Source organism: Coffea arabica, chromosome 9c (genome assembly GCF_036785885.1).
Source record: "Coffea arabica cultivar ET-39 chromosome 9c, Coffea Arabica ET-39 HiFi, whole genome shotgun sequence".
Lineage (NCBI taxonomy): Eukaryota > Viridiplantae > Streptophyta > Magnoliopsida > Gentianales > Rubiaceae > Coffea > Coffea arabica.
The window spans coordinates 31,460,124-31,532,212 of NC_092326.1; the positions used below are offsets into that span (position 1 = coordinate 31,460,124).

At 34.4% G+C, this 72,089-nt stretch overlaps 3 protein-coding genes and 1 long non-coding RNA gene across 7 annotated transcripts; all 4 read left to right on the top strand.

Annotated features, from left to right (window-relative positions):
* Window positions 1–4,304: 4,304 nt before the first annotated feature.
* LOC113709106 (cysteine protease ATG4-like) lies at window positions 4,305–16,108 on the top strand. 4 transcript variants are annotated; one of them, XM_072064775.1, is made up of 10 exons: window positions 4,305–4,496; window positions 5,879–6,068; window positions 7,562–8,000; window positions 8,098–8,183; window positions 8,268–8,318; window positions 8,485–8,864; window positions 12,207–12,345; window positions 15,184–15,239; window positions 15,395–15,465; window positions 15,550–16,108. In XM_072064775.1, the coding sequence occupies exons 3-10, from the start codon at window positions 7,565–7,567 to the stop codon at window positions 15,768–15,770; spliced, it is 1,440 nt and encodes a 479-aa protein (XP_071920876.1). In that variant the 5' UTR covers window positions 4,305–4,496; window positions 5,879–6,068; window positions 7,562–7,564; the 3' UTR covers window positions 15,771–16,108. The 4 variants fall into 4 exon arrangements, with proteins under 4 accessions (XP_071920876.1, XP_027087648.1, XP_027087647.1 ...); XM_027231847.2 differs by having other exon boundaries at window positions 5,950–6,068; XM_027231846.2 differs by having other exon boundaries at window positions 4,306–4,496; window positions 5,921–6,068.
* A 3,702-nt stretch (window positions 16,109–19,810) lies between these two features.
* LOC113708279 (protein BREAST CANCER SUSCEPTIBILITY 1 homolog) lies at window positions 19,811–28,021 on the top strand. Its single transcript, XM_072064307.1, has 14 exons — window positions 19,811–19,967; window positions 20,102–20,155; window positions 20,242–20,312; window positions 22,047–22,160; window positions 23,144–23,616; window positions 24,048–24,158; window positions 24,256–25,200; window positions 25,312–25,412; window positions 25,839–26,025; window positions 26,099–26,199; window positions 26,337–26,460; window positions 26,556–26,721; window positions 26,896–27,014; window positions 27,553–28,021. Exons 1-14 carry the CDS (start codon window positions 19,909–19,911, stop codon window positions 27,901–27,903), a joined length of 2,976 nt encoding a protein of 991 aa, XP_071920408.1. The 5' UTR covers window positions 19,811–19,908; the 3' UTR covers window positions 27,904–28,021.
* Window positions 28,022–28,926: 905 nt separating this feature from the next.
* LOC113707784 (uncharacterized) lies at window positions 28,927–31,260 on the top strand. The gene is made up of 2 exons (XR_003452331.2): window positions 28,927–30,700; window positions 30,790–31,260. It is a non-coding gene; the product is annotated as an uncharacterized lncRNA (long non-coding RNA).
* A 13,367-nt stretch (window positions 31,261–44,627) lies between these two features.
* Window positions 44,628–46,534, top strand: LOC113708030 (uncharacterized). The gene is made up of 2 exons (XM_027230466.2): window positions 44,628–45,012; window positions 45,355–46,534. The coding sequence occupies exons 1-2, from the start codon at window positions 44,931–44,933 to the stop codon at window positions 46,272–46,274; spliced, it is 1,002 nt and encodes a 333-aa protein (XP_027086267.1). The 5' UTR covers window positions 44,628–44,930; the 3' UTR covers window positions 46,275–46,534.
* The last annotated feature ends 25,555 nt before the right edge of the window (window positions 46,535–72,089 follow it).

Here is a 72,089-nt window from a genome sequence, read left to right on the forward strand (position 1 = left end):
TTGGCGACTATTGAGAGAAGAAGGAGAAGAAAGAGGGAACAGAGGTTGAGGAGAGGGAACAGAGGTTGAGTTGGAACTTAGGATATATATGTTGCCATATGAGGTGCCACATATGAGTTGGAGCATCAGACACTAGCCTATATATCATTAATCTAAATAGAAATACATTCTCCCATGACAGTGTGTATCAAACCTTGAAAGGAAATCTAAACTTTCATCATTGTGGACATTAGTATTTCATCATTAAATTATTATTGGGTAAGCTACTTTGCAAGAATGCAAAAAAACTAGATGCATTAGTATCCTATATTGACATCAACCTAACTTCTTTTTCATCTTTTTTTAGTGTCAAACTTTGGCAAATTTTCTCCAACTCCTCTATCATGTTCAATTGATCATGACACAATCATAGTAGAGAAATTCAAGGTGCCACGAAAAAGAACCAATTAATTAGATTAAGAGATTTATCAAAACTACCAATAAAACAAAGGTGAGAGCATATAAAATGAAAAGAGAGAAAAATCCTAGATATTGATTTCTTAACTAAAGTAAAACAAGGAGAATAAAAAGATAAAGTGGAAAAGTGAACCAAAAGGAAGGCACTCATGGAATAAACTAAAAAAGGAAAAGCAATAATAAAAAGGATCAAATAACAAAAGTACAAGATTCAGCACTTGTAACGAATATTGACATTTTCAATAGAAGTCCTAGGAAAGAGAAGACTTGCATTGAGCAGAAAGCAAAATACTCATAAGGAGCTAAAAGTAAATTATTTTATATTCACTTAATTTAGAAACTAAAAATAATGGTTTTATTTTACTAGTTGTGTCTAGCCATATATACATAGGCCATGGAAGTGGAATTTGAAACTTAAATTCTAATTTCAGTTTCTCAAATGATCTTTTTGTCAATTGAGTAAGAATGAAAAAAATTGCACAAACAATCCATTACATTTGTACTTTGACTTTCTTTTGGTACTTGCATAAAAAAGAGGATTTTTTTCCTCAATTGTTAAGATTATATAATTATAATCCCGATTGTTTTTAGTTTAAATCATGCATATGTAGGTTATATTGCCAAAAATTTCAAGGTGAAAATGGAAACCATAATTGTTTCCTTCCAAAATAAACAAGATATGTATACTCGCATGCCTCTTCCTTCTTTTAACTCCAAATTGCATTCAAAACAATTATTTTTATATTTGGGCAGGGATAGAGGATTGGAGTTTTGTGATCAAATCCAAACAAAATTGTCAAATGACAATTATATTTTACCTTGAAATCTATACTGCCACTTAGATTTATTTAAGGCCCAAGTTTTAAGCTACTTTTCGAAATTTAGATCGGACGATGACTCAACAGAGTTCAAGGGTTAGGGGTCAAAATGTTCGATTGATTAGCTGTGAGTCAAACAGAATGACATTATATTGATGATATAAACATATTTTAATTATACATAAAATAATTACATAGAATAAACATATACTCATTGTCATTTTAATTTTTCCCTAGATGCCCTATATATTAACTTGTCAAATTTATAGTAACTAAGTTGTAATAATCAACTCATATGTTCCGTTAGCTTAACTTTTGTATATCTGAAATGCATATTATGACTCTCTAATCTATAAGATGACGAATTTAGAATGAAATTAATAGTCGTTTTAAAAATGCAAAAACTAAGGTAGCAAATGAAAATAATAAAAGAATTTTAGGTGTGTAATTATGATTGTCCAAAATTTTAGGGGTAAAAGTACAAAATGAGAAAAGTTTTAACTTTAAAAGAAATTCCTTATTAGTTCTTCTTCGCCGTGAAGGCTCTCCTTATGTCCCCGTCACAAAGTTTTCACTTTTGCTGGTCATGTGTTTGCCTTGTCTTTTCTTTTTTTTTTTTTAATGGTTTGTTTTGATTTCTTTTTTCATACTCACTTCTTCATCTCTCTCTCATCTTCCCTTCCATCACTCTTCATTATTTCTTCTTTTGATTTTAGATCTTTTCATCCTTTCTTATGTAAGATTTCTTCACCTTTTTCTTCTTTTCTTTTCATCTTTCTATCTTTTATTATTCATTTGATTTCAGATTTGTTAAAAATTCAACCAAATCTTAAGCTTTTAAGGTGCTCTGTTATGGTTGGTCATTTAGGAAAGTCTAAGAAAAAGATGAAATTTCGACAAAAATAGAACAAAACAAAAAACCAAGTTTTCTTAGATTTTAATGGTTTATGTCAAACCGGGTTTTTGATCGATTTTAACAGAGTTTCTTGCACTTGAGTTTTAATACTAACTTGAACCGGAGAACCAGACGGTTCTCGATTTGACCAGTCAAACCAACCAATTTGCTCTAAGTTTAAAGACACAAGTTTTTAGTGTCATGAATTTGCTACAGCCATAGATGGAGTGAACTCTTACCCTTTTTTTTTTTGAGCTTTTGAACATTTTTTTTCTCAAATTCAACCTACATTTTTCCACAATTGTTTTGAATGTGATTGAGGTTTTGGGAAGAAATATGTAATTGACATATGCCCATTTTATTGCCAGGAAGGAGTTACACATTGTCCGAGTGTCGCCACTAGTGAGAATTGCTATATTACCTATAATTTTCTTAATAAATTAATTTTGCTTTACTAATTTGTAAATGTGCCCCTAAGTTTGCGATTTACAAAATTGTACTTTTATGCTGAAAATTTTGAGCACTATTCTTAATTAAACAAACAAATAAAGGGCATGGTTCATCATTTTAATGATTACCAAGAACTCTAATACTTTAAAAGAGTGCAGTCCTCTATTTAGTATTTGCTATGATGGTACTCTAACGAAATATTATTTAGTATTGCTATGATGGTACTCTAACGAAATATAATGCATTAGTGGGTTCCTCATATCCTCTTACGAGATTCCCCCGAACACGATAATCACAGGACTCGGACCCTTGCGGGCACTGAATACTAGCTCGGTAGCTCTTAAGGAGGTTTGTTAAGACCAATCGAGTTATCCATGAGGGACAAACAATTTGGTGGGAGGCAAGGGTTGAACCCCTGACCTCTCAACCCATCAGGAGAGGTGGTGGCCACTGAGCTTGGGAAAATAATATGTTTATGAGATGAAAAGGGGCTTGATACAACTAGCCATGGGTAATTTTGGAATGTCAGGTTATTTAAAAAAAAAAAAAAAGAGCTTCAAAATGGAAATGAAAATATATGAATGTCAGGCTATCAAGGCAATGGCCAAGCCGAGCAAGCCCTATGACTGAAGCTGGCAGCCATCATATCAACTCATTATCGTGTTCCTTGCCTCTCTCTCCTCTACTAATATCACTACTGAAAAATTTACCAGAATTGAGTGGGCGTTGAAAAGGGTCATTACTGTCAGGTCTAGTTGAAGGGGAAAAGGGCACTAAGAATTTAAAACAAGATTTGAGTTTCCAAGCTTCTTCGGCGTTTACGGATGAAGTTTGTTAGGGAGAGCACATAAGAGTTTACAGGTCCTGACAGTGTTCTTGGGTATAGAAATGATAGAATGCTTTTGTGTCTTGGGTTTGGGGATTGGGGAAGAATAGTGACATTGAGGAGACGGCGGTGGTAAGGGAGCAGGAGAGAACTACACCAAATTTGATCAAGAGAAAAGGTGGGATTGCCCATCATTAGAGATGAAGGGGTGACCGACACCCGTCCTTGTTACTTTCTCATGCGGCGGTGGCTGCAGCACAACTAATATGAAGGTGGTGAGGGTGGATGAATATTGCAGACTTATTATTTGAATCTACACGAAACTTATAGTCCGAATTCGAAAGTGGTAGTAACTATATGATTCGAATCTAGACTTACTAAAACCCAATTCAGATGGCCTCAATTGACAAGTTTAAGCTCAAATTTAGTGCTTTTAGAATAACTTTTGTATTTAAAAAAAATAGATTTAATCATTTGATCCTAAATTATGAACTAAATAAAGAAATAAATATATTTTAAAATTTTCAAATTACACATTATCTAATACACTAAGTACTTATTGAATTATATATCCAAACAATAAACTTAAAATCACTTAAGCACTTAATAAGTGTTTTTATTAAAATGTTTAATAGTGAAGTATTTTTCAATAAGTTACTACTATTCCAAATGGCCCTAAATTGGTTGTTTTTTTTTTTTTAAAAAAAAAAGGCTATTAAGGATTAAATTGGTTTAAGTGAAAAAGTTCAGGGACGAAATTGATGAAATACCCAAACTTTTCCATTGAAATGTGAAGGACTAAAAGAGTATAAAGAGCAAAGGTGATGGACTTTATCTACGATTTTAGCAAACTTTAGAATTGAATTCGATTTTAATACCAATTCCCTTACACCCAATAGCACGCTACACCCCGTTGCGAGTCTCTGTCTCCGTCCCTCTTTTCTCTCTCGTCTTCTCCTCATCTCTGATCGAGCTCTTCCGCTCTTTCTGTGCTTTTTCCCGGAATTTTGAGACATTCGGTTTGAGTGTTTCTGAATCTCAAGTTCACAAGGTAACTTCCCTTTTGATTTTTTTGCCAAACCAAGGTAGGTTAGTTGATTTTCTTGTACTTTTACTGCTTTTAATCGTTTAAGATGGTACTAATAATTCTTAGTCTTAATTTGACGCTGTTATTGGATGAAGAACGGGTTAACCTTCTTCTTCTTTTTTTTAAGTTTAATTTGTTAATTTAGTCAAATTTATAGCTTTTTGTGGGATTACGTTCTGATTATTTAGTGTTTGGCTTCAAAGATTTTGCTGGTATTTATTTATTGTTTCTGTTCTTGAGCTGTGGTAGCAGGTTTCTGTGGTTGTAAATTTAGCCACACCTTAACTTTGAATTGAAACTTAAGTTATTGTTCTGACCTCAAAAATAATTTTGAAACTAAAATTTTGAGCTGAAAAAATTGCAGTATACGTTGCTATTGTCTTCTAATTGGTGCTTGGCCTTAAGATTACAGTCTGGTAAAGGTTGACACGATGAGCCCATGAAGAATTTAGGTTGGCTAAGCTGTAGGTGCATATGTGTTTGTATACATGGATGAATGGTACATGTATATGGGTATACTTCATCTTTCTTTTGATGCCTTGTTTGTGATTTTCTCCGACTAGTTTGCTTCTATTTATGTAAGATAGTACATGGAGTTCTGAATAAGCTAAAGAAGTTCTGTAAGGATTTGAAGCTTGGTAATTGATCTTGCTAGTCATGCACCTGGTTGATGATGTAAAAGATCGAATTTTTTTCCTTTTTGGGGAAAGTATGCTTCTCAAAACAAAGTTGATTTTGTATTACCAAATGGAGGGTGGAAATCTTAATTAGACATGCTTAAATTTGGTTTTTCTTTAAAGTAAATAGCTGGTATGTCAGAGCACTTAGTATAGAGCCTAATCTTGAAATCAAACAATTTTCCCAGCATTCTTATGTTTTATGCACAGGCTTGAACGCTCTGTTGTGTTATATGTGGGCCTGATTTGTGAATGGACCCAAGCTCATAGCCATTTTGTTCTTTATTGTGCAATTTTGTAGATCTCCCTGACCTGCTATGGAAGATAGTAGCCTGGGGTAACAGTATTTGAAATCATTGTTATTTCTAATATTTAATAGTGAATTATCGGTCTTGGGTCATGCTCTCGTAATTAAATTGTACATTTGAATGTATTTACTTTCATTATTAATCCATTTAATTTCTGTGGCAGTGAGATTATGCTTTATTTTGAGAAAAATTTTGTTTCTTGACGTTTGCTTTACTTCTAGGATCTGCTTTTGCACCTAAACAATTGTGCTTTTAGTTTTATAAAATGAAAGTTTCGCAACTCCAAATAAATTTCTTATCAATTCTACACATTTTCCATTCCAAGGAATTCTAACACTTGGAAATTACAATTCTGTGATAGTGTAATTCTAATTTGATTCCCATTCTATGGATCAAAATGCAGACTGAAAGGATTCCTATTTTGCAACTCAGTCTTTCAACTAAATGCGTGCATTGAAGGATATGACTTGATCTGGAAGATTTTCCAGTGAATAATTCAAGCTGGGCTGGAATATCCTTTCTAAACAAGTTCGAGATGTTCCTTCATTCATGTAAGTACTCTTTTTAGTTTTCTGAGAATTCTCTAGTTTCATAACACTTAATAGGCAATTCTGGGCCTTTTTTAACACCATCCTTATAGGAAAAAGTTTAAATTACATGTGAAAATAGTGCCTTTGGGATGCCCCTGATTGACGGGGTCCCAAATTTGAGGTTGATGGTTGTTATTTGTGCGTGACTTAGTGCAATTGTTGGTTGCTTGCTGTCAGAAATTATACTTGGGAGAGAAGGTAAACAATTTTTTTAAAGCCATTCTGAATATTCAGAACAATGTTGTCAATTTATTATTCTTTGGTTGTTATATTGGTTTTAGGGATATGATTACTTGTTCATGTTGGTTTTTTAAATCACATTCTCAGGCTGTATTTCAATGTGATTCCTTTGGTTTTTTGGCTTTTTGTTTCTTCTGGGCTTTTAAAGAACTATCTTGGTTTCAGCTTGTTATTTTAATGTTGCCAAGGAAGAATGATGGTGCATGTTTATTTTCAAAAGATGTGATCCAATGATGATGTGTCAAAATTCTAGAGAACAAAGAATAATCTAGAGGAGGAGGATTCAAGGCCTAGTCTCTGTAAAATTTCTCAATGGCCTTGTTTCATGATACAAATCTTGGCAAATTTTGTTGACAAACGAATAAATACAAGGTAAAAGGTTTACCTTTTGAGCATGGGTTTTGTCAGTACAAAAAATTTGAAGTATTCTCTCAATTCTAATAAAATGTAATTGGATCAAGTATGAGTTTGCGATCAGAGCATATATGGATAGAACTTATAATGATCGAAAAATAAGTAATTTCTGCTGGGCCTTTATCCAATGGAATCTATTCCAAACATATATGCCGTGGTTCCTTACTTCGACAGGGTACAAATATCTAAAGATGGACAATTAAACCTATTTTTTGATTCAATAGAAGCTCAAAGAGGTGAATGGGGTCCCAACAAATAAGGAGAGGTGTGTTAGAGGTGAATGGTTAACCAAGGAATTTAGTTGGGGGATGAAAGACTGTTGCTATTGTGTGTTTGACTTGAGTCAAGATAGTGGTGAAGTTTTTGATGGCTAACTGTACTATCATATACGTGGTTGATTCTAGTAGTGTTCTAAACTTTGTCCGTGGATTATGGATTTACACCCAAGAGGAATGATTATGCTTTTGGAATTACTGCATTACATTTTCTTGTCTGTAGCACTAACTTTTTCTTTCTTTCTTTTTATATATTTAACCGCAACCTTTTGTTTATCTCTGAATCTTTTTTTTTTTTTAATATTTTTAACCGTAACCTTTTGTTTATCTCAAAGACATCATCTTTCTATCTCTACTCAAGTTTCTGGATTATTTAGATTGCTCATTTTGCCTTTTCCTTATTTGATATGCGTTTTCTATGGGCATGGAGTTTTGGTGATATGTTTTGCACTAGAGTTCTTCTAGATCTTTGAACTTTTTGCTCGTGTCAGCTGGTTTAATTATTATATGTTTCTTTTTGAGCAGGTAATGAAGGGTTCCTCTGACAGGATTGTTAGTTCTAAACATTCTTCAATTGATTCTCCAAGAACAGTTGCTACCTCAACTTCTTCAGAGGCAGGACCAAGCAGCCGTAGTATCCACAAGACCTCGGTGTGGTCAGGCTTCTTGGTGTCTGCTTTTGCCATCTTTAACAGTTACAGCGAACCCAGAGGTAATAAAGTTTCGTCTGCAAAAAACCTTGGATGGACTACGGCCTTGAAGAGAGTAGTAAATAGTGGCTCAATGAGGAGAATACTAGGACTAAATAAGCCTGGCATTTCTAGCTCAAGGAGCGACATATGGCTTCTAGGTACCTGTTACAAAGTCACTGACGATGACTCAATAACTGATCCTAGTCAATCTGAAGGATTTGCTTCATTTGTAGAAGATTTCTCGTCAAGAGTTTTAATCACATACCGCAAAGGTTTGTTCATTGTATTACTAGTTTTTCACAGATTGGTCAATTTCTAGTGGAAAACCATAGTAATTGATGATATAAGTCCTTTCTTGATGATCTGCAGGATTCGCACCCATAGGGGACTCTAAGTATACCAGTGATGGTAACTGGGGTTGCATGCTAAGGAGTAGTCAGATGCTTGTTGCTCAGGTATATAAACTTGTGTTTGCTTTGATTTAGTTGGCTTACAATAATATATGACTTTCTTCACATAATGCTACTTGTACATGTCAGGCCTTACTTTGTCATCAATTAGGAAGATCATGGAGGAAAACTGTGGACCAGGTAAATAAGAAAATCATGAAGAGTTTGTATGCTGTTGAAGATGCATTTTTGTTTTGGTAATTTGTAATAAATGCATCCCTTCAGTACTTGTTTAATGTTGTCTTATCTGTAAATTTAGCCTCAACTAATGGTTGAATTGAATAATTTTGTCCTGTTGATCTTGTAGCCAATGGACCAAAAATACATAAAGATATTGCACATGTTTGGTGACTCTGAGTTGTCAGCTTATTCCATCCACAATCTTCTTGAAGCTGGCAAGAATTATGGTCTTTCTCCTGGCTCATGGGTTGGCCCATATGCAATGTGTCGTACTTGGGAAACATTATATCGCAGTAAGAAACATGATACTCCGGATGAAGATCTTTCATCAGCGATTGCTATATACGTTGTTTCTGGTGATGAAGATGGAGAAAGAGGTGGGGCTCCTGTCATTTGCATTGACGATATAACTACACATTGTGTTGAGTGCTTGAAAGGCCAAGTTAATTGGCTGCCAATCATTTTGTTGGTTCCTTTGGTTCTTGGACTGGATAAACTCAATACAAGGTATATCTTGTCTGATTCTTTTTAGTTGATGATTTCATTATTTAATGACCTTTTTCTCTTTGACACATAGAACTTAGTGCCATTGGATCTGTTGTTGTCTTCAATAGGATATTAACCAACAACTGAATACAGTGAAACCTCTGTTGGAAACATTTAATCATGAAAGTAATATTTGATTTCATTTCACTACCTTGTGTTTTCTAGGCTTTTAAAAGACACATGGCTGGGAACTTTTTTAGAAATAATGCACTGTTTCATGTCAAGCATTTAGTGGTGTGTCACTGGTCCTATAATATATTACCTCCAATGTTTTAAAAGGGTAAATTACATATAACCCCTTGTGGTTTTGTCTATTGCCATATGACCCTCTTAACGTTTCAAAAAGTCCTCTTCACCTCCCTACGATTTTATGTAAAGTGGAACATGACGGAAAATAGCCTATGTAATGTCGTTAATTGAAATACCAATAGTGCCCTTATTTAAATGCTAAATCAATTGATGGCTTAACTACCTTGTATAAAAGCATAGAGGATTACGTGGATAAATGCAAAAATCACCGGGGGTTAAAGTGGATATTTATACAAACTATAAGGGGGTTACATGGAGATTAAGATTTTATCACACGCTTTTAGAGCGCGTTTGGTATAAACGCTGTAACTGATTGTGTATTCCATCCATTTTCCACTATACATAAAACCACAGGGGGGCTATGTGGCTATTTTGAAAACTTAGGGTGGTCATCTGGCATTATGTAAAATCAAAGGGGGGTTATAAGTAATTATGATAGAACCAGCATTCAACATTTCATTAGATATGGGGAGAGCTTTAGGGTTGAGAAATTTCTGAACGTGGTCATTTAATTCTTGTTCAGATTTTGATTCAGTATGAAGCATTTTTTATCTGCCTTTTTAAGTGCAAATTGTAAATGTTGAATATATTTAGTGAATTTAGTTAGTTGCTCCCTTTGAACTCTGAGTTCAACATACCTGTACTTTTGCGTCACATAAAAATTCTTCACCTTCCTTTTTATTTGGCAAGGAACATTTTTTTTCCTATACAGGTCTTTTTCCTTCAGGTGATTTTTTGGTTATGATTTCCTGAAAGTTGTTAACATTATGCTATGTTGTTTATTCAAAATCACGAACTTAAAAGAGAAAAGTTTAGCAACTTTCTTCTTATTTTGTTATTTCTTGCTTTATTTTCTTACAAGCATCAGCAAACTACCTTGTATGTGTAAAAAAGAAAATAATGTGGTCAATACAATTAAGTTAGTGCATAAATTTGTCCCGTTAACGGAAAGAAATTCTTGGAACGTTTTTGAGGTACAGTAAGAAGATGATGTCCTTAGAAACTTATAAAAAGTTACTGATACAGTGAAGCCTCTGTTGGAAACATTTAATCATGAAAGTGATATTTTATCTCATTTCACTACCTCATATTTTCTAGGCTTTTAAAAGACATATGGCTGGGAACTTTTTAGAAATAATGCACTGTTTCATGTCAAGAGTGTAGGGCTGCATCACTGGTCCTATAATATATTGCTTTCAATCTTTTAAAAGTAATGATGCATTAAATTATGATAGAACCAGTATTCAACATTTCCTTAGATATGGAGAGAGCTTTAGGGTTGACAAATTTCTGAACATGGTCATTTAATTCTTGTTCAGATTTTGATTCAGTATGAAGCATTTGCTATCTGCATTTTTAAGTGCAAATTGTAAATGTTGAATAAATTCTGAATTTAGTTAGTTGCTCCCTTTGAAGTGTGAGTTCAACATACCTTCTGTACTTTTGCATCACATAAAAATTCTTTACCTTCCTATTTATTTGGAAAGGAACGTTTTTTTTCCTATATAGACTTTTTTCCTTCAGGTGATTTTTTGGTTATGATTTCCTGAAAGTTGTTAAAATTATGCCATGTTGCTTATTCAAAAAACACAAACTTAAAAGAGAAAAGTCTAGCAACTTTATTCTTATTTTGTTATTTCTTGCTTGATTTTCTCTTACAAGCATCAGCAAACTACCTTGTATTTGTAAAAAAGTTAATAATGTACTCAATAGGATTATGTTAGTGCATAAATTTGTCCCATTAACTGAAAGAAATTCTTGGAAAATTTTTGAGGCACGGTAAGAAGATAATGTCCTTAGAAACTTGTACAAAGTGGTGAAAATTTGATTGAAAATCTTCAGATGAAGGAAACATTCTTTTGTAATGTTTGCTTTGGCTTTGCTCTGTATGGTTATAGAGTCAATATTGACGAATAGTATGAGCATTTTCATTAGATTTTTACAGTATACTATCTTAAAAGTGAATACCTAGTATGTAGATTAGTACTTGTGTTGAGTGTTATTAACTGTAGTTCTTTCAATTGAAATTCCAAGTTAACGTACATTGTCATCCCATAGAAGTCTACAATAATGTTTGCTATAGCAACATAAGTATGTTTCTTTTCTGTTCTTTCTGCAACCTGTGTTTGCTTCCAATAGGAACACAGTGTGTTGCGAAATATGTGAAGAATACAAATCAGTCCATTGATTACTTTTGTTAGTAATGTATAAATTGCTGCGGAGAGCATGATCACCTGGTCTCCTTTGCTTACTGAAAACCATCCACTTCCCTCAAAATTGCTTTGTCAGTGCTTGAAAGAAAGTATAAATATTGTAACATCCATTAGTCAAAAATTCCAAGTACGCTTTAGGCATAAAAATTCCTGGTAGTGGCAAGGTCGGTCTAATCTTGCCTGATACTGAGAAAGGAAGAATGAAAGGGTGGTGGGACTGTTTTAAGGCTGTGAACAGTTCCCATGAACAGTACTTGAGGGGAAAGGGGAAGCAGAAAGGTATTTAGGGGGATCTTGAAGTAGAGAACAAAACAAACTAATAAACAAGTAGTTGAACATTTTGTTAATCAATTTCTGCCTAGAGTTATATAAACTACACAATTGCTGAAAATTTCCTGCTAACCAAATCAAAGTGCATAGTGTCCTTAGGTTCAGATTTCTAGGGATTATACATCTTGGAATAAATAACTAGATGAACTCAAATAAATATTTAAATAACGGCATATACTTGACATATTTTTGCTCCTAATTCAGCTGCTTATCTGCAGGGGATGCCTAGGATGCCTAGTTGACACTTGAAGAAAATCATAAAAACCTCCCGACTTTCGATTTTCGGGGGCATTTCATTGACTGCATTATTTATCATCTATATACAAAGTATCTTGCATCACAGTTTCTTCCTTAGCGCTGCAAAGGCCCTCATGTAAATATGTATAGGTCGAAATGTGAGCTTCATTCAAGTATATTTCACATGTTTAATGTAGCTTTATATCTTTAATAGGTACCTTCCTTTGCTGGGAGCTACATTCTCTTTTCCTCAGAGCCTTGGCATATTGGGAGGCAGCCCTGGAGCTTCAACATATATTATCGGCTTGCAAGATGATAATGCATTTTATCTTGATCCACATGAAGTTCAGCAGGTTGAGTTTTCCAAAATTTTGTTCATATTAGCTTTGCAACCCAACTATGTTTATCATTCTTATAAAAGTCATAGAACTATTTAATCCTATTTTTGACTTCAAACTTATATGTTTGAAAAGTATAACAGGTTTAAACACAAAAACCTTTTGCTGTAATTTGCTACTTGTCATCTCCAGCATCATTTATGTACTAGAAGGTCCATGAACATTTTGTGCTTGCTCTTTTTGGATGATATCTGGGATCAAAATTTTTATCTAACCTAACAAATAGGGGAAGGAATTTGCATATGCACTGTTGGTGTGCTTGCTCTTTTTGGATGATATCTGGGATCAAAATTTTTATCTAACCTAACAAATAGGAGAAGGAATTTGCATATGCACTGTTGGTGGCTCAATATAACTTTTATTGATATGGTTTCATGAAATTTGAAACTTAACTGTTGGACAAGCTTATTCTCATAACTATATATGTTATTGGAGAACTACCCCATCTAAGCTGGTTTGTTTGGATTGAGATAATTTCAAATAAAAAAATTTGCTTCACAAATTCCAATCACCTTTTTATCTTCCGAATCACCTTTTTATCTCACATACATCACATCCAAAAGATTACTTCATACTATTGTAAATATGGAAGTTATCTTGAGGAAAATTAAATAAAACCAAATCAAATAATTATCCTTTTAGATCTTTCATGAAATTTGACATGTTAGTTTTTGACCTACTAACCCAGTCTCATGGAATGAGCTTCTAAATGAGACACCTCTAGGACATCAAGAGACTTCTTTTGTACTGACAACACATTGACAGAGGTCTTTTTAGATCCACACAGGTATATGATAGGTTTTGATTTCTTCCTGCTGCCCAATCTCCTTTCCATCTCTAAACTTCAATTTTGGGGTTAAGGATTAGTAGAGACTGGGATTGATTTTCCAAAAACTTTCTCTAATTGATTAAGACATTCTACCTGGGGCCCTTGCTCCGCATGTGTGGATAATATTCTCACTACCTTATATGTTTTTGAAGACATTCCCCTAAGTTTGTCCTTCACTATGAACTTGCCACTTTTGTTTTGACTGATGGTTTTAGAAACCTAGCTTAGATTAAAAGGTTAAGGTCTTAAGATATGTAAAATTTAAGAGCATACATTGAACATAATAATATTCTCTATAAAGCATGATGATACAGGACACATTCTGTTGAGATAGATTTGAGGATAATCAAAAAGATATATTAAGAAATATATGAGGATAAGAGGGACAAATAACTTTTATGGGATTAGGATTCTGAATAGGGATTAGACTTCTACGAATTGTCTAGCTTAGCATGCATAATGATTCAATATTCGAATTTATGAGAATATCGTTTTCACGTTTTTTCAAGTAGATTTCTATTTGCTTAGCCTATAAACCAAAGTTTTGATCATGGACCAAATTAACTTTCCTACATCTTGCTTTCTGCCTTCATCACATGGAGAGGAGGAGACTTAGGGTACAGGAAGAATATTAAGAAGTGATTGTATTGGATCTGTCCCATTATAAAGGCTGAGATATTATGTGACTTCACTGTGGCTCAACTAATGGAATATCTTTCAGGAATATGCCATAAGGTTATGTGCATTGACTTGAATGTAGTCATAGCTATTTCTTTGAGACGGATGTTCCTCCATTGGATCTCTCTCTCTCTCTCTCTCTCTCTCTCTCTCTCTCTCTCTCTCTATCTATATATATATATATAGGTGTATATAGGTGTTGCAATCCACTGCGGCGCTTGGATACCATTATTGCAGAAACTAGCTATTGTCCAAGTCATTTAGAGAAACTTGCTTTACAATTTCAGATCACATAAACTGAGTCTCACTTGGATAATCTAAAGCAATTTTTCATTTGAGTCTGATAATTAGGCTGCAGAATGAACTGTATGCAAAGCATTTTGGACTTAGTTCTCAACAAGCCTGATTGGTAATATAGAAGAAGAATTGTTTCTTGGCAGAATGTTTCGCCAAGTCTGACGAATCAGCTGAAGAAAATTGTATGCCAAGTGTTTCAATGTAATTAGTTCTCAAAAAAGCCTGATCCATAACTTAGAGCAAGAACTGTCGCTGGATTGAATAGTTAGATTGTCCTTCCGCATTCTGGTAGTTAAATTTTAAAGGAATTGGCTTTTTATATCAAGTTGGTAGGCCTCGAGTGCGATAATTCGATTATAGTAATTTGTCTTGAAAATAAGCCGAATTCGAGCATCAAGGAATAACAACGTTCATTGTTTATAAAATGGTAGAATTAGAAAATTTGTATCTCATAGTTCAGTGGAAGTACCTAACAGAGAACAAACTAGTGGATGTCTTATTTGAATCACTCTGGTAAACATTAGTCTTCTATGCGCTAACTTTTTAAGATATACTGTTCAGCCTTTCAAATTAGGCAGCTCAGAAAAAGATATAAGAAAAATCAGTAATCCCCAATGTAATGAAGATAGTCTGAAGAGGAAAGAGGAATGCGTGATGCACCTCCTTCAGGAATTTGATCCCCTACTTTTCAAAGCATATACTTTTTCTTTTTTGGGTTCCAAAGGCTTGAAAAATGCATTTGGTAGTTTCAGTTTCTCAGTTAATAGCTTTAGAGTCATAACTTTTTGATGATTAGTATTTGGAGGCTATTTGAAGGATGTTAATACTTTATATTTTTACATAGTTTACAGTTATTTATGCTGTGTTGTGCATCTTCGTTTCGCACCTTCAGACTCTTTGCATCATAAATGTCTTCACTGTGCAACAGTGTTGCTATTGTAATTGACTGCTTAGTTACCACTACTACTCAAATATTGGTTGATTATCAGGCTGTCGATATTACGAGGGATAATCTGGAAGTTGATACCACCTCTTACCATAGCAAGTGAGTTATTATCTACATGAATTTGCCTTGGTGGTGGTCTCTTCAGTATTTGTTCTCCTCCTGCTTTTTCACTTCCTTCCACTCTTCTTTGATCTCATTTTCGTTCATTGTTTTGCTCTATGTGCTCTTTGCCTCATTATCACTTTTCTTTTCAGCATTCTGCGACATATTCGTCTCGACTCGCTAGATCCATCCTTAGCAATTGGATTCTATTGCAGAGACAAAAGTAAGCAGCCTTTGTCAGATGATTTGTTTTAGAATTGCATTTGGGATACCTGAGGATGATATTCACTTTTCCCATTTTTATCAGGCGACTTTGATGATTTTTGTGTACGGGCCTCAGAGCTAGCAAATCGATCAAACGGTGCTCCTCTATTTACAGTGACACAGTCCCGTAAATCTTCCTACCCTTCCAGTCACAATGATAACATCAATAATAATGCTGAGTTTCCACTACCTGGCTCCTATGATATGGTGCCCGAAGGTGAACCAGAAGGTTGTGCACATGAAGATGATTGGCAACTTCTTTGACTTAACCTTTGGGGGTTATAGAGACCAAATCAAGGTTGCGAAATTGTATGTAAGCTCTCTTAGTCTATTTATCTGCATGCGCAACCCCAATTAGTCTATTTACCTGCATGCGCAACCCCAAATTCTCCTGATTGGGATCCCAATATATACGGCCAGGAGCACGATCTGTTCCCCAAAAGATGTAACATGTAACGTAGTTTTGGACTGCATTAACTATGCTTGTTCAGAATCCATATGCAGTCACAGAAGTAAAATTTTAGGTGGATGTAAGCTAGTGAAGGTGCAATTCATTCTTTTTTTCAATGAATCATTGTATCCCGTGTGGTGCTTTCGTTCAAGCGTTCCTTTTAGTTCTTTTTTCTCCGTGTTTCTTGATTTTACTAGTATTCCCTTGTGTATTTTGAATGCATGGCCCTTGAGATGAAAGATGAAGAAACAAGTTTACTCTTGCTTATATGCCCCTCTCATAAGAGACGAAGCCTTCCACTCTCCACATGTTTTGGCGCTTAACAGTGGAAGAGCCAAAGAGTTGATTGACTTCAATGATTCCCCATAATTACCTGGTAATGCATATTGTACAAAGAGCAAAATGCCTATTTCACATTGATATACATTGTATCACTGATAGTATATACACCATCATTATTGGATTTATAATATACATGTAAAAATTGAATTTTAAATTTAAAATTTGCATGGTCATCATTTGCTCAATACTAGTGGTATAATATACACTATAAGTGTAGGAAAAATTAATCTAAAGAGACAAAAGAATAAATTTTTTACTAATTGGTTGACGGTTTTGGAACTTGTAAGTGAAAAAATGTAACAAACATGAAAAAGATTAAAATTTCACATAAAGAAAAAAAAAATGGTGAAACAATATGAAGGTTGTACTGAATTCTTGATTATAACTTTTCCGATTCCTGAATTTGCATGTTTGAGTAAAATCAAGAGGACATTATCTTGCCTATGCAACTCCATCAAAATTTAAAATTTTGTTTTTTAGTTCAACAAAAAACAAATTAGAAAATTTTGCACTAAATTGAGTTGCTCTTTAGACTTCCCATTGCAGCAAAACTAACTTCGAGTGCATGTCTAAATAAACAATCTAACAACCTTTTTATTTCCTTTCATTATAGGATAATACTTAACTCAACGATCAATACTAACAAGTACCAACTAAACAATATTAATCAAGCCATAAAATTGTAACATAAAAATTAACATATACTTGGACCATTCTAATCAACAATATCTGAGACTTGAATTTAGGACTTAAAACTCTTGATGCCTCGACTTTGGTTGTTTGACTACTAGACAAACTTTGTGGCTCCAAAATAGAGCATTTTAAAGTTATGAAAAATGTATAACAAGAAATTTAATTATTGAAAATAGGTCACAAATTTTAATTTGGAAGTAGAACTATCAAGTTGTCACTACGCAACATCTATAGGGAGAAACAAAACCTGAAATGGCCGCATTTGGATGTGGTTGAAAATTGTTGCATATAAGGGTGCAGCATTTTAACTTAATCAAGAAATTGATTGATATCGAGATTATAAATTCAGTATTATTGAGTAATTTAGCGACAATAACAACAACTTGCCTCTTTGCACTGATGAAAAACCACTAGTAATTAACATAAAACAAAGAAAATAAATTTTTTTTCTCGTGGGGAAGGGAGAGGGAAAATTCACATGATGTGATGCTTAAGTTTAGATTGAAGAACCTTAGAAATTAGAGATGGTAGCGGATAGGGTAAAATTTGATATCCATCGGTACTCGACCCGATGGTTAATTCGACTAGACGATTAATGGGTAATTTGTTAGGGTTTGATATTGATGATAGGTTACTAATGTTTAGCCCGATAAGGTTGGTAGTAGAATTCTAAAAGTCCAATACTCAATACCCAATACACGACACACACACACACACACACACACACACACACACACTTATATATATATATATATATATATATATATATGCATGCATGCGTGTGTGTGCGTGCGTGTGAAAATAATTAATAACTCTATAAAACTTGTTTATTCTCTTTAGTTTGCAATCACACTTTCTATGCAACTCTAGTTGAAAAATGTGGAATAGTTGTTCGAATCTTCTTTTAGAGTACTGCTAAATTTACCATTCATAAATATTGAATTTCTCTATAGCTCTACTTAAGTTTAAAATTCAATTTAGTGTGTTGATTTAACATGATATGTATTGATTTTAGTTTGATAAAAGTTGACAAAAGTCAATTTTCTTTTCTTGAATTATTCAGATTAGTAGATAGAAGGTACCTGATCAATAATCTAAACCCAAAATGAGAGGGTTTGATTACGAGAATTAAAACTTGTAGGGTTACCCAATAAGGTTCAGTAAAATATTTACATATGCAAGTTAGAGTTTGGTAAGAGAGATTTTTTAGGGCACTCGACTTGTTGCTCTTCCTATTAGAAACAAAATAATTAATGGAAAATAATGAAAATAAAAATTTTCTCCAACAACAGAATAATTAATGTAAAACAATGAAAATAAAAATTTTTCTCCAATAACTAGGGTATTTTTTGCTGCATTTTTCTAACATGTGTCCAATAACACGTTTAAATCCCACCTAACCTACCATATATATGCACACATTAATAATTAGTACTCTACATTTCATTTGTATATTTTTTCTAATTAACTTTACCTTTTTAAAAATCTTACACCTGAAATACATATTAATGGGTGCCCAATAAACAAGACCCTTTTTTGTTTATGTAAATTTACATCACCGTCTATGAACGTTTATATGACCAAAGCGAAGATTTGTGCAAACCTTTGGAGCCATATAGTTGATTAATTAGGTTATACGTAATTCATCTTACATAGAGATTTGAATTGTCAACAATCAAATAATTCAACAGATAAAAAAGTCAAAGCCTCCTCGTTATAATTGGTTGATAGAGACGTACCATTAAGGTCATACCTTAACAAAATCTTAAATTCTTTAATTTCTCCTCATCATAACTTGGGGTTGATTGACTTTCTTTGAAGAGCTATCCATGTGGAGCTACCTTGATTAAAAGTAATCACAATTTTTCATCAAACTATAGTACTGATTGAGTATGTAAAAGTCTGAATCTTGCAGATTTAAGTTCTACATTTATTGATTTATTGCCTTTTGTGGAAAAATTTTTTTTAAAAAATTGAGAGTGTTAGATAGAACGTTATTTAAAATACTGTTTGAAATAAATATTATAATGCTTTTTATGATGTGATATATGAGACAGACTAGTGGTTGGAAAGATAAAAAAACAATTGAAAAATGTGTTTGCGATCCAAAAATAAATATTAATAGAAATGGTGACATATCCAAACACATTTATTTGTATGAAAGATTAAGAGGAATGACCCGTATGCTTTTTGAATTTTTGAATTCAAACAATAATTAGGGCTTATTTGCGGTTGCAGTAGTTTATTAAAAAACATTTAATTAGTAGAGCTTTTGATCGAAGTACTTTTTAAATGCTTAATCATATTGTTCGGATGTTTATTTGTATAAGTACCTTTTCTATTTGATAATGTATAATTTTGACATTCTAAAATATATTTGTCTCTTCACTTAGTTCAACATTTATAATAAAATTATTAAAGTTAATTTTTTTTTTTTTAAGCACTAAAGTTGCTCTAAAAGTGCCATTTTTGAGTTTATGCCAAAAGTACTTTATTGATACTAACTAAAGCTCTTACTCCTAAATTCAAAGAGTAATAGTCACTAAACGCGTGTACGTTACAAAAGCACAACTTTTTGGCAAAAACATCGCGACTCTAAACGGGCCGTTAGTAATTCAAGTGGGCTAATGTGACTTGACTTTAGCAACTTACCGCAAATTTTATTTATCCATTTATTTTTTTAGATAAAAGTAATTTTTAGGAAAACTCGCGGGAGTGAATAAAACTTAAAGGCGCGGTATTTACTCTTTACAGAACTTTTGAAAATGAACCAAAAAAATTTGAAAAACCCGCGGCCTTCAAATGTCTCATTCTTCTTCTTCGCGCTTCAGTCTTCACTTCTTTCTCCTCTCCACCTCAATTCACACACACCAACACACGCTCAGAAACACAGAAACGTTATCGGAAGAGATTCTGATGGCGGCGGACACTTCTCATCTGGAGAAAATGGGTAGAGAACTCAAATGCCCCATCTGGTAATTGAGAATTCTCATGATTCTTAACCTGTTCCCCCCCCCCCTTTTATTTAATTTTTCTTCTTGTAAAAATAATTAGATTGGTTTGGTTTAATCATCTTGCGAATTTTATTACGCTGATTTGATTTTTACAGCTTGAGTCTGTTGAATTCTGCTGTCTCGCTCTCATGCAATCATGTATTCTGCAAGTAAGTCTTTTCTTTTTCTTTTTTTTAATCTATTATATGCCTGAAAATTGAGATTAAGAAACAAAAATTTTTGTGATAAATTGCAGTTGCTGCATTGAGAAATCTATGAAATCAGCATCAGATTGTCCAGTATGTAAAGTACCATTTCGCCGTAGAGGTATTTGTTATGTTATGTTAATGCCTTTTTGTTCTCTGTTTTTTCCCACCGGGCAAGGTCATTCAAATTTCAGCAACTGTTACCAATAGAATCTAGTATTTTCGTTAAGAAGGAGAATGGTGAAAAGTTTAGCCATAAGAAATTTGTAATTTTATCAAATGGAGCTGAAGGGAATTTGAGTTGTTTCCCTAGAAAAGGCAAATGAAGGAACTAGATGTAACATATATGAAATGAAACAACTACTGGACATGACATGCAAAAACATCACAACTCTAAATGGGGTCTTAGTATTTGAGGTTAATTTTTTTCTATAGCAGAAATACTAAGATTTTTTTTTAGCTTAGAAAGGCTTTATTGCTTGTTTTAATTTTCTGCAGGCGACATCTTTTCTTTTTCCTGTAGTATACATTTCATTACAATTTCCTGTGTTTCTGTGGTATGTTTTGATTCAGATTCTTGGTCATCATTTATGTGGTGTTTCTGTTACAAACTTACCATTAGACTGAAAAATTGAATTGAATTCTTTTAGCAGCACTTAATCAAATCTTTGAATGTGAATTTCTGCATCAGTCAACCTTAAGTGGGCTCATGTTTAGCGTTTCTTCTGTTGATTGGCTCATATACCCTTATACTCTCTGTACAAATCCCTAAGGGAGTTAAATTCATTCTCTTGTTTTTTCCCCTGCGTGTAATTCACTTGGTCACTACTTTGGATGGATTTAGGCAGGGGTGAAACATGAGTCAAATTACTTGAGGACTCTAACTCAGTCTTCACTCTTTAAAACCTTCTTCCAGCTTGCTTTTAAAAGTAAGCAATCCAAACTTGAATCGTACAAGTAACTCATTCTTTGGTCAATCAAGCTACTTAAGCTTGATGTCATAAAGCTCATTTGGATCTTTTTCAAACAATTATTTTATGTATACTTTCTTCACAAACTTGTTAACAAAACTAAACCAAGCTTTAATAGAAATAGAAGCCAGCTCTGCTTGACTCATTTAAACCCTGGATTCAGGTTAAACGGTCTTACCTAGAAGAATGAACTAGACTAGGAAGAGAATAACAGGGATTAAGACGATTGAGTCTTTGCATTATTAGGTGAAATATTGCATAAAATATTGGCTTTAGCTGACAAGTAGGGCACTAGCTGGAAGTAAAATTGTCAGTATTCTGGAGATTGATTGGGGAAAGTGCTACCACTGCATATCTGCAAGTAATTGAGGCAGGTGCTCAGAACTCAGAACATGTATCCAAATGCTAGCTCAAGTTAAGACATTAAATCATTAGGTAGTAATAGAAAAGGACATTTCTGATTCTCTTGTACCCATCATTGCATTTTTTAGCTACATTCATTCTAAAGGTACGGAAAAAATAATCTTGAAGAACATATGGAGGCAAAGCTACAGGACTTGAAGTTTCCATGTAAGTGCTGGAAGCAGGAATTACAAAGTTCTAGCAACCAGATGGTTTGCTAGATGAGGCCAAAAGAACTCAACAATAAAAGACTGAGGACATGAATTGTGTTTTACTCCATTCTTGTTTTCTCCCATATGCCATTTAAATTCTAAAATTTGATCTTCATTGTACTCATCTCAAAAAGATTAAGAAGCAGTATATTATTTGTTTCTCGCTGAGTTTGCTCCTGTTTAACTACCTTCGAGTAAGATTAATAATTGATTTAGTTTCAATATATTTAATTTGGAAGATCACATTGGTTTTTTGCTTCACAAATGAAGAAATTCGTCCTGCTCCTCATATGGACAACCTGGTCAGCATTTACAAGAGCATGGAAGTAGCTTCAGGAGTCAATATTTTCGTCACACAGACAGCCCCTACAACTAGAATATCAGGTAGTACAAGATTCGTGTTATTTATTGGCCATAGAGTAAATATTAACTTGTAGAACTACTTCCAGAATGTTTTCATCAACCAAAGGTGTTAATCAACATGTGCATAGATCCCAGGCTAGCATTGCTGATGTTGCTTATGTATCTTTGTTTCCATTTATATGGTTCTTTGTTAGGAGTTAGTCAACCTGCTCCAGTACTGCAGTTTTTGGTTCATTTTCTTAAATGAATATTTGTGTCCTTTTAACTTTTACAACATGTTGGCTTCTAAAGTAAAAGAAACCCATGGTTTCTTATGTGGTAATAGATTATTCTCAATTAAAAGAAGCAAATGATCATACTCTGTGACACAGAAGATATATCACCTTTTACTTAAAATAACTGGAGCAAAGGTTAATTAGTTATGATCCTACCTGAAAGTGCTTCTTTTGTGTATATATGCACAAGACTAACTTAAGTGAGATGTAGCTTTGGCTTTCAATCAGCCATTCTGTTTACTAGTTTTTGTACAACACGGAGAGTGTCAGAGGCTACCTCATTCGAAAATTTAAAAGCAACTATGCCTGCTCACTTGCTGCTAATAGATCTCAACAAGCATGTAGCACATGCATGGTTGACTGCACTGTCAAATTAAGCCACAAGATCTCTTTCGCGGTTGTATGTTCAGGTTTTCACTATTATAGTTAAGCTTTTATTATATTTTGCCAAAAATGTTCCTGCAGCAATATCCATGTCCCTTCCCCAGGATGGATGCTACTCAAGTTTCAATGTCTGAATCTTAACATTTTGCTCTAAATAAATTGATGATATCTCGAGGCAAGCAATGAACTGCAATCCTTTTAGATCACTTAGCTTGAGAATGGAAATAGTTACCTAGTTGCTTGTGCTCATATTGACCCCTCCTGCCTTTTAGCCATTTGTGTGATGAGAAATGAATTTGACTAAGATATTAAGGTTAGAAAATTACCTTTTATTGTGTTGTACAGGGCATGAGAGCCATTCTGATGGTGATACAATTGGTGATATTCAAGAAAATATTAATACTTGCATTGGGACTTCAGCAGAGGAGAACCAGAAAATATGCAAAAGAAAGGGGTCTAAAAGATCAACACAAGCTAAATGTCCTTTGAAGCCTTCCTTTCCAAAAAAGAAAAGGGTTCATGTTCCACAAAGTCCACCTTCTGAAACCCCTATTAGGCTTGAAAAATTGGTAAATGAAACTGCTGAAATCAGCAAAAATGAACCTGAGAGCTCTTTCCTGATGAAGGAAAAGCATGTGTCCAAGAAAAAAGGAGAGCCTTTATTTACTCCATTCTTCTGGCTGAGAGATGAAGAGGATCCTGAGAATCCTACTCAGCAAACAGATGAAGATCAGATCATGGATACACCACCTGATGCTCCTTGCTTCAGTGATATTAAGGATTCTGATGATGAAGTCCCTAATGAAATGCCTCCAGATGTAAGTATTAGATAAAATGCCAGCAGTATAAGTGTTTTTAAGTGTTCAGCTGCATCACAATAAACACATCTATCTGTTCTGTTGATCTAACCTATCATAATACTGATCAGGAAAATTGTTTAAAAATTTTCTTCATGACCAAACTTGCACTGGACAGAGCTAGTTTTACATGGTGTTCTGTATTCAGTGGACTTCTTCAATTAATTCTCTTAAGAGTCCTCAATTGTCAAATTCTTATATGCTTACAAAATCATAAAAGCTGCCAGAATCCTGTACATGTTTTTGTTTAGCTAGATTGTGTTAACATCTATGATCAAGTTTGGTATATCACAATAGGAGTCACATAGCTTACTTTAGATCAATTCTAGAATGAAAGCTTTGCATTTAATGACAAAAACAGTACTGCAATACATGTGTTTCACTGCACGCAGGGGGAAAAATGTATTGCATACAGTGACGTGGACTTGTTTGATAGTGAAATGTTTGAATGGACACAAAGAGGATGTTCTCCAGAACTTCAGTCAAGCCCTGTTCCAATGCAGGTATTTTCTGAAAGCACATTTCATTGTAGTAAATGTCCTTTTGTTCTTTAATCTTATCCTTGTATTTTTCCATTAAACCAGCATTTAAGTTCTGCAGGCTGAGGAATGTGGAGAAGACATAATAGAGCCTGCCACACATATTACAACTACAATTGTGGATTCTAAAGTTCAGAACAGAGAAGTCAGGATAAGTGAAACTGACAAGGAAGATTTGGGTTTACCATGTCTGTCAGTTGAAATTCCCATGGATAAAATTGCTAGCAAAGCAGCTGGGATGTCTAGAAAGAGAATTAAGAAGTCAGTGGAATACAGCCAAAGTAAGCGAGCCAAGATGATTACAAATAAGGCACGTAGAGCTCATAAAGAATCAGAACGAAGGCCTGGAAAAAGCATGCCAGAGGAGCAGTTTGGCAATAATGATAATGTATTCAATTTACCAAGGAAAACATCTAAACGGAACAGAAAGGTTTCCTTTGATGCTAATGTTGCAGAGGCAGCAGGAAATACATCTACTTCATCTGGTGGGACAAATCCTTTGTTCAAGGGTAAAAACAAAGTAATGATTGGTCTTCCAGATTTATTAGGTCACAAGAGGCAGAAAAGAGGAAGTAAACGTGTGAAAATTGGCAAAATGAAGGATAGTCTTAAACTAGAGAAACATAGCCCTGATTTAAGAGCCAAAAAGCCAGAAGAGTTGGATGAGAGGTTGACTCTGAAGCAATGTGGGGGTTTGATTTCTCATTCAGGTCAAAAAGTATCTCCTGAGGAGGGAGCTTTAGGTGTGGATAGGGTGCTTAGAAGATGTGGGGATAACCATCAAATGGCAAGATGTTTCGAAGGAAATAAATCTGGAAATACTCTGACTGATCTGTATCAGAATGGTGATGGAGAGGTTGCTGCAGAAATTTTTCCAAGCGTAGGAGCAGATCAGGAGAAACCTACCAGCAGAGGGACACAAAACCCAGTAGGTGTTCACCCGCAGGGTGCGTCCAGTCCCAACAAAATTCAGTGTGCATTCTGTCAATCTGCTGAAGACTCTGAGGTACCAACACCTTTGATTTCGAGTATAGTCTTTCCTAAGTCCTCAATCAATTGATTTCTATTCTTGCTTCCTGAGTCAACAGCATAATCCATTTTCTCTACAAATCTATAGGCTTCAGGTGTCATGGTTCATTACCTCAAAGGCAAGCCCATTTCAGGTGACGAGATTGGAGGACCAAATGTCATACATTCTCACAAGTATTGCACAGAATGGTATAAATGCCTCCCAAGTTCTGTAAAGTTAACACTTACATGTTCAAACAATCAACATCTGGTTAGCAAGATTGTATTGCAAATGCTTGCTAGGCACTCAACTTCATTCTTAGTGACTTCTTATGACACTCAGTATTTTCCTTTAGCATCAAGTATAATGCTAAGCAGGATGGATTATGATGCTCAAAAATTTAATGTCATATTTAAGCAAACATTTGGTGTTTCTAACATTCAGTAAGTTTAGATTTTGACTGTCTTTAAAATGAGCTCCCAGTAAATTCAAATGATTATGGGGAAAAAACAAACTGACAATTTTGCAGGTGAAATGCATTCTGAGACTTACATTAAGGCTTCCGCATCCAATAGTTGTAGGCTTGAAACCATTGGCTGTTGATACTACATTAACGCTTGTAAGCACATCTGCAGGGCTCCTAATGTATTTTTTCAAGATGATAATGCAATTAACCTTGAAGCTGAGTTGGCAAGAAGTCGAAAGATAAAGTGTGGTTTATGTGGAATGCGAGGGGCAGCTCTTGGGTGTTTCCAGAAGAGTTGCCGCAAGAGCTTTCATGTTACATGTGCAAAGATGACCCCAAACTTTCGATGGGATTATGTAAGTGTAAAACTTGATTCAGCTCCAATGAGACACTGATATTGTCATGCAAATTAACTTGTTTTGGCTGCAGGATAACTTTGTAGCATTATGTCCCCTTCATGCCAGTTGTAAAATGCCATGTGAAGCAACTGGATCTGAATCCCACACAAAGAGGAAATCTGCTCCCAAAGGGTCTGTTGAAAACTGCTTCTTCAACTTCTTTTCCACAAAATCTTAAGCCTCCCAGTCTCAAGAGCCCCAAACCCCCCATTGCCATCCCAGCTATTTGCTTAACCAAGAATTTATTGTTTCTTATTCCTATTTCACAGGGATTATCATATCCAACAGGCACAAGTGGTTAAGGATGATGTTAAAGAACATCTGCAGTGGAAATGTGACAAAAAGGCCAAAAACTTGATTCTCTGCTGTTCAGGCCTCACTAGTGCTGAGAAGGTAAACAATGGCCTATGGAGTATAGTTGGCAACTTGGCGTGAACTCAAACAAGCTCATTCAGTCAACTAATAAACTTAATTCATTGGAATTGCAGGATATTGTTTCCCAATTTCAGCAGTTGTCTGGAGTTATAGCATTGAAGAATTGGGATCTAAGTGTGACCCACATTGTTGCATCTACTGATGAGAATGGGGTTTGCAAAAGAACCCTCAAATTTATGATGGGTGTCTTGGAGGGGAAATGGATTGTGAACATTGAATGTCAGTAACAATGTTTTTCTACACACTGATTAAACTTATCTGAATTGAATCTGTTAAATCAATTCAAGTAGTTACAGTTTATGATTTTGCACAAGATGATTCTCTTAATTGATTTATTTGGTTTAATTTAATTTTTGTTTCTGCTTAATCATCTTGCTGGCTTTGTTCCCACAGGGGTTAAGGCCTGCATTAAGTTAATGGAACTTGTTGATGAGCAGCTTTATGAAATCAAGGTTGATAGCCATGGAATCAGGGATGGTCCAAGCCGTGGAAGATCAAGACTTCTGGACAAGGTTATTTTCTATCTACACTTCGTTTTATGTGAATGAGCTTGTAAGTTAACTAGATCGATCAAATTGCATGAACAAAGTCTGATACCATCTCCAAGCCAGGGTTAGAAAATCTGAGTCATGTGTAATCATAAGGGTGGTTTGAATGTCAAAGCTTATGATTACTTCTTTTGAGACTTGTCCAAGTACTTTTAAATTTGCAGTAGTAGGGATGTTTACAAATGATATTTCAATTATCTTTGTAGGGATGTTTACAAATGATATTTCAATTATCTTTGGATCTTTTGTAATCCTACGTCCTCTTTACATTCTCCGTCTTTCTATACGACCTTTTTGCTGGAAACCATTACTTTAGTCAAAGTTTGACTTTTTTCCATTAGTAGTCAGGACCCTTTGCTCCCAGGGTCTTGTATGCTTCAACTCATTTTACAGATCTATCAATGTTGATGCAGCAATTGATACGTTTAAGTATACTTTTTTTTTTCTCCTTGATTTTGCAAAAGAAAATGGAACTTTGACTGTCAATTCTATGAACTTGCAGAAGCCAAAGCTCTTCAGTGGGTACAAATTCTTTTTTCTGGGCGAATTTGTTCCTTCATACAAGGGGTATCTTCATGATCTGGTTATTGCTGCTGGAGGAACTGTACTAAACAGAAAGCCTATTTCTGAAGAGCAGAAAATCTTTTCATCGGAGTGCCCTCCTTCAACTACTTTCATTGTTTATAGCCTTGAGCAACCGGAGAAATGTGGGGCAAGCAAGAGAAACACAATACTGTACCGTAGACGTTTTGATGCAGAGGCTTTAGCTAGTTCCACAAGAGCTGTTGCAGTAAGCAATTCATGGATTTTGAACTCAATTGCTGGCTGCAAATTGCAAAACCTTCCGGAATGATGTTTCATATTGCATTTCATCTTCATTGACATTTTTAACTAGAACATTTATCTGTCATTTTGATATGACATTCTTGCTAATTATCTATACAATGTAAAATGATGAAATATTATCAAAATTTCTTATGACACATTTTTTGGGAAATTATTTAAATGATCAGATGGAAAAGGGAAACAACTGAAGTAAGAGAATTGAGTATGCTTGGGTGATGGCATTCTGAATGCTAGACTTTGCCAGGGCAAGCAGCGCCTGAAAATGAGAATACAGTCTGAGTCCATCTTTTATGTGAATGTAACGCTCATATTTTATGTGAATGTAATGCTTGACGTGTACTGCCAAAGTGCAGTACATTGAAATTTTACTCAGCAAAGGGATTAGTCCTATTTGAAATTATGGATGCATAAGGTAGTAGAGAGAATAGAATTCCCAAAAGATTCAGGAGGGAGTTCTTGCCAGTTACAAATTAAGCAGTTAGATGAGAAGCTACGAGTGCAATGTCACAGGTCTTCCATACATCAATTCTGGTCTGCATTCTGTTATATCGGCTGTGCTTGTGCCCCATGAATGCTTTGCTAACCAATTTTTACTGCCATCTTCAAGCTCTGAGCTGTAACAAGAAGGTCAAGCCAAGTACACAATCTCCACCAATGCTGCCGGAGTAAGGTTCAAAAGCAGATCTATTGCATCACGGGCAATAGATGCTGGTTGATTTAAAGCACCTTTCAGCAATCCCAACCTGCTGTTTCCGTGAACATCTTCACGACAAGTAATTGAAGCATGTGATCCTGCATTTTGCTTGTCACTACTCTCAACTATCATCAGATGCAGTGTTTTGACAGTTATATTCTGTGGCAAAGCCAAAATTTTTTCACAATATAAACTCAAAAGCCAAGTCATTATACCACCCGGACAACACTGATCGTCATTTGCATTGTATCCAATAAGTTCTTGTTACTGAAATGTCGCCGTTTTAAGTTGAAATGCTGTTTCTATATGTCAGAGTTCACCCAGCAACATCCTGTTTGTTGGTACAAGTAAATGAAAAATTTTGTTTATTTGTTATAGTTAAGCACAGATGACATTTAGGGTGCGTTTGGTTCCCCATGGAATTGAGGTTTAGAATTGGAATTGTGGTCCCAATTTTAACTCTGTTGTTCGGATTCTACGCCACTCAAAGAATTAGAATTGAATCTGAATTTTATAGGGTCCAATTCCATGAATTGAATTCTTTACTGGACCAAAAGAATTCTAATTTCAATTCCACAACTAAACCCTGATAAACGGGTCTATATGCGGATCTAATATGGGTCAAAAATTAAATTCGGGTCAAGCAGAAATATGAAACACAGGCAGTCTCTCTCTCCATCCTGATCGCTCCTTCTCCACCATCTTTCCTACTCCAAACCTAACCTCTCCCACCACGGTCTCCCTCATGCCTTCCGTTTCTGTGGATTGTAGTCGACAATTTTGTTGGCGAGCACACCTTGAGGTAGGCTAACCTTCAAGAGTCAGAGAGACGGAGATCTGTTGTGCATATGCATCTTTTTGGGTTTATCTAAATTCGTCCCTATCAGCTTATCAAAATCATGCGACTGAATATGAGTTGGCCTTTCAGCCTCATAATCTTATAATCCTCTTTCTAGGCTCTTTCCTTCAGCTTTTCTGCTTTCCCCAAATTTTAGACACATTTAGGGCTTGTGAAAGGTAACTTTATCTTTGAAATTTTTTCAATTAATCATTGGTTATGGGCTTTATTACATAGCTTTTTTTCATTGAATACATTGCAATGGATTGTTCTGTTTTCATTTCTATTTTTTCTTGTGACGAGTGCTAATTCACTATCTTGCTCTGTTATCTCTGTGTTTTAGGATGGAGATGGTAGTCTTGGAAGAGGGTTTATGACTGTAGTGTTTTCTAGTTTTTATTTCAATAATAATGAGCAGGTAGCACTTGTGAATGTGATAGCCCGTTTCCCTACTTTTTTTTCCTGTTGCAATGCGCTACACATCAATGATATCTGCTCTTTTTTTTTTTTTTGGTTACAGAGATATCTGCTCTTACATTAGTAGCTCTCTAAGTTCTAGTGGAGGTGCTTGATTCCAAATGGGTTTTGACTGAGTTGGAGTTGAATATGAAATCATGTGAAGTCTGTATAGAAGAAATTCTAAAGGCTTAATAGCCAAATACATCAAAAGTTAATTTTTTTTCAAAAAGATTGTAGTGTTTTCTGTGTCTAATGGTATATTGTGGCATTAATTTAAATATTAATCAATTCCCTAGTTGATTTTTCATCTCATGTAAATTGTCAAGACGTTTGCTTCATGGTCTTTATTTCTATAAGCATGAGCTATTGTTGATTGGGATTCTTGATGTCAATTAGTAATTATATATCCTGAATAATTATTAACTATCCAATTATTAGTTTGGTGCAATAAACTGAGATACTTTGTATGGGTGGCAACATTTACTGATTAAGTGCTGGTTAATTGTTCCTGAAATGGTTGCTTGTCTTCAATTTTTGCATGCTTTATGGTAAAAGCATGCATTAGTTAGTCACAAATATTCAGAATACCTTGAACACCAATCTGCTTATGCGCTATATGCTAGTATATTGGTTTTCTACTAAGTTACACAAGCTGAGTGGGTGAATTTTTGGACTGGAGCGAAGGAAGATTATTCCTTTTTCTTTTTGTATTCTGTTGAGAAGGTAGGTTTCAACCTCTTGATCAGTGTCTGGCTCGTGAATACAGGATATTCTTGAATTGAATTTCTAAACAAGTGTAATGGTTTCTGTGAGGTATGATTTACTCCCACATTGCTCTTATCCAATTCATTGAACACAGTTTTGTTTCAATATTAACTTTGAGTTTGAACATAATATGTAAGGTGTTCATGCGAGATTGGTAGACAAGGACTTTGCTCCAAAGGTATCTATTAATCTATGTTATAAATGTCAATTTTCTTGGGAGGCGCTGAACATTAGATGAGAATGATATTAAGAAACAAGAGGAAAAGCTAGAGGCAGGTGCTTCCTTTATTGGATGAAGTTGATGCTGAGATGCGAAGAGTACAACAGGGGTTGATGAAGATGAAATGGAAAATGAAGAAGAGGAAGATGGAATGGAAGATAATGGTCCAAATAATGATGGTTGCATAAATACTATTAATGAGGATCGAACAAGGGAGTGGATACAATTTAGGAATGCTCTAGCACGAGCAATGTTTGTTGACTATCAAATTAGACAAAGCTATTATGCAAGTTGAAGTTTGATATGAAGTTATTTAGACTTAATTGAATATTCGAGTGGCCATTTACTAAAGAATATTAGTAATGTATAATTGTGCTTTTCTTTTGCATTTTCTTTTTTGCTTAAATCACTTTGTTTGCATATTTATCTATTGAAATTTTTTGTAAGATGCAAAACTCAAACATTTATGATAGGTACATGCTATGACTTCTCTCCCCAGTTCATATAATAGAGTAGGTTTTTAATTTTCTAAAATTTAAAGTTCCTAACTTTAAAAAAAGTAGCAAGGTTTTAACTTGATAAATATGAACTACTTTTTAAGTTAGAATATGTACTTAGTTTTTTATTTAATATAATTTAATTAAGAATATTTTTTCTTGCAGAAAAGGAACTAATTGGTTTATTTCTTTAAAGCTTTAGTAGCAATTAGTTAAATGGAAGAAAAAAAATTATTAAAGGCACTAATTGGTTTTTTGCTTGAAGCTTTAGTAACAATTAGCTTAGTTTTAAAAAAGTGTTGCATAGGAAAAAGAAAAAAAGAAAAATTTTATGTAAGCAAATGTTGGATGGAAACAATTCTAATTTTTAATGAATTTTCTCCCATCCAAACAAAGAACTTGGAATTTGAAATGAATTTTCTATTAATTTTATGCATTTCCCAAACAAAAGAATTCCAATGTTTTGGAATTCCAATTCACAGAAATCCAATTCTATAGAATTCAATTTCAATTTAATTCCATTTCTGTAGAGCCAAACACAACCTTAAGATAATCCTTGATGATTTACACAGCTCCTTAGGCAGTGACATTATGATAAGTGAATGATGCTGTCTCAGGTGATTCCAAAAGTAGGTGTAAGGGCATCTACAGTGGATTAGAATGTAATTCATATGTTACATTAGTATTTTACTATCTTCTCTTTTATTTTACTATCACTCACAATGAATTACACTCTACACGGTATAATAATATGGGTTTACAATCAAATCAAACATTTATTTTCAGGTTCTTTCGAGCATCTTGTCATCATCCACACTCCATGGAATGCATTTGCAATTAGGTTCTTCCACCGCCACATTGGTGAGAGTAATGTTTTCCACCCCTCATTGTGTTGAATACGGTGGAAATTGAGAGTCCGACATTGATTCCATTGATGTTGCATTTTCCTGCTGCCCGGCGAAATCAAAATGCTTCCTTATCTCCGATGGAGTTTTTGAACCTCTACAACCCATACCAAGGTTATAATACATGATGTGTAGTGCTTTCTCATATTCGGATTAAAATAAGTAGGTCACGGATACATGGAAATTGGATATGAAAAATTTGGTGGATTTTGGAAATTTGTTGGATGGTTGGAAGTGGACAAATTTATGGGATATGCATAATTTTGCACATTCGTAGGAATACCAGAAAATGAGAAATTTGGGTAATTTGGGAAATTTTGGTGGTTTTGATTTTGTGAGGAAAATGAATTTTCTATGTTTGGAGCATTTAACATATTTGTAACACTAATAAAATTCTCATCCATAATCACAAAATATTGAAATTTTGAAAAATTGTGCAAAGAGGTTGAGCAAAATGAGTGAGAGAGTAAAAGAAATAATAGAGTAGGATAGTGAGATATGAAAAAAAAAGGGTGACTTGTGTGTTTTATATTGAGAGAACCAAAACATGACCGTTGAAAAAAAAAATTGAACGTTGTAAATTTAACTTGCTGCACCAAATTTTAGCCATTGTCCATGCCAAAACAAATTTATCTATTGCTCCAAAATGACCCACCATTTCTCTTTTTCAGCAACATTACACGCATCATCAAAATGATACGTGTAATGCTCATTACACGCCACAATGGTTGGCTGTGTCATGGGAGGTATTGACACTCCACTGGAGATGCTCTAACAATTAGTAAAGGTACAAAAGTACTAATTTCTTGGACCTAAAAGTCTATTGATGCCTAGCTTGTGAGGACTATTTGCAGGTGTGTTTGGAACTTGGAAAACTCAGTCAACTCCACATTCTCCTTGAATATCTTAAATAGCTTTTGGCTTTTCTGCATCAGCTGGGTGCATAATCCACGTCTCTTGAGGATGGAAGCCTGGTAAATCATGCTGGCTGTGACACAATATGCACATAATCTGCTGGCTAACAATAATCAAAGGATCATATATGTGGAACTTGATGCCATTGTTTATCAAACTTACTGTTCTGGCTTCAGCGAAGTATACATGTTCACAATGGATGTAAATCAACAGGGACCATGGTTCGAAGACTCGGCCAAGACCGAGACGACTCGGCCTAGTCCGAGACGAAACCGCGACGAAACGATACCGAGATACGTGACTCGCCGAGACGTCATTGTGAAGGGTTGAAACGGTCGAGTCTCACCAAGTCACTCCGAGTCAACTCGAATTTTTATTATTTTTACAAATTTTTTAATTATTTTTGTTTATCATATTTTTTACAATTTTTAAAATATTAAATATTTCAAAAATTCGCATCTTGCCGAGACCGCGACCGATAAGCCGAGATTGATGTGGAACGATCCAGGCCGCGACTGCGACTTTGAACCATGATAGCGACACGTACTAGTGTTTTTAGAAAACGTGCTATCTACAGACTTGCATAAGCTATTGCTCTGGGGAAAACAGACGAAACAGCAAGTCTACCATTTATTACATGGATGTTGTGAACTCGTCATAAGGAACAGAACCGAATTAAGAGCTTGGCAAGGAGTGTATGACATTAAGTTATTGGCGTTACAGATTTCCTAGACGTTTCTCTACTTGTATTTTTCTATTTCAATTTCTGCTCAAAATCAGTTTAACGCATGTATTTCTACTCCAGCGTAGGATAATGAGAGTGATTTACTATGGTTCTATTAGTCCTGTAATTTCAGTTTATATGTTTTAATGCATGGTAGTTCTGGTTCAGGTCGCATTTGCAACTCTTCAGTCTCTTGGACTTGCTGATCACAGGCCTTGGTTGTTGGTTCAGGCAGCCATAGTCACGGACAAGAATCATCCTTGCTTCAAGAATATGCAAATCCACGTTCATTTTTAATATTATATATAGTACAAAAGTATAGTAGTACCAAGTAGAAAGTAGTAATGAGCTTTTAGAATTCTTTGCCTAGGATTTATCTTACAATGCATTAATGACCCATGCAAAGGAAGAAAGCAAATTCACCAGCTAGACTTCCCCATGCAATGCATGTCATTAGTCATCATTTGATTATTGTCATAATTTATACCAAATTCACATAAACCAAGTACCAAATGTCAATGGAATAACAAGAAAATGTCCACATTAAATCCATTTTTCGTTTTAGTGAATTATTACTCAACATACAATGGGTGCTGCGATCGGATAACTTTTCTTAGTTTTCTAATTAAGACATATGCTGCTAAGTAATTACTGTAATTGATGAAGCCAAAATCCAATGGGGAGTACAAATTTGGTTTTCTAGCTGCACCATAGAGCAATAAAGAGCACAAAAGAATACCTTGCTTCACCATAGATATTGAGGGCACATCAGTCACAACATTATTTTTTGCACTAAAGTTAGCTTTATTTAAAATTGTGAAAAAAGAAAAAAGAAAAAAAAAAAAAGAAGAAGTTCCGGGAGTTAGGTGCAAAAATATTAAACGTTGGGGCACAAAGTGTGATTTTAGTATACTTGAGAGGTGCAAAGTAAAATTAATCCTTAGGTTTTAACTTTTGATATCCTGTAACTCAAATGATTCTTATAATGAGTTTTGGATTCCATAGCCGCTAATAAGAAATTCACAGACACAAAGATAACATCATGTCAGATGAAAGGGCTTTCTAGAATTGGATAAATTCTATTTTGTACCTTAAACTCTTCAACCTCACTTTGCTTCCATAATTGGCGGATTATAAAAACTACGTAATGACTCATTAATCTTATGAAATCCACCATTAGTTGAACCAAATGGTTCAAACTTGCCCATATTAGGGTGCAAAGTGTACCAAATCACGTTTTGGAGTACAAAATATCCCAAATTTAATGAACTTGTTTGAAGTAAGAATGAACGTAGTATTTAAGGGTGCAAAATGAAATTTACCCCATCACAAAATTATGAATTTTATATGGCATTGAACATCACACCATGAGACAAAAGGACGTTTGAGAATTTGCCGATTTTTTCCTCTTTGGACTCCGCAAGCATATTCTCCATCTTATATTGTATAAATAAAAGCAATTTTATACTAGTGTAGATCGTTTCAGTAAATCCTCCTGACGTATGGACTCATTGCACGCCAATTTTTCACATTTTTATTATTTTCAAAAATACTAGCAATTTAAGTGATTTAGCTTTTAGTATCTTTAAAGCGAAGTTTATAGAGTAAAAATTAAAAATACGATTTGAGAATCAATAAAAACATTACATTCACCAAATGAAAAATTTTCAACGGTTTGAAGAAATTTTTTAGTACCCTCAGAGCTTTGTAAATAATCAACTAGTATAGCAGGGAAGGAAGAAAAAATTAAACTATGCAAATTTTAAAAAAAGATATTCCATAAATATGAGGACTTAGGAGGGACTGAACTACACCAATTTTTTTTAAAAAAAAAGGAAAAAAAAAAGAAATGGAGTGGATAGTGTAGGGAGGATAGTAAATGAAGAGATTGGCCTGAAAGAATGAAGAGAAGATGGTGACGATTGACGATTGAGTAGGAGTAGAACTAGGAGCAAATGATGACGTTTGACTAAAAAGAAAGAAAGAATGAAGAGAAGAAAATGAAAAGGAAGAGAAACCGAAGAATGCCAAAAAAAAAGCTAGAAAAAATATTTCTAAGAAAGATTTTGTCCAGAAATATTTAGACACTGTTTGATTTGAAGGAAAGAAAGGGAAAGACAAGGATATTGACAGAAAAGAAAGGAAAAGAGAGCATAGGGAGAGTGGTTTCCATCTATTTTGTGTGGATTAAATATGGAATGAAAAGAAAAGAAATACCAAATTTTTATTTGGTTTGAAGAAGGTAAAGAAACGAAAATGAAAGATCAAACATTAATTTACTGGAAAATTTATCTTTTAAAAATTTAAATTATTTAAATTAATTTCATTTCATTTTCCTCCATTTTCACTCACTTTTGGACGGAAATTATAATTCAACAAACTAAGTAACTAACTAGACCCTTTCCCTCCCTATCCTTTCTCTCCTCAAAAATGAATTCAAACAACAAAAACTAAATCCCTTAAATTTCTCTCCTTTCCTTTCTCACCCATTCTCTCAATCCAAATGGTGCCTTAATAAATCTAACTGCTTTACATAGAATATTACTTGAGTTTTTTAGCAAAACACTCCTATTTGCATCCAGTTCATCATAATATGCTATCTAATCTAATTACAATGGATTAAAATAAAGCTAATACCGAGTGTGTTTGGATAGCCATTATTTGATTTCAAATTATTTACTTGCATCACAAATACAATTTACAACACATCTTTTTATCTTCCCAATCACCTTTTATCTCATATATATCATATCACAAAAAGTACTATAATAATTATTTCAAACAATCTCCTATTCAAACACGCTTAGTATTACATTTACGTTAAACTACAAAACTACTCATAAATCAGCACATACTTTTGATCTGCGACTTTTCTTTGTCTTCAAATCAATCTGATGCATATACAGCGTAGTTGAGTCCTCTATTTTTTTTTTTTTTTGGGCTAAATCTTGCTATCATAACACAAAAAGTTAAGTTTTCCAGTACTTTACTCTATCACTCTTTATTGCCTCTAATGATCAGTTGCCAAACTTTTTTAGCACTTAACCCCCTTAACTAACCATGAATCACTGGGATTAGTCTAATAGTCAAGAGAGGGCTTTTAGAGTTTTTCACTACCAATTCTAAGATTCAAATTTTGTGCTTGATAGGTGCAGATGGAAAGGGTGTGGAGAGGGACAGGAAGATTAAACAAAAAAAAAAAAAAAGGACTAACCATCAATGCTAATGATGTAATTTGTATACTTCAATCAATGAAAAATTTAATTTTGGTGCTTTACTTTCTAACTTTTAGTTCCTCTAACATTTTTATCCTTGGCATTATTTTTAAACGGTTAAAGTCGGGAATTATTAGGAAAAAATAAGAATTTTTTTATGAGGATTTGAAACCAAAATCAATATAGAATTGAAACTCTTGCATCATGAGAAATTATCTGATGTCCAAATTGTCAGAATTGGGTACTGAAAATAACTTTGACCTAGACATGCACATAACATGCATTTGTGATTTTTTTTCAACCTCTTGTCAATGATTTGATATGATTGGTCTAATCATGTTCCTTATGCTGGAATGATAGTGTGGAAACATTTTTTTTTACTCACGAAATGAGAGATTTTCATGAGTTTGGCAAACAGTATGACCCATTTTTGTCTTGATTTTTGTTATGCTGTTATTAGTTAATTATATGTGTTGACATATTTTAAACCAAGCATATTTAGAATTTTAATAGTTTTAGAAATTAATTTGTTATTTGGTAACTATATTCGATTTGGTATCACAGTTGGTTTAGGAAATAGGTTGAGTCATGTTTTTGTATTATAATTAGAATATCATTGTAATTATGTTTCTCTATTTAAGGACTTGGAATCCTAAGTTTATAGTTGAGGAAAATTAGTAAAGTAAAGCAGAATGTTTTGTTTCCTCTTGTGCTTTTCTTATTGTTTATTATTTGTAAGATTTTAATGTCACTTCCACTGCTGATTGTTTGTGCTAATAATTGGTATTAGAGCCCTGGGTTTAAGAGTTTGATCTTAGGGTGTCTCTAGTGCCTAGAGGTTTACAAAGTTTGTGATAGAGGAGCTTGTGCCATAGAAAGGTATAGAGGTTATGGTAGAATACTCGTTTATTGAAAAATTGGACCACGAGAATTGGTCTTGGAGTACTCACTTGTTGATTGAAATTAGGGAAAAGCGACCCTAATGGGACAGGGGTCTAAAAAGAAAAATTCTATTGAGATTGTTGGTGTTTTGCAGTGATGAAGGAAAAGGTCCTGCCAGATTATTGATTGTCACAGTGGTGTTTGATCAATGCTGAAACCACGAAGGCCAAGAAATTCAAGCAAGGAAGAAAAATTTTGTGAAGGTACGTAAATTATTTTAAGTAACCATGAAGAAAGAATTTGTCAATGGTGAAAAATTAAAAATTTTGCAAACAGTAAGTACTATTGAAGAAGGGAAAAATGCACTTTTCATCTTCAAAGTTTAGGTTGTTGACCAATTTCACCTCAAGGTTTCACCCATAACACATTTCATCCTCAAAGTTCTGTAATTTTGACCAATTAAGGACAATTGACGGGAAATGAAGAATAATTATTTAATTTGGACGGAACTTTGCACGTGAGAAGCACACTCCGTCAGATCCAACTTTATACCCAATAAAAGACGGGTCAAACCGAATGAAGCCACTTTTTATAACGAACAAAAATTTGGAAAATAGCAAAAGGGAAAAGCTCCATTTTTCTCCTTCTTTCTTCTCCTTCTTTCTTCTCCATTCTTTTAGGAACTTTGGGAAGAAAACCTTAGTGCGGCTGTCAGTCTTCAAGTTCTGGAAATAGCTGAGAAATTTTCAAGAACTGCTGCATCCCACAGCATCGCTACTGATTATGGGAAACCTGAATTCTATATTTATGAATGTCTTCTCTCGTAATCAACCCCTGGCATTCTGGAAAGCTCTGTTCCCTGTGTTCAACAGTGTCTTTGAACTCCATGGAGCAACACTAATGGCAAGGGAAAATGATCGATTCTTGAAGCAAGTTGCTTTTCATCTTCTTCGTCTTGCAGTTTTTTGGAATGACAGTATCAGGAAAAGAGCTGTTACTGGCCTACATATACTTGTCCGGGTATAGTTACTGATTTACTTTGGATAGTTATATGGCTCCAGCAGTAAATATGCTTCTTGACATGTTGAGTAAAGTTTAGCTTTTTCATGTTGTAGAGCTCTTTCTCCTACTTCACGCAAACAGCTAGGCTAAGGGTCATGGTAACTATTACTCTTTCTGAATTGATATCTGAAGTTCAAGTGACTCAGATGAAATCTGATGGAACACTTGAAGAAAGTGGTGAAGCGCTCTTAGAATATCGTTGAGGGGAATGGCAGATGAATCTAAGAGTCCTAACTTGTTAAATGATTGTGGTCTTCCAGATAATTCACTTGTCTTTGTTCCTCAAAATTTATCAGAGAACCATTGGTCCTGGACTGAGGTCAAATATCTTGCTGACAGCCTTCTTTTTGGCTTCTGATGCTAGCTTGGAACATGCGCTTCTGGTATATTTGATGTTATGATCAATCCTACCACATATAATATGCATGATGAATTTTTATTAATATATGGTATTAATAAAAAAATCTTCTAGGCATCTATTATGACTGTGGATCGAAATGCAGCAGCAGAGGGCTTTTACAAACTTGCATTGGCCTTTGCTCCTGCAGGTTGGGGGCTGAAGTCAATCATTTGGTCGATTAGAGAACAGTAAAAACAATACACACTTGACATATGCTACCGTTAAGGGAACAACCCATGAAGTCCCCTTCACTTCTCCCTCCCAAGCTCTCACACTTTTCAAAGCATTTCTAAGTGGACATCCTCCCCCAAGAACCAGTAATATTTGAGTTGGAAATTGCTGGGTTGAGTGCTGTGCTATACATTGCTATTCAAGATGGAAGCTTTTGCTTCGGTTTTTAACTTACCAAGTCAGCTAAATGTGCAGTTCGCTGTGATGATACCACATACAGAGCAATGAGCATGAATAATACTACACTGCTCCAATCAGAAGATTGAAGAAAATTGTTGCAACAACAATGTATGCTATCGTCTTCAGGGGATGCTAAGTAACAAATGCATTCGAAACCTAGTAACTTGTATATGATAGCTGTTGAATTCAAACCAATGGCCCCAATTTCTGGCCCCTTATATCCTTACCCTATTACCTATGCATAATGCATGGTGGAGGCGAGTTGAAGTTGCATATTGTTTCGTAACTAAATTCTACTTCACATAAGGGATCTCTGTAAAAGAAGCCAGGCAAGCTTTCCATAGGGTTAAACTATTTTATGAACTGTTCAGCTCTAAAGGGACTAGTACAATACTAACTCCAAAAAGAAGAGTACCAGATATAAATATAATACTAGCATATATACACGAAAAGGATTTAACTTCCTGCATGATGCCCCCTAACTTCAGTAAAGATCACCAAGGAAGTAATAATACGCTAGTGTTTTGACAATACTACTAAAATTACAGAAGGCGTTCCAGATCTTTATATAATGTGGTTACTGCATTTGTGTGATGCATATCAGGAGATGCAGTCTTGGGCTGAAGCTGCACAAAAAATTTTGGGGTTGCAGAAAGGCAAAGGGGAGAAGGTAGAGGGAAGAAGGAGAAGAATGTTGGTTTTTGTCCGTTGCAAATTATTGTTCTGTTAAAAAATGGCTCCATTCGGTTTTACCCATTTTTTGTTGGGTTTAAAGTTGGTTCTAACGATAAATTTGCAAATTCCCGTCAATTGTCCTTAATTGGCCAAAATTACGGAACTTTGAGGATGAAATGTGTTTTGGGAGAAACTTTGAGGTCAAATTGGTCAACAACCCAAACTTTGAGGATGAAAAGTGCATTTTTCCCATTGAAGAAAGACGAGAATGGAAGTAAATAATGGAGAAATATCTGACAAGGTGTGGTTTGGGTGACATTTTTAAATTAAATTCTTTCTATCTTTTGCCAAAAGAACTCAAGAAAAAGAAGGGAAAGCTTTTCTTTCTTTTTTTAGGATCATACGAAATCCATGGTTGAAGAATAATATATGAGACTCTTTATTGATTCTGAAATGCCTAAATGTTTTTGGCCAGATCTCTGTTTCATTTCAATGGAGTATGATTATGTCTGATTGTAAATCAAAACTTGGTTTGACATGGGAAATTAATTTGGAAAAAGATATGTTTGTTAATAAAGAGACTTTTGAAATTTTTAATATGGGTAAAAATTATGATTTGCATACTTTGTTTAGGGTGATTGATGAAGAAAAATTTGTTAGTCAGTGCATTAATTTGATTGTGGATGAAGATGGAAAAGAAATTGTTAGTGAAGGTTTTGATTTGAATGATGATGTGCATGACAATATTTTTGATGTGGTTCAATCTATTGGAAATTTTTTGCGATAAAAATTATTGCCATAAAGAAGATTATGAAATGCATGATTTTTTCCTTGAAGATAGTGTGGGTTATTATTATTCAAGAAAATATGGTGGCTCTAATTGTGAACGGGTCAATATGGATTACTTTTTTGATCGAGGAAAATCAGCAAAAAAATTATATGCAAAATACAAGTTTTGTCCACCTCAACATGTGAAGAAGAAATTAAAGATTAATTACAAATTGGAGTTGCAAATTAGCTACACTACAACAAAGATTTGCATGGAAATTGTTGCTCGTGATGGAGTTGGACTTGAAAACTTAGAAAGCTTGGTTTAAGAGAGACATTGTTGACATATTTTAAGCCAAGCATATTTAGATTTTTAATAGTTTTAGAAATTGATATGTTATTTGGCAACTATATTAGATTTGGTATCACAGCTGGTTTAGGTAATAAGTTGAGTCATATTTTGGTATCATAATTAGATAGGATTTGTAGTTATATTTCTCTATTTAAGGACTTGGAATCCTAAGTTTGTAGTTGAGAGAAATTAGTGAATTAAAGCAGAATATTTTGTTTCCTCCTGTGTCTTTCTTATTGTTTATTATTTGTAAAATTTTAAAGTTACTTCCACTGTGTGATTGTTTGTGCTAACAATATGTTTTTAGCTTCAAATTCTAATCATGAGGAATATTTTGATATTATATTTTTGCAATTTCATGTTACTTTGGGTGAAGAGAAGAATAACAGGCAAAAAAAAAAAAAAAGAAGTGAAAATAAGGTAAGAAAGTGTTCTGATAGAGTTGGAACAATTGAAAGGGGTAGACTGCTCAAAAGACAAGTTAAAGACTGACATGTTAATTCTCCAAAAAAGACTAACATGTTAGATGTGACAATGATTAAGAGTGAAATGAAATGTGTGAAAGAAATGCAAGTAATTTCATCCATGAATTCACCACGAAAAAGTGGAGCTTAATAAAAATAAGGGTCTGTTTGGATTTCTTGTTTTTGGATCTGTTTTTGAAAAACTGTTTTTCACATTCCAAATGCTACAGTAAATGTGTATTTCAAAAACAACTCAAAAAACACCATATTCAAACAATATATCAAAAACAACTCCAAATACATATTTAATATGTTTATTTCAATTTGTATATTTCAATTATGTATAGGATATATATATTATATTAATTTACATATATTTATTTATACAAATTATAAATATTTTGTTTTATATAAAATATATTTTTATATATTTATAATATATTTATATAAATATTACATATTATATAAATTATATATAATATAAATGTAATTATACATTTATATATATTATATATTATATACTATATATTTAATATATACATAATATATTATATATATATATTATACATTTATATAAATGTACATTTATACATAATATATATATTTATGTATATTTATAATATACATTTATATTATGTATTATATATAATATAATACATTAATACATTTATATTAATAAACATAATATTAATTATATATTTATACATAATATTAATATATTTATATTTATTATATTAATACGTTTATACATAATATTAATATATATTTATAATGTATTAATTTATACATTTATATAATATTCATTTATAATTTATACAAATTTATAATAACATACATTTATCAATATATTTATATTATGTATTATATATAATATAATACATTTATAATACATATATATATATTTATAAATATATAAATATATTTATTCATAAATATTTATAAATGCAAAAATGTATATAAATATATAAATATAAAAATATAAAAATTATAATTTATACATTTATAATAATATACATATATACATTTATAAATATATTTATATTATGTATTATACATAATATAATACATTTATATATTTTTATATGAATATATAAATATATTTATTTATGAATATTTGTAAATATATTTTGATATTATATTTTTGCAATTTCATGTTACTTTGGGTGAAGAGAAGAATAACAGGCAAAAAAAAAAAAAAAGAAGTGAAAATAAGGTAAGAAAGTGTTCTGATAGAGTTGGAACAATTGAAAGGGGTAGACTGCTCAAAAGACAAGTTAAAGACTGACATGTTAATTCTCCAAAAAAGACTAACATGTTAGATGTGACAATGATTAAGAGCGAAATGAAATGTGTGAAAGAAATGCAAGTAATTTCATCCATGAATTCACCACGAAAAGTGGAGCTTAATAAAAATAAGTTTTTCGGATTAGCAAAAATGAGAATGAATTAAAGTATATAATAATAATAAGTTTCTATTATGCGGCAAGGGAATAAAAAACAGAAAGGATAGCTGGAGGTTGGCTTGGAAGGGGCGGAAAACTGAAAACTCAAGCAAAAAAAAAAAATTGTTCATAGCTTCTGAGCCTTTTTAACTGACAATTGCAAATCTATCTAATTGGGCTGGTGCCGATAAAAACTACAAAGATTTGGAAAGGTAACATGAAACTACTTTTAAACATGTGAAGATTAATTCAATAATAGTCTTACATATACATACATGTATATATACATACACACACACACACACATATATATATATATATATATATATGTATGTATGTATCTTTTTTGTTCTTTTGGTGAATAAGATTGAGTGCAATTCCATCAAATCCATCAAATTCGGGCTTAGTGCAAGTAAAGAGGAAAAGTTTTGAAAAGGTAACAAACTATTGTGCTAAAATGTGAAGATTGAGTAATACTTTTTTCTGTGTTTTTTTGGGTGGATTAGATTAAGTCCAATTTATCTTAAACTCCTTCATACTTTGTTTTTCAACTAAATTTGACTATTTTTCCAAAAGCAATTCTAAAGTAGACATAAGTATATGTCATGTACTTAAGGCACTATACTTGGAGAACTTTTAATTTCGATTTGGATCAACTTTGTGGCAAATCTAATAGTAATAGGCCTTTAATCAATATGTTATTGCCAATTGAAAAATAAGTGTCCTAAAATTTGATTCGAATGGTGTCTCATGTATAACTAATGGGTTTCACAATTTTATTTGGAGTATTTTACTGATAAAAAATCAACTACTAAACTTACCAAATAATTAGTCGGCCAGTGAAATTGCTCCTATAATATAATAATAAGAAAAGAGTAGGCAAGGTCTTTTGGGCACATGCAACCAGATAGCAAATTTTTGTCTAAGAAGTCAAAACCAAACAACAACCAATGAACGGAACCAATAATGACCACTGATTGCGCCAAAACAACAAAATATAATGCTATGAACCAACCATTCTTTGGTGAGCTAACACCATCAAACTTTGAATAATACAATCAACAGGAATCAAGACAGCCCAGATACAGAGAAAGGGAGAGGATTTGAGAGAAATAATACAAAGAGGGAGGGAGTTGAAAGCTACCTCTCTTTTTGGATCTCTCAAAATATCTTAGATTACTTCTATACATTGTTTTTGTTTAACCCCAAAGAGCACTTTTTTCTTGTCAATTCAGCATTAATTCCCTTCCCTATTGCCTCCCTTCAATTTCTTGAAAGGTTTCATGTTTTGCTTAGCCTTTGTTGTTATCTCTTGAGAATTTCTAGTTGTTTTTGGAAGAAGAAATATGAGCAAATCTCGAGTACATTCTTCTCCAGATTTGACTCCTTCTGCATCTGAAGATGATTACGATGATTCGGGTTTAGAAGGTAGATTCTTTCACCTGCTTCATTTTACATTTCTTTTGGCTTGCATTTGATGCCAATGTCACTTTGGAAAATCATGTGTTTAAAAGGAAGCGCGGTTCTTGAAGAAATATACATTTTTCTATCCTTTTTGTTAATTTTTGGATAAAAAAAAAAATCAGACAAAAGAGATTTCAAAAGATTTTGGACTTGTGATCCTAGGTATCAAAAAAGAACAAAATTTTTTAACAAAATGTCTCAAAATTTGAAGGGCTCGTAGCATGGAAACCTATTGCCAAATGTGCATTATTTGGTTCCATTGATTTTCGAGTAATTTTGTTATGTTGATCCTTTTTGATGTTTCAGGGGTTGCAGCAAATGTGAAATTGCTGCTAAAACTAATCCAAGATCACAACAATGCCTGTCACAAACAAAAGAATGATGGGAGGAGAAAGCTAAGAGTGGCTACAATGATGACCATCCTTGACAATGTTAGAACCCGAATACAAAAGTGTCAATTTGTTGGGAATAAGAGATCAGAAGCAGAACTGAGGCGATGCAATACAGATGTTCAGGCTAGGGATGTCACAAGGGAGAGCAAGCACGGAGGAGATTTAGTTGCTGATGAGCAAGAAAAGCTAAGAAAAGCATTGAACGCGAGCTTGGCAGCACGAAAGAGTCTTGAAGCAATGTGTTCAAGCCTAGGGAAAGAGAAAGAAATCATGGAATCTGAACTCGCGAAAAAGAATCATGAGGTGAATGAAATGGAAGAACTGATAAGCGACCTGAAAGAACAGAATGAGACATTGTCAGAGAAAGTGAAAGAATGTGCTTCAGAGCATAGAGACTACAACAAGTCTGCTGTAGGTGGTGCAGGATTAGTAGTTGGGGCTGATATTACACAAGGACATACCAATGCTATCCTCCAGGAGCGTAATCGGGCACTTTCAGAGCATCTCTTGCGATCACTCGATGGATATCGATCAATCAAAAGGAAGCTAAAAGAGGCAGTAGAGGAAAATTTGGTAGCTCGAGTGATGATGGAGGAAATGATGGTCAAATTTAAAGGAAGCTTAGAAATATTCCGCAATTTCAAAGAAAAAATAGCAGCATCAGCCTTGAGTGATCCTTCAGTTGATGATATCCAAGAAGAAATCAATCAATTGGAGAACATTTTTGAGTCTTTAACAGTGCAGGTTGCAAAACATGGTCAGAAAAAGGCAGAATGCATGAAAGTAAAAGGCGAGATCATTGGCAATCCTTCAAAGGCCTCTGTTGTTGTATGAGAAAAGGTGGGGTTAAAACTTATAATTGTGTGTTTTTTCGGATATAGTGATGGTGAACACAACATTTTCCTTCCTTTTCAAATGGAGTACTTAGGGACAAAAGGAAATGTGACAAAACAAGATTTATTACTGAGATTGGTTGGGATTCGGGGCCTTTCCAGTTGAGGTTTTGTCCAATTTTGTGAACTGGTATAATGTTGATATAAACTAACATATTTTTATTATTCTCATAATTTTTATATCAATTCAATTATAATGCATATTTACATCAAAATTGTACTAATTTATACTAAAATTCTATCAGTTTACACAATTGAAAAGAACTAAAACTGGAGAGGCCTCATTTCCGGTTGCATATTTTGATTCATGTGCAGTTGACTAGTGATTAGCTTTCTAGATTATCTTATCCCTTGAGAACTTGTAATATGCCAAATTCTTCCTTTTTAGAAAGATTGGATAGGGAATTGTAATGCTTGATGATAAGTTAAGCCTTTCTTGATGATAAGTTAGACCCTTCTTGTAGCTTTAGATAGGGTACAAAGCCCTTGTTTTTGGCATTGGCAATTTGATCAAGATACCCAAATTTATCAATACTAGTGCTTGACGGTGTGCAACTAACAAAGAAGATAGTAATAAAGATTCAATTTATTTTTTGTTCAAAAGTATTAATTTAAAAGAGTTCAACTATATTAGTATTTTTAGGAAAATGGTAGTTTTTTGTTAGGAGAGTTATAGTTAATTCAACACATGTGGAGTGGTTGTAGATAGGTGGATTACGTGGTTAGTTAAAATGATGTAATTCTTTTTAAAAATAAGAGTAAATTAGGTAATACATTAAATGATGCAATTTATTTATCCCAAGCTCCCCGATCTTTCTTTATTTATAGTAAGATATATATTGGCCACCCATTACTCATGAATAGTTAATTTTATGATTTTTTTAAAAGTATGATATGCAATGCACATTTAGAAAACATAATCATCTATGGAATCTAAAACCCTCATTGTATTTCGTACTTGATATTGATGAACGGAAGGAATTCTTTAGCATATGCTAAAATAGAATGTCCTAATACGTAGAAATTTAATGATTTTCCAACATATGTATTGACAATTATTTTAAGAATGTCAAGATTAGCCATATATATGTTTTTTGCCTGAGCAAACCGCACACATGGTCATTAAGCTTTTCTAAATTTCTTATTTTGGACAGCAAAATTCTTCTTTATTCAAAACGATCTCTCAACCAATAAAAAATATTTTGGACCAAAAAAATATATGTTATCTTAATAGAGAGATCATAATTGTATATCTTTATTAGTTGAACGACCATTTGGTTCCAAAAAAAAATTCAGTGACCAAAATAGGAAATTTTAAATAATTTAAAGACCTGCATTCCTTCTACTGTCTTTTTAAAAATTTCTATCGTTTAATGGAGGCAAATGTGATGGTGTAGGCCCTTAAAACATTTATTATATGAACAAGGTTCTCGAATCAATATAAGCCAGAAGGATTCGCAATTCAATTAAGAAAGAAAAGAAAAGAGTTTCTGAGGCCAAAAACTAAGAAATGAAGGAATGGAACTTGAACGATTTTTATTTAATAAACTGACTATCTCGGTACTTGCACACACTTAAACAAAACAAAGGACACACACATGTATAGACACACACACACATGTATAGACTCACTAGTTTCCTAACTAACAAATACTAATCTGAACCAACAAGGGAAACAAAGACAAATTGGATTCAAATCATGACTCATGCATAGCCAAACCTATTACTAACAAAAGTAATCTTGATCTAATTCCTGCATTGCCTCCCTTAAATGAAGATCTTCAGACTTCACCAAACATCTTCTTCACCATATCAAATCTCTTCTTCAACTTGAAAAATGTTTTCACCTTTAATGGTTTCGTAAAAATATCTGCTACTTGATTTTCATTTTTGCAATAGTCAATGACAATATCCTGATCTTAAACTAGTTCATGAATGAAGTAAAACTTGATGTCAATGTGTTTGTTTCGCCATGAAACACCGGATTCTTTGATAATTCAATAGCAGATTTGCTATTACAATAAATCTTAATAGGACCATCTTATTCATATCATAGAAAACCAAACATTCTTTTTAACAATAATACTTGAGTAGCACTATATGTAGTTGCCATATACTTTGCATCTACTGTAGATAATGCCACAACTTGTTATTTTTTAGTCGACCGTGAAAATACACTGCTACCTAAATAAAGGCACAACCCGATAGGGCCGTCAATTTGGCCATCTAAGTCGGTCTTTGATAAGTCTAGACTTGACTCACCTAGCTATCAAGATATTTGGGTTTCAAACCATGAATTTCGGGCTTATATATGTGAAACTCATATTTGGTTCACATTGGATGAGGGCTTTGAGTCTAATTCGGGTTTAATCCAAATTTGCTTATTACTTCTTAATTTCCTTAATATAATTACAATAACCATTAAGTTGTAAAATTAATTTGTAATCTGCAATATTCAAACTACACATAAATTAATAAAAAGTTCATTAAAAGTATATAAACCAATAGTAATAGGGCTTTCAGTTTTAGATCGTGTTATGGACTAAGAGTAATAATAATTAGTTAATGGACTACTAATAGGTTTTTCTCTTTAAATATATTTATTTGATGAATCTTAGTCTCTTCAAAACTAATTTTTTTTATCTTCAAAACCAATACTGATTATTAATAGTCTAATTATACATGACATATTTAAAAATAATACATTTATAGTTATGTACATTAGGCTATGTGTCTATATTGATATTTCAAGTGGTTCTGGAGTGAGCCCTCAAATAGTAATAAATGATCTAGTTAATAAGAGTAGTAGTAGTACATCTTCTACAGTAACGCATCTTATAGGTGTGAGTGAATTTCTATCTCATATTGCTACTGTAGAAAATGTACAACTACAGAAGAGTAAACCGGATACTTACTTTGAAGATGGTCTTCTTATTGCCACAGAAGATTCGAGCTTGGATATTGTCAATTTAGATGCTTTAAAATTGTAAAAAGGCACGACAAAATACAAAATTTTACCTAAGATGGCTGCTAATATTTTAGCCATTCCTATCAGTAAAATGGCTTCAGAAGTGACATTTAGTGCTTGTGACAGCCCCATCTTCCCCTAAGGCGTACCAAAGGGGTTAGCGGACTGCCTGCCCACCTCTCGCCAGAACTACTAAGACAGTTATACACAATCTAAGACCTTCCGAAGGAAAATAGCGCGCTTACACGATTCAAAATCGCAAAACGAAAATGAAAAAAAAAAAATCGGAACCGCAAATGAATAGTGACTGCCACATCACCATCCAGCCAAAATCCAATCGAATACAAATAACGTTATATAACTCAGGAGAAAACATTTCCAAACCAAATAGGATACATGAACATGGTTAAACAGTTTTATACACATACGTTTCAAATTTACAAATCAAAAGGGAAATATTTGGATCAAGGTACATTTAGGGTTTTCCAACTTCCAAGGAGCTAAGCAAAAAGGTATTTATACAAGCTCAACTCATTCTTCAAAATGATCATTAGTCCAAAAGATGGTTCCCTGTAAGGAAAACAAGGATAACGGAACGAGGTGAGTTAGAAGCTTAATGAGGTACCAAAAGTATAAACAGTAGAAATCATGAGAAATCACTTTTAAGACACTTATTCACATCAAATACGAGAAATGAATGAACACTACAATGTAAAGGATACAGGTGGCTCTCAGGAGCCAAATCCCCATTGCCATACTTGATCCAGTCTCGTTGACCTTCCGTCAACGTTCAAATAAAGGAACCAGTCCAGTAGAATACCACTTTAATGCCAAAAACAGGAACAAAAATGGTAATAATCGAGTAAACCGGAAATCCAGAGTCTCCAATATCCATAGATTCCCCAGGAATAGGCACCCATGGATTGTCAATTTCTTCGACCAAGCCCTTGCTGGCTCGATTCAATCAACTCCCCATGAGGTTGAGCTTAGATTTAACAGGAAGGTCGTTGGATGCACTTCCAAACGACATTATATCAGGCGCAGGTAACAGATTCAAGTATATACAGGAAACAAGTCACACAGGCCAGAGAGCGAGTGTGATAAAGTATACCCTCGTCTCGTACAAAATAAACAGCCGGGAAATACATTCAAATAGCAATTTGCAAGTACAGATAACTAGTTTAGCAATAATTCAGGGGAGTGGTACACTCACCGGTTCAAATACAGATATTTCGAAAATTTTCACTTCAAACTGGCTTTAATCGCCAAGAAACCCTAAAATCACCAAAGTAAAACAATTGAAAGTTTCACATTCAAAATCGAGTAAACGGAATGCACAAGTGAGGCTCGACTACATGTCGTACGCCTTTCCAGATTAAGTACTAGTACAAAAGAATAAAATATGACTTTTGAGCAAAAAAATAACAGTTGGTCGTAGGGTTACAAACAACCCCCAAAACCCTTCATTTTTACTAAGATCAACTCAACTTGAAGGAATCGCATAGCCCTAAAATTTTGGGCAGCATGCCCTCTGTATTTTGCTATATTCCAGCCATTTATGACTTCATTATTTTTCCTCAACTCAATCCAATCCAACACATAAGAAATCTCAATACAATAGCCCTTCAACTAGGCTCAAGTTCATCCAAATACAAAGCAAGTCTAGGAATGCAACTGGAAATCAAGTTTTAAGGACAACAGCTAAATAGCAGGTTTGACGTCTCTTAGCGTATCGGTCACAACTGAAGCTACGCTTATTGGATTGGGGTACAATTTATATCATTTCGAACCTAAGAAACAGAGATACAACTTTGATAAAGATCACTCAGTCCAGTTCGTAGTGTATCTAGATCAAATTTTCAAATTACAGAACCAAAATCTCACAATCAGACTAGTTAACCATACTATGATTGAATGACAATAACTCAGGCTACCGAAATCTGATTGAGATGTATCTTATGGCGTTTCGAAGCCAAGACATATACCTATATTTCTTATGAAGACCTCCAAAGCCAAATCATGCATTTTCATGGTAAAAAATGGAACACTCCACAAAAACAGAAATCTGTCCGCGAAACAGGGTTCATGGGCAGTCAAGGCTATTTTGGTCATTTCATATGCTACAGTACTCTTATTGAGTTGAACTTTTGTAGACAGCTAGTTAATACCATTTTCTACAACTTTTATGTTTTAACCTAAACCTGATTTGGCCTCTAACATGGTCAAATAGAACCGGACAGAACAGAGCAAATTGGAACCCTAACACTAAAATTTTCCGCACAAGCTGTAATTTTTCGCAAATAACCGCAATTAACGCACAAGGGATCCATTTAACACAATTTAGAGCCATCAATCCAAAGCCAACCATAATCATCATATGAAAACAGAAAAATCCAAAAAAAAATCAGAAATTTAACTAACTTCATTTTAATCCATGAAATCTTCCATAAAATAACATACTTAGCCACTACAAACCACTAATTGACCATTATTAGGAACAAAAGTAAGTTTCCAAGCAAAATACCTTAACCCCTCAAGAAAGGTAGTGGCTTAGTGGTTCCTTCTCCAAAATAACTCCACCAACTTCTTGAATACCACTTAGCAAAGGATTTTTATGGAGTAAATTTGAAGTTACATGGTTGAATCACAAGATTTGGGCAAGAAATGGATGAAGTAAGTTGAAGACTTTCCTTTCTTTTTCTCCTTATGAGTTTTGGCCAAGGGGATGCATATGAAGATGAATTTTGGGTCAATTGTGGTTATTTAGTAAAGTTGAGGTAAGATGGTCAAGTCCAATGTTGAATCATAAAGTGACACATGTCACCTTTTCAAGTTTAAACTTATCTTTTTGTCTCTCCAAGGTTAATCTATCTGGGTAACTTCTAATTATTTCATAACACCTAGTAATTAAATCCCTTTATGCACAACTTAACCTAATTGGCCGCATTTCTCTCACTTAACGCACTAGCGGATCCCACGTTCAATATACACTCGTAATTTCTCATGAACTAACTTATATTAAAAAAATGATTTAAAACTATATTTACTTATAAAATCTCTAAAAAATCAATATATTAGGGTATAATGAAGAAAATGCATGCGAGAAAATAAAATAAAATATTATAAAAAAAGAAAATTTACGGGTCCTCACACTCTCTCCCCCTTAAAGAAATTTCGTCCTCAAAATTTTCTTATCAACCGGATCTATAAAATCTAACATAATGGCGGATCGTACCTTTTACGTCCTCAGACAGGTCAGGGGCTTGATGTGATTCTAGGGAACACACCCGAGCCGACATCTTTGGTCCAGTCCTTTCCCCCTTCGCCTGGTTAGAGTTGGTTTTGGTTGATTGTCGATTCTCACCCCTTTCTCGAGATCTGCTTGGGCAATTAGCGATTTGATGATCTGCACTCCCGCAACGTAGGCATTTTCTTCCTTTCTTCCAGCAGACATCTTCCGTGTGATTTGGCTTTCCACAGTACCCGCAGGGACCATGGGAAGCGGAGCCCGAGCCTCTCGGTGAAGCACCACTTGACATTCCAGGAAATCTTACCCCTCCAGTTCCTTTTCCGAGCTTGGGAGGTGTACTCGTATCTTCTTGTCCTATGCTACTTCCAGGAACAGCTCTTTTCTTCGCCTGAAAAGTCCTAACTTGCAACCTCGTGCTTTCTACTCATTGAGCCTTTTCCACCGCGTCACTGAAGGCATTCAGTTAGGTTACGGCCATATCCTTCTGAATCTCAACATTTAAGCCCTGGACAAAACGTCTTATCCTCCTTTGCTCAGTTACAATTAACTCGGGAGCGAACTTAGACAATCTGGTGAACTGGCTCTCATATTCGGCAACAGTTTGAGCTCTCTGACGAAGCCTAATGAACTCATCTTGTTTCTTTTCCTGAATTAAAGGTGGGAAATACTTTGTGTTGAACTCTCTCATGAAATTTACCCACGTCCTCGGTATTTGTTCTCTTTCCCATTTCAGTCTTATGATATTCCACCAAGAACAGGGCCGCTTCCTCCAGTTGGAAGACGGTAAATGTCATATGTCGCTCCTCAGTATAGTGTAACGCGGCAAAAATATCAATCATCTTCTCTAGCCACCTCTCGGCCACGTCAGGGTCGAGTCCTCCAAGAAATTTCGGTGGCGAGAACTTCTGAAATCGTTCGAGAGCCCTATCCTCCCCCTCTATATGGTTACCAGGGTTTTCAGATTGAAAAATAGGGTTTTGGCCTTGATGCTCTACTACGTGAGCTAATAGGTCGGTCATGCGCTGGATAGCGGCAACTACTTGAACGTTAAGATCCACTCCAGGTTCGGGATTGGGTTCAGGCATTGGTTCCCGATTCCTCTCTTCATTCGAGGGTTGCTTACGTCCACGGCTCCGGCCTCATGCACTACGTGTTCCTTCCATTGGATTAACTAATCTAGACTCGAGGCTCGAATACAAGATACAAACTAGCGAGGTCAGTCAGTCAGATATATATATATATTATACGTTGGAATCAATTCAAAAGCAAATATACATATAGCACGACTATATCAACAAATCACACAGTAACAGTCAGTCAGATACAAGCAAAGGAAATCCTATAGAAATGAGGAGGTCATTCGGTAGTACACAGAACTAGACCAAGAGTACAAAAGCAACTAACGAGAAGCTTTTTTCCCTTTCCCCCTAGGGTTCCATCCATAATTTATAAGAATATCACAATTTATATCTTAGGCAGGGTTAATCATCCTTAGTGATCTCTACACATCATATAGAGTTCCGTAGAATCAGATTTCTAATTCGTCCAAGTCATTTCTAACCTAGGTTTTCATCCCTTTTCGTATTCGGGTACAAGAATCCAAAATAAGATAATTCACCACTCGAGCTGTGCATTCCCAAGAGTAAATCATCCACATTAGAAATTCCGACTTGACATACCTAACTATTGTCCCCAAAATACCATGGTAGAGGTTTAAACCTAGAACGTTTCATGATTCGTGACTTATGCTCAAAAGAGTCCTTAATCCTTTACACCCATTCACGCAATTAGAACCATAACACCACTTGGCCCAAACTCACTCCTAGTAGAGACCACGCAAAGTGGCTCTGATACCACCTGTGACAGCTCCACCTTCCCCTAAGGCGTACAAAAAGGGTTAGCGGACTGCCTGCCTACCTCTCGCCAGAACTACTAAGACAGTTATACACAATCTAAGACCTTTCGAAGGAAAATAGAGCGCTTACACAATTCAAAATCGCAAAACGAAAATGAAAAAAAAAATCGGAACCGCAAATGAATAGTGACTGCCCCGTCACCATCCAGCCAAAATCCAATCGAATACAGATAACGTTATATAACTCAGGAGAAAACATTTCCAAACCAAATAGGATACATGAGCATGGTTAAACAGTTTTATACACATACGTTTCAAATTTACAAATCAAAAGGGAAATATTTGGATCAAGGTACATTTAGGGTTTTCCAACTTCCAAGGAGCTCAGCAAAAAGGTATTTATACAAACTCAACTCATTCTTCAAAATGATCATTAGTCCAAAAGATGGTTCCTTGTAAGGAAAACAAGGATAACGGAACGGGGTGAGCTAGAAACTCAATGAGGTACCAAAAATATAAACAGTAGAAATCATGAGAAATCACTTTTAAGGCACTTATTCACATAAAATACGAGAAATGAATGAACACCACAATGTAAAGGATACAGGTGGCTCTCAGGAGGCAAATCCCCATTGCCATACTTGATCCAGCCTCGCTGACCCTTCGTCAACGTTCAAATAAAGAAACCAATCCAGTAGAACACCACTTTAATGTCAAAATCCCATTCACCAAACATACCCCTTACTGGACCCGAACGTCAAACAGGAACAAAAATGATAATACTCGAGTAAATCGAAAATCCAGAGTCTCCAATACCCATAGATTCCCTAGGAATAGGCACCCATGGATTGTCAATTTTCTCGACCAAGCCCTTGTTGGCTCGATTCAATCAACTCCCCATGAGGTTGAGCTCAAATTTAACAGGAAGGTCGTTGGATGCACTTCCAAACGACATTATAACAGGCGCAGGTAACAGATTCAAGTATATACAGGAAACAAGTCACACAGGCCAGAGAGCGAGTGTGATAAAGTATACCCTCGTCTCGTACAAAATAAACAGTCGAGAAATACATTCAAATAGCAATTTGCAAGTACAGATAACCAGTTGAGCAATAATTCAGGGGAGTGGTACACTCACCGGTTCAAATACAGATACTTCGAAAGTTTTTACTTCAATCTGGTTTTAATCGCCAAGAAACCCTAAAAGCACCAAAGTAAAATAATTGAAGGTTTCACATTCAAAATCGAGTAAATGGAATGCACAAGTGAGGCTCGACTACATGTCGTACGCCTTTCTAGGTTAAGTACTAGTACAAAAGAATAAAATATGACTTTTGAGCAAAAAATAACAGTTGGTCCTAGGGTTACAAACAACCCCGAAAACCCTTTATTTTTACTAAGATCAACTCAATTTGAAGGAATCGCGTAGCCCTAAAATTTTGGGCAGCATGCCCTCTGTATTTTGCTATATTCCAGCTATTTATGGTTTCATTATTTTTCCTCAACTCAATCCAATCCAATACATAAGAAATCTCAATACAATAGCCCTTCAACTAGGCTCAAGTTCATCCAAATACAAAGCAAGTCTAGGAATGCAACTGGAAATTAAGTTTTAAGAACAAAAGCTAAATAGCAAGTTTGACGTCTCTTAGCGTATCAGTCACATCTTAGCGTATCGGTCACAACCGAAGCTACGCTTATCGGATTTGGGTGCAATTTATATCGTTTCGAACCTAAGACACAGAGATAAAACTTTGATAAAGACCACCCAGTCCAGTTCGTAGTGTATCTAGGTCAAATTTTCAAATTACAGAACCAAAATCTCATAATCAGATTAGTTAACCACACTATGATTGAACGACAATAACTCAAGCTACCAAAGTCCGATTGAGGTTAACCACACTATGGCGTTTCGAAGCCAAGACAAATACCTACATTTTTTATGAAAACCTCCAAAGCCAAATCATGCATTTTCATGGTAAAAAATGGAAAACTCCACGAAAACAGAAATCTGTCCGCGAAACCGGGTTCGTGGGCAGTCAAGGATATTTTGGTCATTTCATATACTACAGTACTCCGATTGATCTGAAATTTTGTAAGCAGCTAGTTAACACCATTTTATACAACTTTTATGTTTTAACCTAAGCCCGATTCAGTCTCTAACATGGTCAAACAGAACCAGAAAGAACAGGAAAAATTGGAACCGTAACACTAAAATTTTCCGCACAAGCTGAAATTTTCTGCAAATAATCGCAATTAACGCACAAGGGATCCATTTAACACAATTTAGAGCCATCAATCCAAAGCCAACCATAATCATCATATGAAAACAGAAAAATCCCAAAAAAAAATCAGAAATTTAACTAACGTCACTTTAATCCATGAAATCTTCCATAAAATAACATACTTAGCCACTACAAACCACTAATTGACCATTATTAGGAACAAAAGTAAGTTTCCAAGCAAAATACCTTAACCCCTCAATAAAGGTGGTGGCTTAGTGGTTTCTTCTCCAAAATAACTCCACCAACTTCTTCAATACCATTTAACAAAGGATTTTTATGGAGTAAATTTGAAGTTCTATGATTGAATCACAAGATTTGGGCAAGAAATGGATGAAGTAAGTTGAAGACTTTCCTTTCTTTTTCTCCTTATGAGTTTCAGCCAAGGGGATGCATATGAAGATGAATTTTGGGTCAATTGTGGTTATTTAGTAAAGTTGAGGTAAGATGGTCAAGTTCAATGTTGAATCATAAAGTGACACATGTCACCTTTTTAAGTTTAAACTTATCCATTTGTCTCTCCAAGGTTAATCCATCTAGGTAACCTCTAATTATTTCCTAACACCTAGTAATTAAATCCCTTTATGCACAACTTAACCTAATTGGCCGAATTTCTCTTACTTAACGCACTAACGGGTCCCACGTTCAATATACACTCGTAATTTCTCATGAACTAACTTATACTAAAAAAATGATTTAAAACTATATTTACTTATAAAATCTCTGAAAAATCAATATATTAGGGTATAATGAAGAAAATGCATGCGAGAAAATAAAATAAAATATTATAAAAGAAAGAAAATTTACGGGTCCTCACAGTGCTAGAACAAGAGTGATTTATTCATATCATTCTTTTTTTACTCTAGAAACTGTGGAAATGTTGATGTACGCTGCTGATTGGTGTCGAAGGCTACACGAAATTAAGAAAAGAGAGAAGGTAATTATGTAGCAAATTACCATACCATCTATTTGAAATGTATCTTATAGTTGACTTAATCTTTTTCTTTAATAGTATTATTTTTTATTCAGCAAAAAGTTAAGTCAACACGAGATCTTATTACCTATACCTGGGCTATACATTTTTTTAGGTAATCTATATATTCACCTTGTAACTTTTGGCTGCTTGTTCAAAATATTTGTATATTATTTTTTAGTTGCTAGCACTTATATATATATATATATATATATATATATTTTTTTGGATGAAAGTTTGAGTTTTGTCAGTTTTTTTTTTTACTTGTCAAAATCCTCGAGTCCTAGTTAATGTATTTATGTATTATTGAAGTTTTGCCATTATCAATATCATATTCATGGTATTCTTGCATTAGACAAGAATAAGAAAGAGCTGGTTTTGTTAATAATAAGTTTGAATTAGAAGTTTCTTATCTTTTTTCTTTGGCTATTTTGGAAGCATATTGGTGCTAAAATGTACTTGTTTTTGTGGCTACTTCATTGTGGTTGATATGGAAGTTTTTTGGATGGATTTTGGTCCTTTTTTCTTGGATGTTTTTAACTATTTTTTGTTGATTTTTTGGGCTTATTTTTTGCTAGTTTTTTGGGCTGTTTTTTCAAACTATTTCGGTTGGTTTACTTGACTTTTTTCCTTGGCTGGTGTTTGGCTGTGTTTTGGCAGCTCAAGAGCACATTGAAGAGATCATGTCCAGAGGAGGTGACCAAGAGTGTTGAAGACACAATTGACAATGCATTTTCCCTTTGAACCTTGTTCGTGTACTTGATTGATTGCGTGACAAATTGATTGGTTAAACACTTTAAGACCCTATTTGATAACTCAATTCAATACTTAAACTTAATAGATTTATATCTTAACATATTCAGATAATTTGATAATAAAAAATTGAACATTTGAATTAATTAAGTGGTATTGAATTTTTTAGGCAAAACTTGCTCTCAAAATTAAGTGATAAACTATTCACTTATCACTGAAGATGATATGCTCTAAGATGTATTAGATTTGATACTTAACAATTTAATAAGCTAATGGGATTCAATTTCTGTTTCAGTTTTCAGACTTCAATTTTATTAAACGTACCCCATGTTGGACACTTAGACTTTCATGTGGCCCAAATTTGTAAGCCTAAGTTTGATGTTTTATTTGTTGGATTTTAACGTGTAGGACTTGTATGTTTATGAATGTTTAACGGACAATTTGTAGGTCTAAATTCAATCAGGAACATGTGAAAAACTATGATCCATTATAGAAATGAATTGTAGGCTATTATCATGCTCAAATTTTGACCAAGAATAGGTAGTTCGATAGCTATTTTGGTAGCCTGATTTCAAGCCGCTCCAGAGTTAGAAATTGAGTTTCAACTCGCGAGCCTTTTCGAATCGAATTTGAAATTCCTTTTTCCTTGGTTGAGTCGACCTTGAACTCTATTTTCTTGACTCGTCGAGTTTGAACTCGAATTCGAGCCTAGAGACAAACACGTCAAGCTAGGTTCGATAAGTTCAATACTTGACTCGACTCGATTCATTTGCAACCCTATTTATCATGCTTTGGATGTGATCAATGAGCAATTTTTCTAATCTAGTGGATATTGTAAATGGATTAATTGGTGATATATATGAAAATATGAGATAGATAGTTAATTTTTGTTTTTGTTTTTACCCAAGTCTGATAATTTCGTAGGTTTCCTGAAAAAATTGTTGTTTCCTGTACAATTTTTCTCCATCTGAATTGATATAGATGAGTATTTCGTTTAAATGATCACATGTATAACTAGTTTGCTATATTCTTTCTATTTTGCATACATGAAGGGAGACTCCAAACTTTTCATGTGGTTGGTATATATAGAAAATGAAAAAGAATAATCAGGGTTTGTATGGATTCCTTTTTTTCTTCTTTTATTTTCAAAAACCATATGATTTAATTACACATCTACAGTAATGCTTTTAAAATATGCAAAATTTGCCAAAGATTTAAAAACACCCTAAATACTCCTAAAGAATGCACCAAAAAATAAAACTCAAGTTTGATATATTAGCATGCTTATTTTGACTAGAAAAAGAGCTTATTTTGGATTCACCTAATACTCTGTTTATTTCTTTTGTTGATCTTAATGCCAAATCACCCTGTTAGGTTGGAAAGCTAATATCATGATTTCCAATGAATTCGTCTACCTAATGCATCAGCAGGCTATATAAATCATGCAATTTTGCTGTATATACACATTATTATTTTACACGTATATTAGTGTGAATTTTTTTAATTGTCATTAGTATGAATTAGTGAAAGGCATAAATAATTTATCAATAGTTTTTGATATAGTATTCATATTTACATCAGAAAGTTATTGTATTTCAAATATTTAACTACTATATTGGTCTTTAGAAACTTTTCTACATACATTATTACAATGCGGCAATATTCATTAAATAGTATAATACATGAAAACAATAATTGGTATTCTTTAAGATTGTAATAGAATTTTCTCATCAATATGATTATACACCTACTCATATTTATTTTTTGTTCAACACAAAAAAAAGCAATCTATTTTTTTGCGAATGATTTATTATTTTTTTATCAAAGTTAATAAACTTAACAATGTAATAATTAAGTCCATATTAAACAAAGTTACCATATATGGATAAAAATGAATAATTCAAATTTATATAAAGAAATAAAAGTTGTTAGAAGAGAGAGAGAACGAGAGTTAAATGTTGGGTAAAACCCAAATATCCATTTATTAATTCTCTTCAATTAGTAATGGCACTACGAGAGATGAATGATTTATTGAAATAAGAGCTTTCGTGTGTGTGTCTATACATATATATATGTATGATATATTTATATGTATGTATGTATGTATGTATTAGTTGAGCTAGTACCATATATGGATAAAAATGAATAATTCAAATTTATATAAAGAAATAAAAGTTGTTAGAAGAAAGAGAATGAGAGTTAAATGTTGGGTAAAATCCAAATATCAATTAATTAATTCTCTTCAATTAGTAATGGCACTTTGAGAGACAAGTGATTTATTGAAATAAGAGCTTTCATGTGTGTGTCTATACATATATGTATGTATGTATTTCTATGTGTGTATGTATGTATTAGTTGAACTGGAAAAATTATATTTGAGTCTCATAAAAAAGTAAAAAAATAAAATGTTAACTCAAGGGTGTTATTTACAGCATGGGTAGTGGATAGGATAGGTAAGCAAATAAAATCTTTTGAATCGATTAAGCAAATTGGGGAATGTAAAAAAGGAAACACATTTTCGGTCCTTCTCATTTGTTGACCACACTTGCAATTATCTACTAGAAAAATCAGAAATTATCCCTAAAATTCTCACCACCACCACCACATCACTAGTGATGTGTGCACGGATCTTAGCCCAAGTAATAATCCAGTTCGAGTTCCATTGGGCCCAGTCACACGTGCATGGGCCAAGCGCTTCAAGGAGTCTCTTTAAACTCTTGTGCGAAATGTTCAAGACCAACAAGGAGTCCATCGGGATATTGCAGGCTTCGAAGGTGATAATCAAGTTGTCTACACGATGATCCAAACCCACGAAGAGAGCCCATGAAGGGTTGGTCGATTAGGCCCTAGGCCTTAGTGTTAGGTTCACTTGTTTAGAGTTGGATTAGATTATTTCATTTGAGTCATAGGCCAGCCCATCTTGTCCAAAAGAGCAGCCGACCTTCCTTTAGCTAGTTTCCTAGGGTTTCATTAGCCCCTTAGCCTATATAAAGGCTCACTTTGTACAGTTAACGGGTACACAAGTTTTATAATAAAATTCTGATTTGTTTCTTTTCAAATTATTGAGAGCATTCGAACCTTAACTTGCTTGGCAAGGGTTCTTGAGCAATCTCGCGAATGTCTTTGATTGTTCTACCGACCTATCCACTTGAGTAACCACCTCAACTGGAGTCGTCGTTGTACCAGCTTCTACCGATTCGTGTCGTCCATATTGGTTTTAGGTCCCGCAATCCAAGCGTTGGACAACTTCGCTAGATCCTTGGGCAAACGTGCTACGTGTTTCAAAACGTGTTGATCGAGAACCGTATCAGTTAGTTTCAGAGCTTAGGTGGAGGTATCTTCCGTTATATCCGTGTTTTTGTCTTTGTTTGTCCTCTAGAATTCCTTTGTTTCTCCTATAGAATTCCTTTGTTTCCGCTGCCTTGTTCAAAAATTCCGCCGCCTTGTTCAAAAAAAAAAAACTAAATTCTATCCACATTTGTTTCTTTCCTTGTTGCGTCAATTTTGGGTCGTGTTGCGTCGGAGTCGTTTGCTTCAAATCTGTTCGTAGTTGTTGCGTCTTGTTGTCTAACATATTTTGTCCGTTTAGTTGTCGTTTGTTGCATCAAGTTGCTAGCCGCTTGTGTCTCCATCGTGCGTGGTTGTTGTTCATCAAACCTGTCCGCAACTTGTTTTTGTCATTGAGTCGTTAGTTGTTCAACAATTCTGTCCGTGGTTTGTGTGCTTTTGTGGTGTCCAAAATCCTGGTTTTGAGTTACCAAGTTTGCCTTGTTAGTTAGTCGTCACTTGAGCAACAAGAAAAAAGTGGGGCGGCGGCTAGGGTTTCATACGTCGCTAGCATTCTTCCTTGTTCCTCTATATCGCGTATTGTGTCTTAGTGAAATCTGTCCAGAAATTCCCTGTTGCAAATTACTACTGATTTTGGCTAGATTGTAGTCTATTCCTTGTGCTTATTGTGTTGCTTTGGTTGTGAAAATAACCCAGCAAAAGTGTTAAAATAAAAAATAGTGAGTTGCTTACCATTGTTCGTGGGTCGCGATTGCTGGAATTCTCTTTCTCTTTGGACTGCCAAACCTGAGTTGCCTTTAAACCTTGAACTTTTGTGTTGTGTCTTGCAAAACTTAAATATCAAAAGTAGATTTGGGGAATTCTTGAGCTGCTTGAACAAAATTCTTAAAGTTCTTGAATCACCAAAACAGATTTGGGAGTTCTTGGGCAAAGTCTTGGGTTTCTTGAAAGCAAAACTCCTATTTTCTTGGCCATCTGAACTTGATCCGAAAATTCAGTTGTTGGGGCTACAATTTGAGTCTTGGAAAATAAAAAGAAAGAGTCGCAAAGAGAGAAAAAAAGAGGGAAAGAAAGAAACGAAAAAGAAGAAGGAGGAATCTGCTCTCCCAAAGCAATCAGGTTTCTTATTCTTGATTGGTTTGAGTTTCCAATTTCTGGTGGATTTCCAAAACTTAGTTGGCTTCCATATCTTGAGCTTCCTATTCTTGATTGAATTCCAACAACCTCAAATAACCTAGACAGCCCCAATTACACCCCAAATCACATTCCTAAAACCGCCACAACACCTAATCCAAGTCGCTTTAGAATTTGTGAGTTTTCAAAATCGATTGGGCTGATTATTGCAAACCGATTGGGCTGAATTTCAGGGACCATTTCTGACATTAGTTGAACACCCCCAAAGCACCTTTTCCCTCTAAATACTGACCAGAACTCGCACAACAGCAGCACAAAATTCCAGCTTGTCGGGTAGTAGTCTTTCTAGGCTTCCAAAATTTCAGTTTTGAGTTTGAGTCGTGTCTCTTTGTCGATCATCTTAGGGTGTTTTCCCACATTACCTGAGTCCTTACCAGCATCTCAAGTGTGTCATAAATCTGAAATTACTCCAGTTTACCTTTGCTTCATCCTTTGTTTGATTTGTGGTTGAGACGTCAACATTAGAGCTTCTTGGAGGAAATTTTCTGATTTCTTCAAGAGAGGCAAACAAGGGCCAATAAGAGCTATTTGTGAGATAATTAGAGTGAGTATTTGTGAGTGATACACGAGTGTCGAGAGGAAAATGTAAGGGAGCATGAAAAGCAATATCTTCGGTTTCGTTGCTAACTTTTTGCAGGTTCCCTCATACATTCATGGCGAGTACAAGACGCAAAAAAGCTCGCTCACAACATTGTCTTCTTGATCCTAAGGGAGTCAAAGAAGTGACATTACGTGGTGTAGATGAGCAATTGGACATCGTCAAATCTTAGTTGCTTGGTTGGTTTTATACTCGTTGTGGTATCAAAGATAAAATCTGTAGCTTGACCATTGATGGGAGTTGTGAAGTCAACCTTGCAAGTGCTATCATGGTTGCGAAATTAAATCTTCCAACCATTGATCATCTTCAACCGTACAAGTTGACGAACACTCATGGTGATGTTTGGGTTACTAAGCACACACTTGTACCTATTCAAATCGGCAAATATGTGGATGAGATGTTGTGTGATGTAGTCCCAATTCAAGTGACACATGTGTTGTTGGGCAAAGTATGGATGTCGAGGCGAGAAGTTAAATATGACAGACATACTAATAAGTATTTATTCTTATTTAATAGTCGTCGTTTTGTACTTGTATTACTTACTTATGACCAGTTTTGTGTTGATCTAACATACATAGAAAGTGAGCTTGAGCGTTATAGAATGGAGAAAAAGCTAGATAAGGAAATTGCGCCTAACAAGGCAAAACCCGAGGGAGTTGAAAGTAATGAGATGAAAGAGTCAGCTGTTGAACTAGAAAAAGAGATGGAAAAATTTGATGAGATGGGCGGTAAAAAGGAAGAAAAGAGAGAAAGTGGGCTGATCTTGAGCAACCTAGTGAAGGCCTATTATTTTCCTAACGAACTTGCCTTTGCTTTGTTTAGTGTTTCTTCTTTTATACAGATCAAACAAAGGCAAGTTGAGCTGATCTTGGTGTGTTCCATTTCAAAATCAATTGTAGACTTTGCAAGCCTCCATGGAGTTGGTACTCCAAGAGTTAAACCCCGTTGGTATCCATTCATGGAACAATGTCAACTCAAATCAGTCAACACCAAAGGGGAGTTGATTTGAGCTCATCTTAAAGGGAACACTCCACATTTTGGGGATGGTTGTGTACCAAGGGTTCGTTTAAAGAACAAGTACCTCAATGACCATTATGATTTTTGTCTTGCTCTTAGTCCACACGAAGCTCCAACATCACCAAATCCGCCTTGGTGCCTTGCAAGTGTGTTCGAGCCAAAGTTCGATTTCATGGGATACACTTCACATTACTTTGAGGACCCTTACTCATGACCACAAACAATCAAATTGAGCATACATTGAAGATGGTTTGTGAGATTCAAGGTTCGACAAGGGTTATTTTCCAATTTAGCACGTGAATTTTGCATTGGATGATATCTGTAGCCATCATAACAAGATTGAGTCGAAGGCATGTAACTCGTCTTGTCACCATTCGTGCTTCAATTTGTGGGCAAATTGCTTTCAAGAAGGGGGGAATGATACGAACAAGAGGAGCTATTGGAGTAAAACCATGAGTTTTTCTTGGCTGGTTGTGAGCATTTTCAAACTAACCAAGAGACATGAGCACCATGTAACAGCCCCACTTTCCCCTAAGGCGAACCAAAGGGGTTAGCGGGCTACCTGCCCAACTCTCGCCAGAACTACGGATCAGTTCACGTCGATCTAATACGTTCCGGAACATACCCACGCGCGTAAACAAGTCAAAATCACAAATTAAAAAAAACAAAAACGAAATTCGAAGCCGAAGATGAACAGTGCTGGACACGTCAGAATCCAGACACTAGGCCGAGAGTAGCCAAAATTTTTCTTTTGCCGTTTGAAATACGAGTTGATCCGAAATTCAACCAAATCAACCATACATATGTACATTGAAATACAACATTTACAAGCCAAACGGCATACCAAAATATCCAACTAGTCCATACATGTGCAAATAGCCAATTACAAACCAACCATTGGTGGGAAACAAAACACTTAGGGTTTTCACTCTCAAGGAGCTATTCAAAAATACATTTACATGCTCAACTTGGCAACCAACTAGCACAACCTTTCCCAAAATAGTCATTTTCCTGTAAGGAAAATAAATGGAACGGAGTGAGCTAAAGCTCAGTGAGTTACTACCACATAAGCATCTAAAATCACATAAGTGTAACCGTTCAGTTCAAGTATGCAAATAAGAAGTAAATCAAATCAGTGAAAGGATACGGACGGCTCTCAAGAGCCCATTTCCACGCTTGCAATCTTGATCCAACCTCATTGACCCTCCGTCAATGTTTAAGAATACACGACCGTAGACCTAACTTCACTTCCATTCCTTCCACCCAACATACCCCAACCGGGCCCGCACTCCAATTCAGTAGCTTTTGATAATACTCGAGTATACCGGAATCAAGAGTTTCATTACTACAAGGTTCTCCAGTACAGTCCCCGTGGCAAGTCAATTATCACGACCAAACCCTCGCCGGCTCGAATCAATTGACCACCAACGAGGTTGAGCTCAGTAATACAGTAAGGCCGTTGGATATTCGTCCAAACGACACCAAATCAGTTTTTCATGGAAGGAATTCAATGTCTCATATATCAATTGCAGTAATTTCAGTAAACGGTAAACAGTCATGAATGAGATCACAAGGGGTGAGGGTGGTTAAGTATACCCTCACCTCTATCAATTCCAATAGCCAAGTAAGCCTTCAAGGCATCAAATTCACATATAACAAAGCCACATTGTAACAATTAAGTGAGTAGTATACTCACCACTCAAGAAAGTGATGTTTCATGCACCGTCGTTAAACGAACGTCGTGCACCACCGTTACCTCCTAGAACAAGCAAACAAATACAATGAGACTCGATAACGAGTCATAAAGCAATGCCAATCGCAACCCCAATAGGGTTTCATATGCATAGACAAGTAGCATAGATAACCAGAAATTTCAGCAATGCACTAACTTGACCTTAACAAAAAAATAGTTTTCGTCCTCCTTTTGCGGTAACGGCACAAAATGCGCTACGCTTATCGGATGAGGGTGTAAAACCCACCATCTCGAAGCTAAAAGACAGGGCTACAACAATGTAGAAGGCCACTCAGTCCAAATCCTAGCACAACTAGGTCAAAAATGCAGAATACCAAACCAGAACCGTAATTGCAGGTTCACAAATCACACTATGCTGTAATTAGTCCAACTCAGTCTATACAGGTCCAAATGCGTTGATTCCAAAGGCATGCTGTAGCTAAGACCTCAAGATACATTTCATCAGAAGACACCAACATCCAAATCCAAAGCAATTCCAGTCAAAACAGACGATTACAAACACAATTCGCACATTCTGATCAACCCAGAACAGCAACAGTAAAATCGACATATCTCACTCTACACTACTCTAAATGACCTGAAATTTTACAGGCACCTTAAACACATCAATACCTACAACTTTCATGTTTTAAGCAAAGGCCAATTCGGCCTCTAACCATATGATACAAAACCGGACAGAAAAGGGGGTTATGAAACCCTAACTTTTCTCATTTCAATCCAAACCCAAAATTGGTTGCAATTATCAATCATTTACATCCACTAGAGTCATAACCCCTCATTATCAACCATCATAAACAACCACAACACCATGATCACATTAAACCAGAAAATTCCTCAAAAAAATAAAAACTTCACCAATCTATCTCAAACCAAAAATTAAATCACAAATTTCAACACTTTAGCCACCACTAGGCACAAATTAAACATCATTAAGTATAGGAGGATAGTCAATCACCACTTACCAAGTAAACAAGAGAGAGGAAGTTGTAGAACACCTTAGCTTCTCCAAAAACCTTCACCAAAACACTCACTAGCACCAAATGGAGGGATTTTATGGAGTAGAAACTAGTTTAGGCAATTGTTTTTGGAAGATTGAGCCAAATGGAAGCTAAAATGGTGAAGAATTTCTTTCTTCTTTGCTCAAGGGAGAGCCGGCCATGGAGGAGTAAGAAATGAGTGAATTTTGGTTAATTTTTAAGATATTTAACCAAATGGGTCAAAAGTCAAAAAACATGAATAGTAAGTCATAAGTCATAACCAATATAATGGTGACACTTGTCACCTCCATTAATGCAATCCTATCTTTTCTTTTTCCTCTCACATCAATCACTTCACATCCTCTACTTATCTCTTAACACCCGATAAATTTCACACAGTATCCGGAATTTAACCTAATTGGCCGAATTTTTCCGAACTTTTCGCACTAGTGGGTCCCACGTCCAATATATATATTCTTAATTTTTCAAAAACTACCCAATGCTAGAAAAATCATCTAAAAACTATACTTACTCATAAAATCCACCAAGAAAATTTTTCTATGCCAGAAAATGCAGCAAACATGCAATTAAAGGGGAAAAACCCTAGGAAAAATATTAAGGGAAAAATACGGGTTCTCACACACCAAATCATAGTAATCATAACGTATGCAAGTATCATTTAGTCTAAGAGGGCCAATATGTGGTGGCATTAGATTTGGGGTTCATACTACCAACTCTTGTAGTGTCATCCATTTTCATCCAGATTTGAGGACAAATCCTTCTCAAGTGGAGGAGATTGATGTGTGCACGGATCTTAGTCCAAGTAATGATCCAGTTCGAGTTCCATTGGGCCCAATCACATGTGCACGGGCCAAGCGCTTCAAGGAGTCCCTTTAATCTCTTGTGCGAAATGTTCAAGACTAACAAAGAGTCCATCGGGATATTGAAGGCTTCGAAGGTGATAATCAAATTGTCTACATGATGATCCAAGCCCACAAAGAGAGCCCATGAAGGGTTGGTCGATTAGGCCCTAGGCCTTAGTGTTACGTTCACTTGTTTAGAATTGGATTAGATTATTTCATTTGAGTCATGGACAGGCCCACCTTGTCCAAAGAGTGGCCGACCTTCCTTTAGCTAGTTTCCTAGGGTTTCATTAGCCCCTTAGCCTATATAAAGGCTCACTTTGTACGGTTAACGGGTACACAAGTTTTATAATAAAATTCTGATTTGTTTCTCTTCAAATTATTGAGAGCATTTGAACCTTAACTTGCTTGGCAAGGGTTCTTAAGCAATCTCGCGAATGTCCTTAATTGCTCTACCGACTTATCTACTTAAGTAATCACCTCGACTGGAGTCGTCATTTTATCATCTTCTATCGATTAATGTCGTCCATGTTGGTTTTAGGTCCCGCAATCCAAGCATTGGACAACCTCACAGATCCTTAGGTAAACGTGCTACGTGTCTCGAAATGTGTTGATCGAGGACCGTATCAACTAGAGAACCCTGTCCTCATTAAATTTCACAAAATTTCAATCTCTATTGCTTATTATTTACCTTTTCCCCATATACGATTATTAAACTAAGTCTTATTTTTATTTAGTTTATTTTGTTTAGAAAACTACCAATTGTAGTTTCAAGTTTAGTAGTTTAGTGCTTATAGGATTTGTTAATTGATGTTCTATATAAATACCATATCGTAAGAGTAGTCTAATGATTATACCTGACAATTGGGCGAGTTGGGCGAATTTTAAGCAAGTTGATATTGGATTTTTACTTAAATGGGTTATATCCAACCCGTTTAACTTTAGATTGGGTTGATTTTGGGTTGGGCCATATTAGATTATCTCAAACTCATGACCTAAATATGGCTCAACATATTAATTAATATAACTTAATACATAAACTTTCTCATATACATTTTAACACACAAAAATTTTTTTTCCACTCATAAATATATATTCACACACACTCACTTCTAAAATTCCTTTAAAACACATCATAAATAGAATAATATTTTATATTGCTTATATTGTGAATTTTAAATAATAAATTGTACGTTTAAATAGATTAGCTAAAAAATTTGTTTCCTCTATACTTTTTAATATTACTAATTGATTGAAACTTGTTTTTGTCGCAACTTATTTAATTCATTTACTATTCATATCTGTTTTGTTGTAAGTTGTAATATTCTATGTATTTAAATTATTGAATGCTAGATTATATTATGCTTGAAAATGTAATTATCAAACATATAATTTGTTGTATTATAATATTGATAAGTAATTATTAAAAATGAAATAAAACAAGTTGGAGAAAAGTAAAAGAATATAATTAGAACAAATTTAAAACTCTAATCTATGGACACGAAATATTAACAAATAGAAACAAATAGCAATCTAAGGACAACAACCAAGAAAAAAAAAGGAGAAGGAAAACAACATACTCTTAAAATGCATAATAAATCATTATAAAAGTTGAGTAAGTTTAACTACTATTGTAAAAGTAAAATAAGAGTGAGTTTTTATTTTAAATTTCTTTTTTCTTTTAAATAAAAATTAAAAAATTGATTGAAAACATGTATATGAAAAATTGTGATTATAAATTGGTCAATAAATTGTTAACACATGTCCAAATGCAAGTGGTTGAGCATATGTGCATTGAATCTTATATTTATTGTTTTGAATTATTTTTAAATAGGTAGGATATTAGGTGCCCAAATAAAAAATCCTACCCGCTCAATGAATAAGTTAGGCTCTATTTGATAATTCAGTTCAACATTTAAATTTAATTGATTCAGATCTTAACATATTCAAACTGTTTGTTAACAAAAAATTGAATATCTGAATTAATTAAGTGGCATTGAATTTTTTAAACAAATTTGCTCCCAAAATTAAATGACAAGTTATTTATTTACTGAATGTGATATGCACTCAAATATATTAGATTTAATATTTAACAATTTAATAACTTAATGAATTCACACTTTAGATTGTAGATTTCAGTATTTGAACTTCAGTTTTATCAAACGCCCAATTCTAATAAAATCTATAACCCAACTGACCCAACTCATCCTTTAAAATTAATGGATGAGTTGAGTGAATTGTTTGGTTTTGAGTTTCTTTGTCAGCTTTAGTACCTGTTTGGTTGCCACTTCGGAATGACAATGACAATCACCATCAAAATCTTTTCAATCGGAATAGCTTAAAGCTATTCCTTTTTAGGAGTTTGGTTTAGGAAAAGCAATGGGAATGATTATTGATTTTGTTGTTTGATTTATTGACAGGTGCCGAACCTGTGCAATAACAAAAACCTACTCGAAAAAAATACAGATTTTGTATATAGCGGTGAGTAGGGTCGAATCCACAGGGATTGGGGATAATTCGTTTCTTCTAGAGTCCAAAGTATGGGGGATTTTTGGATCAAATACTAACTAAATAAATTAACTGCAGAAAATAATTGATTAAGAGAAATAATTAAAAGAAACTCTAGCCAAGGGTACACTTCAGAAATGGTTCATGCACTGATCATCGATTCACAAATAATTCCACATCTATTAATAGATTGGTTATAGTTGTCATACACGCGATAAACAACTAACCCTTCCTTAATTTATTGATAGTCAAGGTACGACCGTTAACTATTTCCCTAACCCAAAAACAATCTTAAATACGACCGTAGGATTTAATTTCTAGATTGCATTAAAAATTAGAAAGGCCCAATCCTAACTAACAAATACGCTAAGAGGGTTTGTTTAAATTAGATCGTATGTTTCCCTGACATAAACCCAATTACGCCAGTTACTACTGGGATAGAGGTAACGAACAATTACGGATTCAATTACCCCTATTTAGCAAAATAGCTTATATGAATAATTAATTATTGCGCACTAATCAATCATACACAAGAGCTATAACAATTAAAAGCAGGAATCATATAAATACCAATAAATGAGAAAGCGATTAAAATAAATTCGATCTCACAGTAATTGCAGAACCAAATCTTCAGTTGTCCCTTGACAAGAATTAGAAGGTTAGTTCTCCATTAATGGAGAACAACCATGCGAAAAAGCTATCTGAATCTTACCAAATTGTTCCTGGCCAAATCGGCCAAGGAAGAAAAGTAAAAGTCGGCTACGGAGGAAAAGTTCCCGACCTCCGTACCTTCCCCCCAGTTTTTCCAAGTAAAAACAATTTTAAAGACAAGCCTCCCCAAGTCTCCTAATCCTCTACGTTTTTAGCCACTCAAAAAGATGAAGGAAATCCATTTCCTTTTAGGCCAGGCCCACCGAGAGAACAAACAGATTCCCATCCTGATTTCTCTCCTTCAAAATTGGTACTCGGGTACCAATTTTCCTAAACAATAGGAATCCTATTATAGATAGCTTTCTTCAGCTTTTGAAATGGCCCCACTGCTTTTCAGCATTGTAGTCCGCTACTTTATTTAGTTTTGGAAGCTTTCACGTGTGCAAATCATCCCGAAAATCCGTCCTTGAAAGCTGGAGTTAGGCGTGGGCACGCCAAACTATCAGGGAATCTGCTGGAATGACGATTTTCAGTACTTTTTCTTCACCACTTCCTGCAATTAATCCCAAATACCAAATATTAGTAGAATATATCAATTAAGATAATATTTTGCTAAAATCAAAGGAAAAATAATTATAAATTTAGCACAAATTATGACTTATCAATTTCCTCCACACCTAAACCATGCTTGTCCTCAAGCATGAGAACATAAATCAAGTAATCAAATTCAAACAATGGCCATTGCTCAAATCTTCTATTGCCACAATATAATTAAAACTTATGTCAAGTATTAGTGGCACTTTTCAAGAAATATCTCTCCAGTTAG

Excerpts from the sequence above, each read along its gene's own strand:
- LOC113708279 (XM_072064307.1), top strand. The coding sequence starts at position 19,909 with ATGGCGGCGGACACTTCTCATCTGGAGAAAATGGGTAGAGAACTCAAA. Across the intron at positions 20,313-22,046 it reads AGTACCATTTCGCCGTAGAG|AAATTCGTCCTGCTCCTCAT; the intron begins GTATTTGTTATG and ends TCACAAATGAAG. Across the intron at positions 26,026-26,098 it reads CAAACTTTCGATGGGATTAT|GATAACTTTGTAGCATTATG; the intron begins GTAAGTGTAAAA and ends TTTTGGCTGCAG.
- LOC113708030 (XM_027230466.2), top strand. The coding sequence starts at position 44,931 with ATGAGCAAATCTCGAGTACATTCTTCTCCAGATTTGACTCCTTCTGCA. Across the intron at positions 45,013-45,354 it reads CGATGATTCGGGTTTAGAAG|GGGTTGCAGCAAATGTGAAA; the intron begins GTAGATTCTTTC and ends TTGATGTTTCAG.
- LOC113709106 (XM_072064775.1), top strand. The coding sequence starts at position 7,565 with ATGAAGGGTTCCTCTGACAGGATTGTTAGTTCTAAACATTCTTCAATT. Across the intron at positions 8,184-8,267 it reads GTCAGATGCTTGTTGCTCAG|GCCTTACTTTGTCATCAATT; the intron begins GTATATAAACTT and ends TGTACATGTCAG. Across the intron at positions 15,240-15,394 it reads ACCACCTCTTACCATAGCAA|CATTCTGCGACATATTCGTC; the intron begins GTGAGTTATTAT and ends TTTTCTTTTCAG.